The 72,089-nt window shown below is 38.1% G+C and overlaps 2 protein-coding genes and 2 pseudogenes across 2 annotated transcripts; 2 read left to right on the plus strand and 2 right to left on the minus strand.

Annotated features, from left to right (window-relative positions):
- Nucleotides 1–5,983: 5,983 nt before the first annotated feature.
- Nucleotides 5,984–13,576, minus strand: LOC142837361 (zinc finger and SCAN domain containing protein 4D-like). Its single transcript, XM_075952421.1, has 4 exons — nt 13,184–13,576; nt 11,441–11,600; nt 10,682–11,354; nt 5,984–6,179 (listed from the first exon to the last, which is right to left on the minus strand). The coding sequence occupies exons 1-4, from the start codon at nt 13,574–13,576 to the stop codon at nt 5,984–5,986; spliced, it is 1,422 nt and encodes a 473-aa protein (XP_075808536.1).
- Nucleotides 13,577–17,913: 4,337 nt separating this feature from the next.
- Nucleotides 17,914–32,249, minus strand: LOC142837370 (vomeronasal type-1 receptor 2-like; annotated as a pseudogene).
- Nucleotides 32,250–43,086: 10,837 nt separating this feature from the next.
- Nucleotides 43,087–43,899, plus strand: LOC142837378 (vomeronasal type-1 receptor 2-like; annotated as a pseudogene).
- Nucleotides 43,900–68,569: 24,670 nt separating this feature from the next.
- LOC142837389 (vomeronasal type-1 receptor 4-like) lies at nt 68,570–69,487 on the plus strand. Its single transcript, XM_075952443.1, has one exon. It carries the CDS (start codon nt 68,570–68,572, stop codon nt 69,485–69,487), a length of 918 nt encoding a protein of 305 aa, XP_075808558.1.
- Nucleotides 69,488–72,089: the final 2,602 nt, after the last annotated feature.

Consider the following 72,089-nt stretch of genomic DNA (forward strand, 5'->3'; position numbering starts at 1 on the left):
GAGAGACCACTTTGGAATATAGAAGCATTTCCCTTCTTTGTGGAGTGGGTATGTGTAGGTTTGTTAATATTGTGGGTCTGGGAGTTGCTGCTTTACAATCGTGGGGAGGTCTCTAAGTTGTGTGGTCTTTTGGAAAACCTTTCTGCTCACACAAAAGTGTTGCTCTGTGGCACTTGAAAGGGGAAACCCAGGTGGAACATAAAATTCGAGACTCTGCAACAATAACTTTTACCTTTTACAAAGGTGTGAGCAGATAACCCTTGGCTACTATGCAGCTTGCTGTTTTCTCATTTAAGGTCTTCCCATTTTCAAACCAGGATTTTTCTTTCTGTTGGGTAAAGTAATATTATATATATATATATATATATATATATATATATATATATATATTTGGTTTGTTCTCATCTTTAGAAGGATTTGCGGCTGGGCATTGGTGGCCAAAGCCTTTAATCCCAGCACTCGGGAGGCAAAGGCAGGCAGATCTTTTTGAGTTCAAAGACAGCCTGGTCTACAAGAGCTAGTTCCACTACAGGCTCCAAAGCTACAGAGAAACCCTATCTCGATAAACAAAAAATAAAATAAAATAATAAAATAATTTGTTTAGAAATCTGAAATATTTACTTAAAAGTCTCTTAGTAGACCTGTGACATTAGCAAGTGTCTTACTTTTTCATTCATTGCTTTAACCCATCCACAAATTTCTTAAACAGATCTTCTAGATCACAAGAAAGATACTGAGCCACCAAAATTGAATATTTCTGAGGATTCTCAGCAGAATGGCTTCACACCTCAAAGACTCCTTTCAGCCCATGTCACCAGAAAATGATGGTGTAGTAGAAAACATGAAGTTTATTCAAAGCCGGGTTTCTACAGTGCAGTGGGAAGAAGACATCTCTAGCTCTGCTGGTCTTTGCCTCAAATTTTCCCCAAATGACAATGGCTCCTGTGCAAAGCAGGAATTGCAAACACTCTGGGAGATGTTTACCTCATGGTTGAAGCCAGAAGAACAGACCAAGGAGCAGATAATTTACAGCTGGTGTTGGAACAGTTTCTTAAAACCGGGCGCTCCAAGGACATTGCTGTGAAAGAGTTGTGGGAATCAAGTGGAAGAAACCTGGGGATACTCTTGTGGGGACTGATTGACGAGTGCTTGAAGCCTCCTGTCATGGTGAGTAGCATGATTGAGAGTTGATTAACTCAGGGATAAAGACAGTCCTCTACATTTAGTGGAAGTAGGAAGACTTTATAGTTGTTTATAGGGCAGTTTGTAATGCCCTCTATCAACGTATTTACCACAGACTTCCTTCTTGCTTTAAATTCATGTGTACAATGGTGATATTTATAGTTATTCTATTTAAAAGTGTTAAGAGAATAGGAGATCATGTTAGAGCAAAGCCTTTAAGAGTTTAGAAGAGATATCTGTTTTTTTAGAGATGGCTCATTTAGCAAGGTGCTTATATTGTACTTATTATAAGTACCTGAGAATTGGTGAAGAAGACATCACATTCAAGTAGCATGTATAAACAAAAGGTATTTTTTTCTGTAATAAAAATCAGCATAGGAACATATTTGATTTGCTAAGCTTCTCATTCCCCCCCCCTCCATTAACACCTTAGAGATATGTTGGGCAAATTCAGGTAGGGTTACAGAACTGTCCTTTTTTGTCATTGCATTGTGATGTTTTGTGGTCTTGTGCAGAAATATGATGTGTTCTCCCATTGTTATTGCTGTAGGAATGTTGTTGACAATTTTCCATTTGTTTTTAATAAATTGAAATTAGGTCCAGTTGTAAAATAAAGGAAGTTAGAGTCCTCAATTATGAGCATTACCTAAATCATTTTATTTCAGAAATTTGAAGGCATTTAACACTCTGAATCTCTGAGCTAGCCTGTGATCCATGGACCTGGGGAGCAGAATCAAGGATATAATTTATTTAATGGTTTTCTAAATTGTCTAGTTGGAGTCATTTATATCTTGTTTCTAAACAGAAGAGGCAGGATAGTACCCTGTGCTCTCAAAAGCATATTCAACAGGGACACACATGAGTATTGACTTAATGAATAATGGTGCGGAAATTCCAGTTTTGAAAATCAAAAAACTTAAGCTAGATGTAATTTTATTGGATTTTTAAAAATTCTGGTTTTACATAATTCTTAATCATTGACAGAAATGACCAAGGGGGTGAAATTCTTCAAACACCCCATACATACTTTTCTAGAGGTGATTCAATAAATCTTTTCCTGATTAGTCATAGCCAACCTTGGGGCTTTTCATTAAAGCAGCAATTTTGTGATAGTTTCCATAGCTTTGGTGAGATGAGGGACAATTCTTGGAACAATGAGAAGCCTGGGGAAAGTCACTAGTTTTCAATTTAAACCATCCTCATCTTTCCTCATTCAATGCATTGGGCAGCTGAAGACAATGTTGTGGGAAGACATTACAGAAAGCAAACATTACCTTTTCCCTGGCAACAGTGACACAACACTTATAAACAGAGCAAATAGGGACTTGAACATACAAAACTTTGAAAGCAAGAAAAGGATCATTACAAATGAAAGTTAGAGAAATGAGCTAACCTATAGTGCAGTGATGCAATGCAATCAGTTGGAGAGCAAGTGTTTTATCATCCAGTCACCTGTTTTTTTCACATGTTCATGTCTCTATGCATGGACAGGAAGCACTCTTTACTGAGAACATGACATTAAAAGAAGTCATTGAGAGTTTTAAAGAACAGCAATTGGTAACAGCGTCAACTCTAGAGAATGAAAGGACACCCTTGCCCATATACCAGGACAGATTATTAGCAACAGGTGAGTGTTAGGGAGGTTTAGAGAAAAGGGCTGTTGTGTGGGGATCACATCTTAGGCACAGTTTCATAGACTGTTTTATATTTAAAAATCATGCGGACAGTAAAAATGGCCAAGATTATTCCTGGAACTCTAGTGAAGAAAATGGTTGTGTTACTAGTCCTGTAAATGAGATGGATTCTCTTTTAATTATCCAAACAGATAATTTTCATGATCGCACTGAGGGAGCTGTTTCTGATGAAATCCCTCTGGATCTCAGAACACTTCAGGACACATCCAGGTACCAGGATGAATCTCAGAGTGCATCTTCTTCTGGAGATGTCCCCATGGTGGAGGTACAAGCAGGAATTTCCTCCAGACCAGCGCAGACTGAAGAGATCTAGAATCATGCAGCAAAGAGCACATGTGACTGTCACAGAGAATCCACAAAGACACAAACTCTAATCTTTCTGTTTATAAGAAAGTTCAAAAGAAGGAGAGGTCATTTGTATGTAAAACATGTCATAAAGGCTTCTATACTGTCTCAGACCTGAGAGTCCATGAGATCATATGTCCTACATGTAAAAGGCCATTCAGCCATAAAACCAACCTGAATGCTCACAAGAGGATACATACAGGAGAGAAGCCCTACACTTGCTCTAGGTGTCAGCATAGTTTCCGCCAATCGTCCACATACCACCATCATCAGAGGAATCAGACTGAGCTTTGTCTTTTCTTACGAGTAAGAGACCATAAAACATCACAGGAAATCAACAAATCAGTTAAAGGATGTCAAAAATTCTAAGAAAAAACCAAACGTTTGAAGGAAGCAAGTAAGACTGTTCAAGATTAGATGCAATAAAAATAAGACCAAACTAAGGAATATCAGGAAGTAGAAATTATCGTTAGGGAAAATACATCTACAGAGTAAAGCATTGCCAGCAGAAAGCAAGAAATAGAAGACAATCTTATGCATTGTAAATAATAGATACTACATATTTTGTTTACAAAAAATGTTACATCTGTGTTTCTCAGTTCCTTTTGGGTTTTTTGAAGGACTCCTCAATAAGTGTCGGTGTATCCGATATAATGCATCAGGTATTTATTTTGCTATTTTTAAAAGTAGAAAAATGAAGATTCTGAAGAAGCAGTAAATAATATTACAGTTAGGTCACTATAACATGAAAGACCACAGTAACTGTCCACAGCATTCTGAAGGTTGCGATCACTACTCAAGAGTTTGGAGGAGATGGTTCCAAAGTACATTGCTACTAATGAGCCATCCCGTAACCCTATGCAATCAAACAACCAGCTTTGTTTGTAAAGAAATACAGGTGGGCCGGGCAGTGGTGGCACACGCCTTTAATCCCAGCACTCGGGAGGCAGAGGCAGGCGGATCTCTGTGAGTTCGAGGCTAGCTTGGTCTACAAGAGCTAGTTCCAGGACAGCAACCCAAAAGCTACGGAGAAACACTGTTTCAAAAATGAAAAGAAAGAAAGAAAGAAAGAAAGAAAGAAAGAAAGAAAGAAAGAAAGAAAGAAAGAAAGAAAGAAAGGAAGGAAGGAAGAAAGGAAGGAAGAAAGGAAGGAAGAAAGAAAAAAAAAAAGAAATACAGGTGGTGACAATGTGCCCCAGTCAGAAACGGCTTTTCCTTCAGGAGTCAGAAGCCAAATCTGTGTTAATCTGAACATAGTTTTCTTCCACAAGTGCAGGTATCACAAGAACATTTAAAAGGACTCACATGTAAATTTTCTTGAGGGCATATCACATGAGAACTTCATTGAAACATGTACCATCTCAGAAAAACTGTGCTACTTTCACAGTCTGAGATGCAGAAGCAGTTCTTAGTCCTACATTTTGTAAAAAAAAAAAATGTTGATTCCCAGAGACATGAAGTATCAAATATGTGATCAAATTCCATGGTATGCCATGGAGAAATCAGTGTTTTCTGCTCCAACTTATTTGTTGAAACAGATAAGAAAATAAGGGATCAATAATACAAGAGCATGTAATACACTTGATTGAAAGTATCACAGTTCAATAACTTGATATGTACTATTGATATATATTTTGAAATTAAAAGTAACTAAAGCAATCTCCACAGCACTGTGGCCCATTTCTTCATTTATTAATCTTACTTTCTCCATAGATCCAGCTCGTTTTGAAAGACCCCGGTGTGGAGAGACTCTCACTCATGTCTTGCGATAACATCCCCCCCCCCCCAAATAACTCACAAGAGACCATGCTTGCTGCAATCACATGAGGTTTAATCGATGAGATGTGATACGAATCAGTGCACTGGGGCCGAGACTCAAAGCCCATGCAGGGGAAGATTTCGACCCCCAGTGACCTGGAGAAGGGGTTTTTATCATAAGAAACCACAGCCCAGTAATCCTAAAGGGGCAGGGATGGTGTCACAGAAAATTTTGAAAATACCAATGTTGATCACAAGGGGGCAACTTCCCGCCCCTCAAGATCACTCTCAAGGTCATAATAAGCTAGGTCCTGAAACACAGTATTCCAAAACTACCAATGATAATCACAAGGGGGAAACTCACTGTTTCTCAAGATTATTCTCAAGATTATAATCTAACTTTATCTTCAGCTAGTTCCTGAAACACAGTCACTGAACTGGCTAATCCTAGATTTCTGGTTTTCTCCCCGCTTAGATTTTGGGCTCAAGTTTTTCCTGCTAGGGGGTTCTGGATTTATCCAAGTCTTTCATATTCCCACTTCTTCTAGTACCTAATTCTAATCATAGAACTAGATTTTAGTATTTTTTGACCTTGTAAGGCACTATATTGGTGGAATAACATCAAAATCTGAACAGCACTTATTCCTTCTCTAATGAAGGTAATTAGTTTTAATTCATTAAAATATTGAGGGGCCTGTATAAGGGCAGCTACCCCAATGCCCAGGATTACTGCTAATGTCATAGAAATAGGTTCTCATCAAAAGCGACTTGGGTGCTTGTCAAACTTAACCCTAAGCATGTTAGCTGGATGATAAAAGACCCTAGGTACCAGTTGTACAAGCACACAGTGATCTTTGGTGTCATTAAAAAACCGATGTCTACATGCAAGGTATCAGTCCTGTATTACAAGCCCACCATTTATCTAAACTGGGAACTGAGTACCTGGTGTCAGGAGTCTTAGCCCCCTTAAGAGTCTCATTACATAACCTCAGTAAGAGGCAGCCTTACTGACTAGTCCCCAAAACACAAGCCTCTTGACTGGTAGTGTTGTCAAAAGCCTCAGATACTGCAATTTTGGGTAGTTCAGGAGCTCGCTTCATATTGAAGGCGTGGATCCAGGCAGAGATGCATACTTTTTTCAGTTGTTCCCAGATCTGGCGTCTCACCACTTCAAGGGCCTTTAGGTGGGAAAATAAAGGTCTAGAAAGAATAGCATTAGGATTATACATTCCACCTGACTCAGTGAGCAGTGGCGGTTCTCCACATAGGATCTCATAAGGGGTGAGTTTAAATCACCCTGGGGTGTTCCTAACCGGGAACAGGGGAAAGAAGGAGGGCTGTCCGGTCATTCCCACAGGTCTCTAGCTCCAATTTTGTAAAGGTCTCTTTTTAGAATGTATATTTATCTTTTCCACCTGACCTGACTCTGGGGTCGGTAAGCACAATGTAATTTTCAATTGATCCCAGTTGGGTGGCCAGTCCCTGACTTACCTGGGCAACAAAGGCAGATCCATTATCAGACCCGATTACCCTGGGTATCCCAAACCTTGGGAAGATTTCTAATGATCTTCTTAGCCACCACATTGACTGGCTCAGTCCTGGTAGGAAAAGCTTCTACCCATCCTGAAAAGATATCTATAAAAACTAATAAGTACTTATTACCATATCTGGCTGGTTTAATTTCTGTAAAATCTATTTCCCAGTAGGTCCCAGGCAGGGTGCCCCTGAGCCTCTTCCCAGGAGTATATATGGAGTGTCTTGCATTAGTTATAGCACAGGCCTTGCAGCTTTTGACTACTTCTTCTGCCAAGTCAGAGAGTCCTATAACATAATAGTCGGAGGACCTAACCACATCTTTTAGTTTCTTTGCCCCCATGTGGGTCAGGTAATGTAAGTTGGTAACATACTTGTGCCCTTCTTTTTGTGGGAGGACTAGTTTTCCTCCTTCTGTCTCTACTGCCCCATATGGGGTTTTCTTTACCAGTCCTAATTTTCCCATAACTTGATAGTCCTCGGGGGTGTATCTAAAGTTGGTTTCACAGATATCATGATAATCTTTAGGCTCGTTGACTGCCAGGATCTTTGCTCACTGGACCGCCTGTTTAGCAGTTAGGTCTGTCATCTGATGTCCTTTAGCCACAGCATCTGGAGCTTTTTGGTGTCCTGGACAATGTATGATGGCTACCTACTTTGGTAAATGTATGGCCTCGAGGAGGCTCAAAATTTCAATCCTCTTTGTCTGTATTTTGCTCTGTGTATTGGGCAGTGGCAAAAGCATACCTGCTGTCAGTGTAGATGTTGAGACTTTTCCCTCTACCATTTGTAGAGCTGGTATCAAAGCCACAAGTTCAGCTTTCTGTGCCAACGTCCTTCAGGGAGCTTATGCCCAGACTACTTGCTTTCCACCCACCACTGCTGCCCCCGCCTTCTGCTTACCTTCAACCGCGAAACTGCTGCTGTCCTTATACCAGCTCGGACTTCCAGGCCAAGGAAGATCCTTCAGATCATTTCAGGTATGAGATTCTTCTGCCAAAATGTCAGTGCAGTAATGGGTAGATGAGGTGTCATCTGTCTCAGGCAGTGGGGTAGCAGGATTGAAGACAGCAGGGGGAACAAAGGTCACTGGTTCAGTCAACAAAAGGCTTTAATCACCTCCTGCCAGTTTGAGTCTCTTTCTAATAAAGGAATGGGACACTCAGGGAAAACCAGGAAGGAATGAGTCACTTGTCCTCTTCCCAAATCTATAGTTTGTAAGGTGGTCCACAGATTTTGTTTCTGTCCAGTTGCTCCAATTACTATATTCTTTTTATTCTTTAACTTCCCCAATGGTTGTTTCAGCACAGAGTGTTCAGCCCCTATGTCCACTACAAAATCCATAGGGGTTCCCTCCACAGTCAAGGTTACCCTAGGCGCAGGGGAGGGGGTCCGAGCCCCGTCCCCTCTAACCCATCTTCTTCTAGGGCCAGTACCTTAGAGGCCCTTCCTTTCTCCTTTGGGTATTCTCTTTCCCAATGTCCTTTTTCTTTGCAATAAGCACATCAGTTTTTGTCCAAGGGGTGCCTCTGTCCATCTTCATTCATCTTTGGTCTTTCGTTGCCCAGGTTCTATCTGTCTAGGTCCTGTCTTTCCTTTCTTTCCTACCACTGTAGCCAAAATTCTATCAAATTTCTCTCTTGTCTATGATCCCTCCAGTTCTCTCTCTTCTGCCTCCTGCCTTTCTCTCTCTTGCTTCTCTTCCTCAGTCTTTCACTTATGAAACACTTTCTCTGCCTCCTTAACCAAATCCTGCAAGATATAATCCTGCAACCCTTCTAACCATTGTAACTTTTCTTAATATCTGATGCTGACTGTCCTAAGAAGGCAATAGATACAGCTGAACCTCAGAGGTTGGTCAAAGGGAGTATATCATCTGTAAGCCTTAAGAAACACAGATGTATTTTTGTCTTTATGTAGCTTTATTTTAAACTCAATATTTTTATTTTTTAATTTTAGTATTTGGAAACAGGATGTTTATGTGTTTTTGGATGTCCTGGGACTAACTGCACAGACCAGGTTGTCCTTGAACTCACAAAGATCCACGTACTTCTCCCTCCCAGGTTTTGGGATTAAAGGTGTGTGGCCACCACACACAAGTTTTCTCTTTCTTTTCTTCTAAAGGATTTTATCGTTTTTTTGAAATCTCCCAAGTCTACATATATTTTTAAACACACTGTATAGAAGGTTCTTTGTCTGAATATATCTTTAGATTCAGACAAAAGAAAAGAAAATAATAATTTTTAAAGCAGATACAATCAGTAGCAGAGACTTCTGAAATATCATCTGCTAATATCCAGAATATTATTGTCCCTTGTTCCTTGCTCCACCTCGGCCCATCCCAGGCCTCCTAGCCCATCTCAGCCTATTTAAGTACCTGCCAGATACAATTAAATGAGATCCTGCTTCGACAGATTCCTGACTCCGTGTGTTGTTTCTCCCCTGTGGCCAGGGGAGAGGTCTGGATAGTCTACACTCACCATTCTGCTCAGCCCCAGGCAAAGTCCAGCAGGTTCAACTATGCCCCCACCCTTTCTGCCAGAGAACCCTGCACTAGGGTACTGGAGTACCCATGTTGAGATCAATTTCTCCTTTGCACAGAATGAGAAATTATCTTAGAAAAAGTTAGTATATAAAGTTTGTTTGTAAAACAATTCCTATGAGAAATGCAGACTAGAGATATATATCTTGAAGAAATGAATAAACACAAAGAATATAATGGTACATGAGCTAAAGTATTTTGATGAAACTTCTAGAATGTTGATATCAAAAACATGGCATGCACAAGCTGAATCTATGTGCTGAAGAGAGTAAGATGAGTAAATGAAGAAATGGACCACAGGCTGTGGAAATTGGTTTTACTTTCTTTTTATTTCAAAGTATATATTAATAATACATTGCCAGCTATAGCTTAATGATAATTTCATCCAAGTGTATTATATGCTCCTATATTATTGATGCCGTATCTTCTCATCTGTTTCCCTACTTCTGCGTCCTTGTTCTTTTCCTTGATTAGGCAGTTCAGGATTTACTCTGGTTACACTTGCTCCTTGATTTCACTTGAAAGAACTCTTAATATTTGCCTTTGTGAGACTGACTAATTTCTCTTTGTGACCTGTGTTGGCATTCATATTTCTACATTTTCAGATCAATGATGTCATTTGAAGAATTGCAGTGTTTACAGAAGAGAAGCAACAAACAAGAGGTCGGAGCAGAAAACACCGATTGCTCCATGACATACCATATAATTTCATCACATAATTAATACTTCATGTCTCTGGGCATCAAAGATTTCTTACAGAATGTAGGGCTAAGCTCTGCTTCTGCATCTCAGACTGTGAAAGCAGCACAGTTTTTCTGAGATGGTACATGTTTCAAATAAGTTCTCATGTGATTGATATGTCCTCAAGAAAATTTACATGAGATTAACTTTAAAGGTTTATGATTACATGTAGTTCTGGAAGAAAATATGGTCAGATTAATATGAGTTTGGCTTCTGACTACTGAAAAGCTCTTTCTGAGAGAGGCAAATTGTCAACACCTGTATTTGATTACAAGCATAGCTGGTGGTTTGGTTATGCAGGGCATGACTCATTATTAGCATGGTAATTTACAGCCACCTCCTTCAACCTCTTGAACAGTGATTTTCAATCTTCAAAATGCTACAACCATTTACTATAGATTTTCATGTTGCTGTGACCCAAACGTAAAATTATTTTTATTACTTCTTCAAAATTATAATTTTTCTACATTTATAAGTAGCAACATAGGTAACTGATAAGAAGGATATCTGATATGCCAAAATTTATTAAAAGGTCCTTCAAACGCTAAAGGTGTTGAGAAACGCAGATTTAAATTTTTCTCTAATCAAAATATGTAGTATTTATTGTAAGTGATGCATAAGATTTTCTCTTCCATCTTTTGTTTTCTGTTGGCAATGCCTTACTCTGTGGTTGCAGTATGCCAACTTATAATTTCCATTTCCTGAATTCCCCTAGTTTGTATTATTTCTACTGCTTCTATTTCTTGAACAGTCTTACGGTTTCCTTCAAACATCTGTTTTGTCTTTGGTTTCCCAACATCCTCAACTGAGTTATTGACTTCCTCTGAGTGTTTATTGTTTCTTACTTGTGAGGAAGGGTACAGTTCATTCTGATTTGTGACAATACCTCTGATGGCGGTGAAAGGTGGATGATTGGCGGTAACTACTGTTACACTTGGAGCAAGTGTAGGGCTTCTCTCCTAGATGTGTCCTCTCATGAATTAGCAGGTAGGTTTTATGGCTGAACGACCTTCCACAGGTAGGACATTTGAAAGGCTTCTTTTTCTTGTGTATGATCTCATGGACTGTCAGGTCTGAGTGAGTATAGAAGCCTTTATGACATGTTGTACATACAAATGACCTCTCTTTCTTTTGTACTTTCTTGTGAACTGAAAGATTAGAGGGATATTTGAAGGACCTGAAATATTCCTCACATTTGTATTTGTTTGGGTCTCTGTGGAGTCTCTCATGATGACCCTCACATATGCAGTTTGCTGCATGATTCTGGAAGTCTTCAGTCTGCAATGGGCTGGAGGAAATCCCTGGTTGTACCTCCACCATAGGGACATCTCCAGAAAAAGCTGAACTTTGAGATTCTTCCTGGTATCTGGCAATGTCCTGACGTGTTGTGAGATCCAGAGCGATTTCATCAGAAACAGCTCCCTCATTGCGATCATGAAAATATTCTGTTTGGATAATGAAAAGCGAATCCATCTCATTTTTTACAGGACTAGTAACCCAACCATTTTCTTCACTAGAGTTCCAGGAATACTTTTGGCCATCTTTACTGTCTTCATGTCCTTTGAAAATAAGACAGTCTGTGAATCAGTGCATAAGAAGTAACCCCACAAAACATCCCTTCTCTATATATCTCTCTGACACTCACCTGTTGCTAATAATCTGTCTTCGGATATTGGCAAGATTCTCTTTTCATTCTCTAAAGTTGATGCACTTGCCAATTGTTGTTCTTTAAAACGCTGGATGACTTCTTTTAATGTTATATTCTCAGAAAAGAGTGCTTCCTGCCCATGCATGAAGACATGAACCTGTAAACAAAGCCAGATGACCACAGCCAATTATTCTGGATGATAGAACACCTGCCCCCTCACTAATTTCATTGCATCACTTGACTATAGGTTACCACATTTCTCTTACATTCATTTTCAATGGCTTTATTCTGTATTTCCCAAGTTATGTATCCTAAAGCCACTATTTACTGTGTATTTACAAGTGTTAGGTCTCTGTTCTCAGGGAAATGGTATACGCTAGCTTTCAGTAATGCCTATCCACCACATTATCTTCAGCTGCCCAATGCATTGAATGAGGAAAAATGAGGTTTGTCTTAATTGAAAACTAGGGACTTTCCCCATCAAGAAAGGATTCTCATTATTCCAGGAAATGTCCCTCATCACACCAAAGCTAGAAAAGCTATACCAAAATTGCTACTTTAATGAAAAATTCACAAGGTTGTATGTTCAGAAAGAGAATTATAGAATGAGCATTACAAAAGTATGTACGGGGTGTTTGAAGAACTTCACCACCTTGGCTATTTCTGTCAGTGAATGAGAATAATGCAAACTCAGACATTATAAAAGATCTACATCTTGCTTGAGATTATTGGTTTTTTAAATTGTCATTGCTGCACCATTATTCACCAAGGTATTTCTCATGGGTGTGTCTGTGTTGAATATGTTTTTGAGAGGATACGATACTATCCTGCTGCTTCAGTTTAGCAGCAGGACCTAAATGACATGTACTAGATAATTTAGAAAACCATTAAGACAACTATACCCATGTATTCTGTGCCCCAGGTCTTGGATCACAGGATAGTCCAGAGATTAAAATGTTAAATGGGCGCCAAGACTCCTAGATGAAATTATTTAGGTAATACTCATATTTGAGAGGCCATAACTTCCTCCAATTTACAACTCGACCTATGTTTCAATTTCTTAAAAAAAGATTGAAAATCATGAACAACATCCCTGACAGCAAAAAAAAAACAACAAAAATAAAAACAGTTCTGTAACCCCACCTGAAATTTGCCAAACAACATGCAAGTGTGTCCATGTGGGTGTGGGGGGGGAATGAAATCACTGTTATTCAAATATGTGCTAATGTTTCTGATATTGATTCACCAATCATTTTCCAGATGACCTAAATATTTCTCTAATGTTTCTAGCTGTTATTAAAAAAACTTGCATTCTCCTACGAAAGTTGTCATTTTTCGGTTGACCCCACAGGATGATTGTAAGTACAGAGAAGTCTACCCTTGAATGTGAGGTCTTCTTCACTAGTTCTCAGACCCTTATAATAATTACAATATGAGGACCTCAGCAAACAAGCCATCTTTAGAGCCCAGACTATCTCTTTTCTAAACCTTCAAAGGATTTTCTCTAATATCATCTCCCAGTAGCTTGCCACTTGCAAATAAATTACATACAACTTGTTCCACCATGCAATCCATGGCCTCTTTTCTGTTTGCCTCACGTGAATTTAAAGCAGTAGGAAGTCTCCATTGTAAATATGTTTATAGATGGCACTACAGACTGATCAATAAACAACTATAAAGCCTTCCTATTTTCCCCAAATGTAGAGGACTGTCTGTATTCCTCTCAGTCACGCTACTCACCATGACAGGAGGCTTCAAGCACTCGTCAGTCAGTCCCTGCATGAGTTTCCCCAGGTTTCGTCCACTTGATTCCCACAACTCTTTCACAGCAATGTCCTTGGAGCACCCGGTTTTGAGAAACTGTTCCAAGACCAGCTGAGAAATTATCTGCTCCTTGGTCTGTTCTTCTGGCTTCAACCATGAGGTAAACATCTCCCAGAGTGTTTGCAACTCCTGCTTTGCACAGGAGCCATTGTCATTTGGGAAAAAGTTGAGGCAAACACTCGCAGTATTAGAGATGTCTTCTTCCCACTGCTCAGGAGAAACCCGGCTTTGAATAAACTCTATGTTTTCTACCTCACCACCATTTTCTGGTGACAGGGACTTAAAGGAGTCTTTGAGGTGTGAAGCCATTCTGCTGAAAAATCCTCAGAAATATTCAATTTGGGCAGCTCAGTATTTTTCTTGTGACTTGAAGATCTGTTTAAGAAATTTGTGGATGGGTTAAAGCAATGAATGAAAAGGTAAGACACTTGTTAATGTCACAGGTCTCCTAAGAGTCTTTTCAAAGTAAATATTTCAGAATTCTACACCAATTATTTTATTATTTTATTGTATTTTTGGTTTATCGAGATAGGGATTCTCAGTAGCTTTGGAGCCTCTTTGGAACTAGCTCTTGTGGACCAGGCTATCTACGAACTCACAAAGATCTGCCTGCCTTAGCCTCCTAAATTCTGGGATTAAAGGCTTGGGCCACCACTGTCCAGCCACAAATTCTTCTAAAGATGAGAACAAAGAAAAAATACAATATAATATTACTTTACCCGACTGAAAGAAAAATCCTGGTTTGAAAATGGGAAGACCTTAAATGAGAAAACAGCAAGCTGCATGGTAGCCAAGGGTTATCTGCTCACCCCTTTGTAAAAGGTAAAAGTTATTGTTGCAGAGTCTCGAATTTTCTGTTCCACCTGGGTCTCCCCTTTCTAGAGCCACAGAGCAACACATTTGTGTGAGCAGAAAGGTTTTCCAAAAGACCACACAACTTAGAGACCTCCCCACGATTGTAAAGCAGCAACTCCCAGACCCACAATATTATCAAACCTACACATACCCACTCCACAAAGAAGGGAAATGTTTCTGTTCTCCAAAGTGGTCTCTTTCTAGGGGAGATCAAGGCTGATTCCAGCAGGCACTAGGTGCTGATGTGTCTCCAGGCCTGTGCTCTGCTTTAACTGAGCTTCTGCTCAAGCTGTTTGTCCTTTTATAGTGTCTGACTTCAAGGATTCAATCTGTTATGCTAATTAGTTAGACACTCCCTTGGATCACAGCTCCTGTATCTGGGCGTGGCAGCCATGACCTTGTACCTAATAAGCACTGTGGTGAGCATTAGGGACTCAAGTTCAAGCACTGCCTTGTAGTCTAATAAGACCAAGTTCAGCATAGCCAAGCTTGAACAGCATTCACATATCAAGTCTGTCATTTTTCTATGACTTCTAATAAACATGCTTTAATTGATTAAAGCCCAGAATATAGGAAAACAGTTATGATTATCAATGAACATAAAAAATTGTTGTATGAAAGATTCAATTATTTTTGTACAATTTTGCTAAACCTTTTCCATATTTGAATTTTTCATGGGTATATTATTTGTTTTTGGATAAATAAATCTCACCAGAGAATCCAATGCTAATCTAAACAAGTAGGGCAAAGGTGACACACACCTTTAATCCCAGGATCTGGCAGAGAAGCAGATTAATCTCCTTGAGTTCCAGGCCATTCTGGGCTACAGAAGATCAACGTAGAAAGAAATCCTGGTGTTTTTGGCCTAAATCTTTAATCCCAGTACTAGGGAGTCATATGTTTTTAATCCCAGCCCTAGACAAAAAAAAATTAGAAGAAAAAATGCTTCAGTATGATTAGTTTATGGTATCCCAGCTTTTGTATAGGTAAGATATCTTATTTAACTTAGTTGTTTCATTTTTCTGATGTTAAAGTTAAATCCAAATTGATTTCCCAGACTTATTTTAACCCATCTTATAGGAATTCCTTCACAATTTTTAGAAATTTTTCATTATCCTAGAGAATGGATGTGTTTTAGAGTATCTCAGATTTAAGAAATTTTAGTCCCTGTATTTTCAGCTTCTTTGGGATGATGGCATTTACAGTACTGTGTTTGTGTTGGAAATAAGCACACTTTGATAACAGAGCACAGTCTTTGTCGGTAAGTCCTCAACTTGTGAGTTTCGGGGGACACAATTGAACCAAACAATCACCATGCTTGGAGGTTGTCATTCACAAAGGCACAGGCCTTTAATCCTGTCCCTTTAATCCCCATAGTCAGTGTTTGTGAGTTTGAGATCCAACCGGTATACCCAGTGGTTCCAGTGCAGACAGGGATTCATAGCGAGACAATGTCTTATAAAAACAGAACAACAATATCAGCAAAACAGTAAAAGACAGAAACCAAGAAGAATTCTGGAAGTAATAAAACAGTTCTGCTGTTCTACAAGCAACAGGATTGTAGATAAAGTTCATTCTAAACCAACTAAAGAATTTAGACTAGATCAGGCCATAAGGCACTCATTTGCAAAAACTAGTTAATTTCAAAAAGAGCAAAGAAAAAGAGAGGAAAAACCTCATTTTGGATGTAAATTTTAATTCTGCATGCTATAATCCTCAGGTCATGTCTATCTTACAACATGTACTTCCAAAAGTAAAACATCTTTACTTTGCGAATAGTGGTGATTCTGGGCAAGCCTGTCTTTCTATGTCGTGCATCGGAGTCGTCTTCAGCACTACTTCCTCTGTCTCATTCCAACACTAAGATTTTACCTTGTACACTGCAGTGTTTGCATTCCAGACTCTGTGGATATCAGAAAATCTTAGCCAGTGTGGAATGAGGTAAACGACAGAAGTCATGGTAGATGAATGACAGCCTTGGTATTCTTTCAGTGTGGAAATGTCCCCTTTCACTGCAGTGACTGATCATACATGCATTGGATGTGTTCTCCTTCCATGGCATCATAAGAATCCATACGGATTCTGACCTGGGGCTGAAGGAGATTTAGAATAAAATGTGGGAAAGACTGCTGCTTATAGTATCATTTAGGAGAAAGTTTTTCCTGCATATATTGTGGAAAGAATGGTCAGAGGCATCTGGAAGAGTCCATAACACAGAATCAATATAATCTACTAGACAATTCTGGGCAAGCAGAGGAGAGAAAGGAATCGTGAGATAAAAACATTAGAGAAGAGAGTGTGTCAAGGAAACTAAAAGAAGAACCAAGATCCCAAGAGTGCATGGCAAAAATACCCAAGGTTTTATATGATAGAGAACCTGGGAGAAAAAACGTGAAGCTCTTGGGGTAACCAGGTTTAGGGTAGGGGGCCAGGATGAGAGGTTCTGACTGGAAGCAGGAACTCTGTCAAAGGAACTTGTAATGCTGTGAGATTGTTGCAGCCATCATCCACGTTGTTCTATGATTAGGCACATCAGTGAGCTAATTCTGAATTCTTTTGGTACCAATGGTTTTGAGATGTGGGAACTGTCTAGGATGCTAGGTGATAGGGAAAGCCCCTCTAGGGCCAAAAGAATGCCACTTGCATATACTTTCACAGCATGAATCACTGTTCCCTCTGCATGACTCTCTGCCATATCCTCTGTGCTAAAGTGACTGACAGAAAAGTTTCCATCCCGATTCCTAATTGCTTTCTTTGGCTTTCTTGTGTAATTTGTACTACATTTGTTTTCTTGGTTGGAACTCAGGTCCAAGGCAATTAAATGTTGCTTCAGACCCTAGTGGAGGCACTGTCATGAGTTTAGCTATGAGTTGAAAACATCCAATCTGTTTAGAAAGAACACTAGGAGATCAAGAATATTTAAATGGGAGAGAATTTCTCATCACTGCTGTAGCAGTGTTTCAATTCTCATGGCCACACACTCCCTCATGCTGCCATCTAGCACTGAAGTGATTGACCGGAAATGAATACATGAGAAAACACTCCTTGGAGTGGCCATGTTGGTGCTCTCAGTGCATCTTGTTTTGTTCACAAGTGCCCCTCTTTACCTTAGTTGTTCTTAAAATCTATATCAAGAAATTCTTTCAACAGCTCTACTGAAAGGAATGCATTTAGGAGTGGAGGAAAGAAGTAGGAAAGAGAAAGTAAGATAGGAAGATAGATAGCTAGGAAAATAAAAAAAGAATGAAGAAAGGAAGGAAAGAAAGATGATGGCAATTTTCTCTTCTTCCAGGCTTCAGTGGAAATGCTTATGAATTATGCAAACTATTTTATTTTGTTATTTAATATTACTGGAAAGCATTTAATACCCAAACACCTAATCATTGAGACTCGAATTTTGACAAATTCTTGTCTCTCATCACAGAAGTCATTCCACAGAAAATGGCACGTTTTGTGTTTAAGGAGGTCCTGGATGACATTGGACATAAAATGGTAATATATATTTATGGAGAAATGAGTAGGCTGTCCCTTAATGCCATGTGCCTATTTTGTAGCTTCCAAGCAAATAAATTAATATCTTGACTCCAGCAATATCAAGTCTATTACTAACTTTTTTTCCTGCTGTGATAAGTGGTAGCTCTCTCTGAGTTGGATATAAATTTTGGTTGTGTATGTTTTCCTATATATTATCATATTCTTTTTATCTATTGTATAATGGAAAGATTGTGTTTTACATCAAGTAACCTATAGCTGACTTCAGGTTTATATGGAGGGATCACTAGATATTTTAATTACAACATTTCTTTATAGAAATTTCTATGCAATAAGGAGCATTTTTTCCTGATAAGTACAAAGGGGAAAACTATGGGAAAGCATGTTTTTAGAGATAGAAATACACTATCCTCTACATAGTGTAGGAAATTTGTAGGAGATCCTAAAGGAAAGACAAATGGAAGGGACAGAATAGGCAATGACAAATGAGCAGACAAGGAAGACAATAGTCTGGGCATCTCTGTCCTCAGGAGAGACTTTCAGAAAGTGTTGAGCACTGTAGATGTGCTTGACTTGTCTCTTTAGTCTGTAGAGAACACTCACCATGGAGAGACTTGAACAGGCCAAGAGACACAGTCCCAGGCCATCAGTGAAACAGAGAAAGGACATATACACAGAGATTGTCACATTACTGGAGAAAAACCCTGAAGAGTATCCATAGCTCAGACAGCTAGTCACATTTTTTTTTTGGTCAAAAATGGGGTCTAACATTCTTGCTGGAGTCAAGGTGTTTAAAAGCATGTGTACAAGCCAACTTAGTGGGCAAGAGAGACAGACGAACATGTTGTCTCTGTATTTAAACTTGATCCACCTGGAGTTACTCAAGCTGATTGTGATTGCTTGGAAGCTAAACTAGATATCAGAGGAAAGACTCTTTGCCCTTTGAATGAGTTACAAATGGAATCCTCCTTCAGCCCCAGGTCAGAATCCCTATATGATGCCTATCATATAGGGATTCCCTATCAGATCCCTATCAGACACAATGCATCAGGGATTTATTTTGCTATTTTTAGAAGTAGAAAAATGAAAATTCTGAAGAAGCAGTAAATAATATTATAGTTAGGTCACTCTAACATGAAAGACCACAGTAAGTGTCCACAGCATTCTGAAGGTTGCGAATCACTACTCAAGAGTTTGGAGGAGATGGTTCCAAAGTACATTGCTACTAATGAGCCATGCCCTAACCCTATGTAAACAATCAACCAGCTTTGTTTGTAAAGAAATACAGGTGGGCCAGGTGGTGGTGGCACACGCCTTTAATCTCAGCAATTGGGAGGCAGAGGCAGGCAGATCTCTGTGAGTTCGAGGCCAGCCTGGTCTACAAGAGCTAGTTCCAGGACAGGAACCAAAAAGCTATGAAGAAACCCTGTCTCGAAAATCAAAAAAAAAAAAAAAAGAAAGAAAAGAAAAGAAAAGAAATACAGGTGGTGACAATTTGCCTCAGTCAGAAACAGCTCTTTTTCAGGAGTCAGAAGCCAAACCTGTGTTAATCTTAACATAGTTTTCTTCCACAAGTGCATGTAATCACAAGAACATTTAAAAGGTCTCACACATAAATTTTCTTGAGGGCATAGGACATAAGAACTTCTTTGAAACATGTGCCATTTCAGAAAAACTGTGCTGCTTTTACAGTCTGAGATGCAGAAGTAGTTCTTAGTCCAACATTCTGTAAGAAAATGTTGATTCCCAGAGACATAAAATATCAAATATGTGATCAAATTCTATGGTATGTCATGGAGCAATCGGTGTTTTCTGCTCCAACTTATTTGTTGAAACAGATGAGAAAATAAGGGATCATTAATACAAGAGCATGTAATACACTTGATTGAAAGTATCACAGTTCAGTAACTTGATATGTACTATTGATATATATTTTGAAATAAAAAGTAACTAAACCAATCTCCATAGCCCTGTGGCCCATTTCTTCATTTATTAATCTTACTTTCTCCATAGATCTAGCTCATACATGCCATGTTCTTTGATATCAACTTTCTAGAAGTTTCATCAAAATACTTTAGATCATGTGCAATTATATTTTGTATATATTCATTTCTTCAAGAAAATATACCTCTGACCTCTGCCTTTCTCCAAAGGAATTCTGTTACTAGCATACTTTTCTAATAACATTTTCTAAGATAATTTCTCATTTTGGACAAAGGAGAAATGGTCTCAAATTGGGCACTCCAGTACCATAGTGTAGGGTGCTCTGGCAGAAAGAGCAGAGGCAGGGCCTGATATGCTAGACTTTTCCTAGGGATTAGGGAGATGGTGAGTGTCAACTCAGACCTCCACATTGGCCCCTGGGGTGAAACAACACACTGAATCTGGAGTCTGCTGAAGCAGGATCTCTTTTATTTGTATTAGTCTGGAACTTATATAGGGGTAGGGATGCCTGGGATGTGCCAAGGTGGAGCAAGGGCCAATAATATTTTTCATGTTGGCAGTGGGTGGGCAGAGGCAAGCTTAGACTGGGTTGTGCTCAGTCACCTCCTGTGTGGAAGTTATAGCCACAGACAGGTCTCCAAACTAGAGTTAGGCTCAGGAAGTTACACGGGCCTCACCAAACTCACATTAGGTTTAGAAAGGTATATGGCCAGCCTTCATGAAGCCCACACCCTAACTATGCATAGTCCAGTTATATATACTCCAGTGTTGGAAGAAAACACTGACTAATATGACGAATCTGTTATGCTGTGAGTCTAAGGACTTCACTCAGACCATGAAGAAATACACCCCACTTCTTTCTGTCAGCAGGAAGTACCATGGAGGGAGAAGGACCAGCCAGTGGCTCTGCACATTAGATCCGTGCATGGAGTATTGTAGCACAGCGGCTTGGAGCTGGCATGTACCTACCTTCACGAATTCTAACTCTGTTTTCACATATATGGCTACTTCGAAAGCTGTTGAAAATTCCTGTTTTCTAGAGAGAATTGAATACTAAGGCCTGCAGTGAACAGGGTCTTACCCTTCGTAGGGCAATTAGACAGAGGGTAGAGGTGTTTGAAGCACAGCACAGAAAATACTAGTCTGAACCAAGATCAACTGTGTTGTGAGGGAGAGAAGCTTGTATCTTATCTTGGGAAAACATGACAGTCATGTTTGACATCATGATATGTCGATTTTCATCTGGTTAATGTAAAATGGTTTCAACAAATATAAGGAGATTTTGTCGTCTCTTTTTTAATGTTGATGCTTGATAGATTTTGAAAAGGGAGTCTTTTAGCTTGGTGCACAACAGAATAAATAGCTGAGAATGATCTTTGGCTTATTTTTACCTATTGCTGGGGTTCTAGTCCTGCCTCGCTATTTTAAGCATCTGTTTTGTTTGTTTGTTTGTTATCTTTGAGAATATTTCTCTATTATGTCCTGGCTGTGATGGAACTTGCTATGTAATCCAAGCTGGAACCAGATTTACAGAGATCCATTTTCAATGGTCAGATCTGTCCTGGGATTAAAGACTGTCGTTGGCATTAAATACATGTGCTGGGATTAAAGTCCATTAGCCTTCCTCTAGCATTTTAATTGTTAGGCTGAATTTTGTCCTCTTAATTTAAGGAACATGCCTTTAATCTCAGGACTGAGGAGTCAGAGCAAGTTTCTTTGATTTTCAGGTAAGCCTGATCTACATAGGCGTTTCAGTAGAGCCTGAGGAGCATAGGGAGACAATTTCTCAGACAAAAAAAAAAAAAGGTAAGAAAAAAGAACAAGAAACCAAACCAACAACCCTCTTAGCAACCAACTAACCAAAACACACACACAAACACACACACTGGTATGCATGCACCCACGCACACAAACAAAATCTAAAAGAATAGAAACAAACCAAATATAAAAAGAATATAGTTAAAAAAAAAAAGAAACCAGCATCGACATGCAATGTGATTATAATTTATTTGTGAGTATGTGAGCAGACTAACCTACAAGTTACCCATTTGCCGAAACAAGATAGAAAAGGAAAAAAAAGAGAGAATAAAGACTGCCTTAATCTAGAGATACATTTTATAATTCCTCCATAGACTACAGTATTCACATCATGTGTATCAAACATGATGGTTTATTTTAAAATAAAATACATGCCACTCTCTCTGCTTGGAGAGATGAGTCTGCTTAAATCTCGGTGTTTTGTGAGTTGTGTACCAGACAGTTCCTGGGTGCCTCCTACCCTCTGTCTCATTCCTCTGCCCTTGGTGTGAGATTGTTTCCTGATAGCAGCATTTGAGAATCAAAAGTTTCTGGAACTCAGGTAATTTTAACTGATTTGGAAGAGCCATATGTAAGAACACAGGATCAAGAGACATAGGACTAAAATGCCTGTCTTCATATCCCTTTTAATGTGTCATCACTGTAACTATCATCACAGTGACTTAGAATGCTTGAATAGGATGTATTCTATTCCAGGGAAACATCAAGCATTGCATTAGAGATTAGAAATGCTTATGTGATTCAATCATTCATAAAAGTGTCTTTCCTACCTTGGTCTTCTTGGGTCTGTAGGATTTGATAGAACAGTTGAATTGCCACAAATCAGACTGAACTGTGTCCTTCCTCACCAGGAATTGACAATAAAAAAATCAGAGGAGATAAACAAATCAGTTAAAGAACGTTAATAAATCTAAGAAGAAACAAATGTTTGAAGGAAACAAATAAGACAGTTCAAGAAGGAGAAGTAGTAAAAATAATACAAACTAAGAGAATTCAGGAAATAGAAAGTATAGGTAAGCAAAGAGGAACCACAGATGCAAGCATTGCCAACTGAAAACAAGAAACAGAAGAGAGGATCTTAGGCACTGAAGACACTACAGAAGAAAATAGATACAACATATTATGTTTACAGAACATGTTAAATCTGTGTTTTTCAACACTTTTAGGGTTTGGATGACTCTTTAATAAGTGTAGGCGTATGAGATATCTTGCATATCAGTTATGTATGTCCCTGTGCATAAAAGTAGAAAAGTTACAATTCTGAAGAAGCAATAAAAATAATTTTATAGTTGGGTCAATGTCACCACAACATGAAGGCTTATAGTAAATAGTCGTAGCATTATGAAGGTTGAGAATTCAAGAGGATAAAACAGATGGTTCCAAAGTACAATGTTAATAATTTGCCAAGCCCTAACTTTTATGCACTGGAACTACTGCGTAGACCAGTTGGATCTCAAACTCTCAAACACTGACTCTGGGGATTAAAGGAATGGATTAAAGGCCTGAGCCTTTGTAAATGTCAATCTTCAAGCATGGTGATTTTTCGGTTCAATTGTGTCCTCTGAAAATCACATGTTGAGGACTTACTGACAGAGACTGTGCTCTGTTATCAAAGTGTGCTTATTTCCAACACTAAACACACAACTGTAAATGCCATCATCCCAAAGAAGCTGGAAGCACAGGGACTAAAATTACTGAAATACGAGGTACTCTAAAACACAGCCATTACCTAGGGTAATAAAAATGTCAAATAACAGGGAAAGAATTCCTATAGCATGGGTAAAAAAGTCAGGGAAAAAACTATGGATTCAAACTGAACACCAGAAAAACAAAACAGTCAAGGCACTAAGATGTCTTACCTTTACCAAGACTGGGCTACCATATACTAAGCATACCGAAGCATTTTCTCCTCCCATTTTTTTCTTTTGTCTAGGGCTGGGATTAAAGGCATATGACTCCATAGTATTGGGATTAAAGATTTAGGCCACCAACACCAGGATTTGTTTCTACATTGATCTTCTGTAGGTCAGGATGGGATTGAACTCACAGAGATCAATCTGCCTCTCTCTCAGATCCTGGGATTAAAGGTGTGTGTCACCATTACCTCACCTCTATTCGTTTTAGATTAGCCTTGGTTCCTCAGATGAGATTTATTTATTCAAAAACAAATAATATAACACTGAAAAATTCAAATCCTGAAGAAAGATTAGCCAAGATATACAAAAATAATTGAATCTTCCACATAATTTTTTTTTCCGGCTTTTCAATGTCTTTACTCTTAACACTTAAGTAACTTTAAACATGTTTTATTTCATCCTGTCTTAAAGACTGAGAAAGTGCTAGTCATCCCCAATGGATTGTTTGCATCTAAGTTTTGTAGTTGGAATGTGATTTAAGAATGAATTAAAAATGAGTTCAGACATTCATGGCATGCTGTATCTGTTTTGAGTAAAATTTTGAGGAAAGGCCATCTATCTTTTAATGGAGCAGATGACTTTACATGATATTGTACCAGGAAGGGCATAGAATCCCAGCAGATGATGCAATTATGTATAAAAATGAGTGTTATTAAATAATACCCACTTTTAATATGGAGAAATTAGGTCATTTTCCCACTTCTCCCACAAATATTCAATCTTAATATCTGTGTAATGAAATAACATAGATAGTGTTATCCATCCTGGTGCTAATGGATAACGCCAGTTATGACAGGTTCATTGTTTACTTTAACAGGTAATTTGTGGACCGGAATCATTTAATTGTTCTGAGTACATAATTGCATGTCAGCAATTTCCAATTTAATTAAAATGTACGAATCTGAAGATAAGGTAATTTTTGAATTATTAATCATTTTTCCACTAGGAAATCTTGTTGCTCTGCAGGAGATTTGTCCAGTGTACAACTATACGTATTTTTTTTCCTTCTCGTTCACAGCAGACAATTTTCCCGCAGAGCCCAATTACATGGGCAGCAGGCAGCAGTTTGTTCAAAGGTAATGCCTATTAAATAACTTTCTCGGCTTCTCCATTTGCATTTGTGTCAAAATTGCTTTGCAAGAGACTACACTGCAGGTTTAAACTGGTTGAGACAACACTCTATTCTCTTTTTCTTTATATGTATTTCAGTAGCTCCACGTTTAAGGGCCCAGAAAGAGCCAGCCTGAGAGAGAGTGGGCACGGGGACAGTGATCAGGCTGACAGTGACCAAGACACTAACAAAGGCTCCTGCTGTGACATGTCTGTTAGGGAGGCACTCAAGATGAAAACTACTTCAACTAAAAGTCAACCACTTGAGCAAGGTCAGTGCTTCCCGCGTGTAAAGCTTAAGCCATCTGCATAAGCCTATTGGTACTAGCACACCTGTTTGTCACAGTGGACTAGACTGTTGATAATCTCTCAGAGAAAAGTGTGAAGCCCACGGTGATCCTCAACTGCAATGCTTTTCCTTATCACAGACACAATGGATAGTGCCCATGGACCTTCTTAAAATGGGAACTTGTCTCTTCACACTAGGTCTGATTTTACAGGTATTTCCTAACCTGGTCTAATTTGGGTTTGACTAACAAGGAATATTTGGCATGCACCAGCTTAATAATTAGGAACATTATCCTATCATTATATATTATTAATTTTTTTTGTTTATTTTTTTTAGTTGTTGAAAAAGAAAAAAATTTCCGCCTCCTCCCCATTTCCCATTTCTCTTCCCCTCCTCCTACACATCGCCCCCTCCCCGCACTCACCTACCCCTCTCCCCCCCCTCCATTCCCCCTCCCTCTCGATAAGTAAGAGCAGTCCAGATTCCCTGCCCTGCAGGAAGTCCAAGGTCCTCCCACTTCTATCCAGGTCCAGGAAGGTGAGCATCCAAACAGGCTAAGCTCCCACAAAGCCAGTTCATGTATTAGGATTGAAACCTAGTGCCATTCATTGTCCTTGGCTTCTCATCAGCCTTCATTGTCCGCCATGTTCAGAAAGTCCGGTTTCATCCCATGCTTATTCAGTCCCAGTCCCGCTGGCCTTGGTGAGCTCCCAATAGATCAGTTCCACTGTCACAGTGGGTGGGTGCACCCCTCGTGATCCTGACTTCCTTGCTCATGTTCTCCCTCCTTCTGCTCCTCATTTGGATCTCAAGAGCTCAGTCCGGTGCTCCAATTAGGGTCTCTGTCTCTATCTCAATCCATCACCAGATGAAGGTTCTAAGGTGATATGCAAGATATTCATCATTATGGCTATAGGATAGGGTCATTTAAAGGGAATCTCATGTAAATTTTCTTGTGGGCATATCACATGAGAACTTCTTTGAAACATGTACCATCTCAGAAAAACTGTGCTGCTTTTATGGTCTGAGATGCAGAAGCAGTTCTTAGTCCTACATTCTGTGAGAAAACATTGATTCCCAGAGACATGAAGTATCAATTATGTGATCAAATTCCATGGTATGTCATGGAGCAATCGGTGTTTTCTGCTCCAACCTCTTGTTTCTTGCTTCTCTTATGTAGACACTGCAATTCTTCAAGTGAAATAATTGATCTGAAAATGTAGAAATGTGACTGCCAACACAGGTCACATAGAGAAATTAGTCAGTCTCACAAAGGCAAATATTAACAGTTCTTTCAAGTGAAATAACGAAGCAAATGCAACCAGAGTAAATCATGAACTACGTAATTAAGGAAAAGTGCAAGAAAGCAGAAGAGGGAAAACAGATGAGAAAATAAGGCATCAATAATATAGGAACATGTAATATACTTGAATGAATTTATCATAATACAATAACTTGCTATGTACTATTGATATATACTTTGAAATAAAAAAGTAACTAAAACCAATCTCCACAGCCCTATGACCCATTTCTTCATTTACTCATCTTACTTTCTCCATAGATCCAGCTTGTACATGTCATGTATTTTTGATATCAACTTTCTAAAAGTTTAATCAAAATACTTAAGCTCATGTACAATTATATTCCTTGTGTTTATTCATTTCTTCAAGAATATATATCTCTGCTCTTCCTTTCTCATAGGAATTGTGTTACTAACAAACTTTATATAATAACTTTTTCTAAGATAATTTCTTATTCTGTGCAAAGGAGAAATTGGTCTCAACATGGGCACTACAGTACTCTAGTAAATGGTTCTCTGGCAGAAAGGATGGGGGCAGAGTTTGATCTGCACTCTCCCTGGGCTGAGCAGAATGGTGAGTGTAGACTACTCAGACCTCCACCCTGGTCACAGGGGAGAAACAACATACTGAGTCAGGAGTCAGTCAAAGAAGAATCTCATTTAATTCTATCTGGCAGGTACTTAAATAGGCTGAGATGGGGTTGGAAGCCTGGGATGAGCTGAGGTAGAGCAAGGAACAGAGCCAGTAATATTCTGCCATGTTAGCAGTGGCTGTGGAGAGGTGGGCCTAGGTGTGTTTGTGTTGAGCCACCTCCTGTGTGGAAGCTATAACCAGAGAAAGATCTCCAAACTTGAGCTAGGCTCAGGAAGTTACACTAGGCCTCATGCAAACTTGAGTTAGGCTCATGAAGTTATACTAGACCTTAGCAAACTCACTTTAGGCTTACAAAGTTACACTGGGCCTCATTCCTGGGTCTCATGAGGCCCAACACTTTAGACTATGCATAGTCCAGATATACCCCAGTGTTGAAAGAAAAACACTGACTAATATGATAAATCTGTGGTGCTGTGAGTCTAAGGACTTCATGCAGACCATAAAGAAATATACCCCACTTCTTTCTGTCAGCAGTAAAATCTTTTGTGCTCTCCTGTCAGGAAGTACCATGGATGGAGAAGAACCAGTCACTGGATCTGCAAATGAGTTTCATGGATTGTGTACTACAGTGAAGGTGTAAGTCACAAAACAATCCACACCAGTTTGTAATTATGATTAATGAAATGGTTCTTTATTTAAAGGGAAAAATCTTACAGATCACCATCCCAGACAACAGCCCTCTGCATGATCAGGAATGAAGTCTAACAACCAGAAGCTAGAAGCAAGAGAGTGAGCACATGGCTACCACTGCTTTTTAAAACAAAAGAGACAACACCCAAGTGGGCTGGTATCTTAAAGGCTATTGGCTGATGGATTAGAAGTAGCTCCTGCAGCACCTCCCTCTTTTGTTTAAGTAAGAGAGTTCCAAACCCAATATAAAACAATATACACTAGGAACAGATATCTAGTGTAAGATTAGAATTACATTTAGCATAAACAATATTAATCAAGGAACCCATGCTAAATGTTTTAATAAACATTCTATCCTAAAGAGTCTAAATCTTGTATTGGAGAATGCTTGGCTAGACCATAAGAGGACGGTAACTATGACTACCTAATCTTCAACCCTATTAAAGGCCTGAGAAGGGAGATAATATTACTTTAAAATTCAGGAAGTACAATCAAGTAGCTTCCAAAGCAAGCAATATATGCCAGAGACAATTAGCTACCTGAGCAATCACCCAAAATCTCATTTTGCAATGTTGAAGCAACCAACTTTGGCTATGGCCTAGCATATTTGACAGACCATTTTCAGAGGCAGGGAAATTTTCAAAACTGTCTTATCCTGTCTTGGCAAGATTTGACAGTCCTGCTTACCCATTTCTGGATATCATGTAACTTGTCAGTGGTTGAGGCATTGTCAGTTCCTTGGCCAGTTTTGCCAAGAAGGAAACAAGCTCCAAGTGGAGTGTCTTTGGTGCTCAACATTCTCTCGGGAATAGATTGGTGCTGTCAGGAACAGTCGTGTCTCATGTCAACAGAACGCTAAGTTATTTAAATGCCATGTTTTACAGATCCTTGAAGTGGTTGAAGACTCCCTACCTGACAGAATACAATCTCTATACATCTAAAAAACCTAATTGGTCTGACTGTATGTACAACAAACATGAAAAACTATTGACTTATAATAATTAATACCTGTACCACTTAAAGACTAAAACTTCATCTTAGAATATTAAATAATCTGAAAATAAATGTGCAACAAATGAGGATAGTGACCTCAAAATGTAAACAATCTATAGGTATTATGATCAGAGGTAGGGGTAATATAGAATGCAATATTAAAATATATCCTAAAAGTTGTATCAATATACAAAATGTCCTGGACTGAAGTAGAAACATGCATATATACAATCTGACAAAAATAACTTTGCATAGGCATTTCATTTTCTTAGGTACATATGCTGGACCATTGTCTGTCTTTATTTTTGTAGGTATACCCATGATGGACATAACTTCCAAAAAATGTGTGATTACTGAATCAGCCTTTCTGTGCTCAGGGCAATTGCTCATTGAAAACCTAAATACATGTCTATGGTGTGGTGTACATATTTTAATTTACCAAATTCCATAAAGTGGAACACATCCATCTGCCAGATTTTATTCCTTTGAGTACCCTTTGGGTTACTCCCTGCAGGCAACAGTATTTGATTATAGAAAAAGCAAGCATGACACCTCTCTATAATCTCCTTAGCTTGTTACCATATAATAGAAAACTCTTCCTTTAAACCTTTACTCTTGACATGATGGTTTTTTTTATCATATTCTGAGGCCTGCAACATGCTTCCAATCAATAATTGATCAATTTCAGCATTACCTTATGCTAGAGGATCAGGTAGACTCGTATGGGATCGGATGTGTGTTATGTACATGGGACAATGCCTACTCCTGATTACATCTTACACCTGGATAAACAATGAAGTTAATTCTGTATCATGTGGTATAAACTCAGCAGTTTCAATATGCAAGATAACTTAGCACCATAAGAATGGCATATAATTCTCCCTTCTGGACAGAATTATAAGGACTTTGTTCCACCTCACTCAATTCTTCTGATTTGTAACCTACTTTCCCTGATTTATTTACATCAGTATAAAATGTATGGACTCCAGTTACTGGTACATCATGTACAATTCGAGGAAGAATCCAAGAAGTTCTCATTATGAGGTTAAGTCTATCACTTTTAGGATAGTTGCTATTAATTTCTCCCAAAAAAATGTCACAAGCTCTTTGCCATGCTTCTGTCTTCCCATAACTTTTTTATTTCATCAGTAGTAAAAGGTACTATAATTTCTGCTGGATCTATACCTGCTAGTTGACGAAGTCTCAGTTTACCTTTTATAATTAATTCAGAGACGTTTTCTACATAGTTTTTAATTTTTTACTTGGTTTATGTGGTATAAATATCCATTATAAAATAATATCTTCCCTCTGCATTAAAATTCTTGTAGGAGAAATTCTGGAAGGCAATATGACTAGGATACAACTAATATTTGGGTTTACCTTATCCACATGTGCCTCCTATAATTTTTCCTCAGCCATTGTCAGTTCATTTTCTGCTTTAGCTATTAATTCTCTGGGACTATTCAAGTCATTATCACCATCTAAGGTTAGTTGAAATGAACTATTAGATCAGGTGTTAGCCCAACAGCTGGTCATAGATTGGAAATGTCTCCTAACAATCTTTGAAAGTCATTAGGAGTTCGTAACCAGTCTCTCTTAGTTTGTGCCTTTTATGTCCTAATTTTCTGTAAATCTATTCTCTAACCTAGGTAATTAACAGGATCTCCTCTTTGGATCTTTTCAGGAGCAATTTGTAATCTCCATTTAGGCAAGAGTTTCTTTTTCTTTTTTTTAATTTATTTATTTATTAAAGATTTCTGTCTCTTCCCCGCCACCGCCTCCCATTTCCCTCCCCCTCTCCCAATTAAGTCCCCCCCCCAGCCCAAAAAGCAATCAGGGTTCCCTGTCCTATGGGAAGTTCAAGAAACCCCCACCACCATCCAGGTCTAGTAAGTTGAGCATCCAAACTGCTTAGGCTCCCACAAAGCCAGTGCGTGCAGTAGGATCAGAAACCCATTGCCATTGTTCTTGAGTTGTCAGTAGTCCTCATTGTCCGCTATGTTCAGAGAGTCCAGTTTTATCCCAGGCTTTTCCAGACCCAGGCCAGCTGGTCTTGGTGAGTTCCCAGTAGAACATCCCCATTGTCTCAGTGTGTGGGTGCACCCCTCGCAGTCCTGAGTTCCTTGCTCATGCTCTCTCTCCTTATGCTCCTGATTTGGACCTTGAGATTTCAGTCCTGTGCTCCAATTTGGGTCTCTGACTCCTTTCATCGCTTGCTGAAGGTTAATATTCAGGAGGATGCCTATATGTTTTTCTTTGGGTTCTCCTAGCTTCTCTAGGATCACTAATTATAAGCTCAATGTCCTTGGTTTATGGCTAGAAACCAAATATGAGTGAGTACATCCCATGTTCCTCTTTTTGGGTCTGGCTTACCTCACTCAGGATAGTGTTTTCTATTTCCATCCATTTGTATGCAAAATTCAAGAAGTCCTTGTTTTTTATTGCTGAGTAGTACTCTAATATGTATAAATTCCATACTTTCTTCATCCATTCTTCCTTTGAAGGGCATCTAGGTTGTTTCCAGGTTCTGGCTATTACAAACAATGCTGCTATGAACATCGTAGAGCATATACTTTTGTTGTATGATAAGGCCTCTCTTGGGTATATTCCCAAGAGTGGTATTGTTGGGTCCAGGGGTAAGTTGATCCCGAATTTCCTGAGAAACCGCCATACTGCTTTCCAAAGTGGTTGCACAAGTTTGCATTCCCACCAGCAATGGATGAGTGTACCCCTTTCTCCACAACCTCTCCAACAAAGGCTATCATTGGTGTTTTTTATTTTAGCCATTCTGACAGGTGTAAGATGGTATCTTAAAGTTGTCTTGATTTGCATTTCCCTGATCGCTAAGGAAGTTGAGCATGACCTTAAGTGTCTTTTGGCCATTTGAAGTTCTTCTGTTGAGAATTCTCTGTTCAGCTCAATGCCCCATTTTATAATTGGGTTGATTAGCCTTTTACGGTCTAGTTTCTTGATTTCTTTATATATTTTGGAGATCAGACCTTTGTCAGTTGCAGGGTTGGTGAAGATCTTCTCCCAGTTAGTGGGTTGCCTTTGTGTCTTAGTGACAGTGTCCTTTGCTTTACAGAAGCTTCTCAGTCTCAGGAGGTCCCATTTATTCAATGAGGTCCTTAATGTCTGTGCTGCTGGGGTTATACGTAAGAAGTGGTCTCCTGTGCCCATGTGTTGTAGAGTACTTCCCACTTTCTCTTCTATCAGGTTCAGTGTGTTCAGATTGATATTGAGGTCTTTAATCCATTTGGATTTGAGTTTTGTGCATGGTGATAGATATGGGTCTATTTTCATTCTTCTACAGGTTGCAGGCAAGAGTTTCTTTACTTCTTCAAACATCCTTTCTAAAGTATCTTTATTTGAATCAGTTAACAAAATGTCATCCATGTAATGGTAAATTATAGACTTTGGAAACTGCTTATGAATTATTTCCAATGGGTGACTTATAAAATATTGGCACCATGTGGGACTATTGAGCATCCCATGTGGGAGGATAGTCCATTGATATCTCTTGGTAATTGAGAATTATTATAAGTAGGCACTGTGAAGGCAATTTTTTTCTCTTTTTCTTCTAAAGGTATAGTGAAAAACAATCTTTCAAATCAATAACTATAAGAGGCCATCCTTTTGGCAATAGATAAGGCAATGGAATTCCAGATTGTAGAGGACCCATAGGTTGAATGTCACCATTCTCCATTTACTAGATTTCTTTCTTTTTTTTAAAAAAAAACAAAAATAGGAGAATTCCAAGGGCTGGTTGATTCTTCAATATGGTGAGCATCTAGTTGCTCTCATACCAGCTCTTTCAAAGCCTGCAATTTATCTTCAGCTAGCGGCCACTGCTTGATCCATATTGGCTTCTCAGTTAGCCATTTTAAAGATAGGGCTGGGGGTACCTCCAAAGGTTTGCTATTTGCTGCATGTTCTTGTACAGCCTGAATGTCTGGTGACCTTTTCCCATAATACCTCATTATATCCTTCCCATAATTATGAGTTCCTGGAACTGCAGGAATGTTAATCTGGGTATTCCATTGCTGTAGCAGGTCATGGCCCCATAAATTTATTGAAATATTGGCTATATATTTGCCCTTCAGACCCTATGCATTTAACCCATCTCATGCTTTGTTTTACATGAGATAGCGTTCCAATTCCCAGGAACTGAACATCTACCTCTTGAAGAGGCCAATTCAGATGCCAAGATTCTGGAGTAATGATACTTACATCCGTACTCGTGTCTATTAAGCCTTCAATAAAAATGCCATTTATACAAACTCTAAGCTTTGGTCTTTGATCATTAATAGAAGTCTGCCAGAATATACATTTACGCTTCTTACTGGATTTTTTTACTCATCCTCCACATTTAACCCATCATTTAGACCAGTATTGTTTTTTACAGCAGGCATTAGAGTTTTTAATTTTCTTTGTGAGACATGTTCTCCACTGTAACTGGGAATGACTGGGCCACTTTTGGCTTGGAGGCCTGCTAGAGGCCCCTCAAGGGGTTTCCTGATCGTATCGGGTTGCCTTGTCTATCTGTTGCTGACCTGCATTCTTCAATCATTTCAAATCTTTTATCATTGTCTCTCATAAAGCCAGAATCTCCAGACCTGCATATATTTCTAGTGATTTCACAAAGGTATCAATTTTTTGGGCCCCATTCTACACCTGTGATTCCTAGGTTTTAATGTTTCCCTTCAAAGAAAACATTTCCTCCTTGAACTTTTGTTGGATATCGTGTAGATTGCCATCCTGGAGGTACATTCTGTAAACTTACCAAAATTTTGTGATAACTTCTGAACGTCAAATTCAACAGTATGAACCCTTGAGCCTAGGCAGTTTGGATGCTCACCTTACTAGACCTGGATGGAGGTGGGTGATCCTTGGACTTCCCACACGTCAGGGAACCCTGATTGCTCTTCGAGCTGATGAGGGAGGGGGACTTGATTGGGGGAAGGGGAGGGAAATGGGAGGCGGCAGCGGGGAGGAGGCAGAAATCTTTAATAAATAAATTAATTAATTAAAAAAGTATGCGGACAGTTATAAAAGAAGTAAATAATTAAAAAAATAAAACTAAGAGTTCAGTAAGACAGAGTAGAAACATCAGATTAAATAAATAAAGAAAAATAAGCCACTAAAGATGGAACATACACAGAGAGTCTAGTCTATGTATATAATTGTGTTTTCTTTGAATTTTTTGAATGTGAAAGAGCTTAGTACAGTTTAGAGAAACTTAGAGAAACAGTTTATTGTACAGGCTACTAAGCTAGACCAATATATCATAAAGGTGTATTGACTTAAAAAAAAACCAGTATGAACCCTTTCAGGTAACTTCCTATTACCCTTGGATAAAGAGTCAATTTTGCCTATCATAGAATCCACTTATTCAGATAACCTCTGATTTTTCAATAACTTTAATAATCCTTCATTATTAGTCCAGAAAGATTGTATCATTCATTATTATTATATAAAGATTGTATCATTCCTAAGAGTGCCATATTCTTCCTTAATGATAGAATATGGAGAAGAAAGCTGACACCTAGTAACCAGAAAATTGAGGTATCCCCATAGTCATATAAACCACGCATGATATAATCCATTGTATTAGTGAAGAAAGCAGTAAAAGTTGAAATGGAAATGAAAACTGCCATATTACCTACTATCCAGCAAGTGGCAATGTTTCTGAGTCGCAACTAGAACCAATGCAAAGGTGATGGAAATGGGGTCCTGTTTCAGTGTCTGTCTTAGTATTTGTTAAAGACTGGGAAATATGAGTTGCTCAACAAAGTAAATGCAATTAAATCAAATTCATACATGGAACCAGAAACCCAGAATCCACGGGTAGAGAAGAGCAACTCAGAAGCCACGTATGCCTCCAGGTGACAAAGAGTTGCCCTGAGGGGTTGCAGCATTTGGCAACCACTTGCACTCTGACTCAGCTGCTTAAGCACTGTGCTGCAAGGAGGATTTAAAAACTGCCCCGAAAAGAGCAAACCAGGTAGGCAGAGACTGTCCTGGCCCAAAGAGCCCAGGAGGCGTGGAGTTTAAATTCACGTCGGGAGGCAAACGATAGGGTACATAGGATGTGGGGGACTTGAAGCCAATCAAAGGCATGTAAAGAGAAAATATAAAAAATTGCAGCAAGAAAAGCCACTGCATGATATTCTATATTGAACTCCTGGCTCCACGCACAGGCCTTGGCTGAGGGAAGGCTCCTGCCAAGATGAGCAGGTGGCAAGCAGCTGAGGGGGGGTGGTTAAAACCAAACGTTGGGTGACAGATGAAGGCATAAGTCACAGAACAATCCCACACCAGTTTGGAATTACGATTAATAAAAGGGTTGTTTATTTATAGGGAAAAATCTTACAGATCACTATCTCAGACAACAGCCCTCTAGGTGATCAGGAATGAAGTATAACAGCCGGAAGCAAGAGAGCAAGCACATGGCTACCACTGCTTTTTAAAACAAAAGAGACCACACCAAACTGGACTGGTATCATAAAGGATATTGGCTGAAGGAGCGGAAGTAGCTCCCACAGCACTACAGCAGAGTGGGCTATGAACTGGCATGTACCTTCAAGAATTCTAATTCTGATTTCACATATATGGCTAGTTCTAAAGGTGTTAAAAATTCTTGTTTTCTAGAGTAAATTTGATCCTAGCACTTGCAGTTAACAAGGTCTCACCCTTGGCATGGCAATTAGACAGAGGATAGGAGTATTTGAAGCATAGCACTGAAAAATATAGGCTGAACCTAGATCATCCATGTTGGGAGAAAGATGCTTGTATCTTATCTTGGGAAACATGGTTTTTCAGACAGGATGTTAAGATGGTAGTCAGGGGAGTAAATAATATTGTTTGAGGAAAAATGAGGAGTTTTTGTTGTCTCTTCTTTCCTTTTTAAGTTTTTGATATTTGATTTATTTTGCAAAGGGAGTCTCTTAGCCTAGTGTGCAAAGAAACAAAATCAATAGCTGAGAATATCCTTGTGCTCAAATTCTTGACTTCTTCCTCCCCATTGTTGGACTTCTAGGTCTGTCTTACTATTTCAAGTATCCCTTTGTGCATTTGTTTGTCTTATTTGCTTTCTTTTGAGAGTCTTTCTCTCAATTATGACCTTAATTGTTTTTTTCATGTTGTATGTGTTGGTGAGCTTACTTGTAGTTTTGGCTGATTCTGCATCTCAAAGTTGGGGATATCTCAATGGTGGCATGGGACTTTTTGGATGACCTCTCTGACTAAGGTTGTTTTTTTTTCTCTGAAGAGTCCTCAATGATGGGGCCACATTGTATGCGTGTTTATGGATATGTGTGGCTTCCATATTAATGTAATGTTTCTGGCCATTCACTTTTAACATTTTGTTCATCTTTTAGCACTTCATCAAGGATACTCTAACTTTCCCTTTTATAAGGAGGAAAGAGATATCCCTGAGCTACTGTACAGTTTCCTGTGTTGTAATGAACCATTTTCACAACTCAGCATAGGAGTTTTCTGCCTGTTGAGTCATGCATGCCTTGTTTCACCTTACATCTTCTCTTGGGTCTCTTCTCTGGAAGCATTCATGTAGGACTTGTGAAATAAGGAGTTAGGACATTGATGTTGACCTGAGAAATAAAGACAGTATTTTGATGACGAAAAAACATATTTTAATCAAAGGGGCAGAAAGATTCCATCATGGGGATAAAACTGGATCTAAGAATGGGAGACCCCCAGGAAATTCAGGGTTAGAATTTTTCACAATCTCCTTTGGTCTCTTCTCCTCTCTAGTCACCCTCTCTTCATGAAAATTCTGTGCAGCCTTGGTATCTTTTCCCAAAAAATTTCCATTTGGGCATGAGATATGTTTGCCTCTACCTCCCAAGTACTGGGATTAAAACGTGTGTCACCACACCTAGAACTCACAGAGGTCAGCCTGCCTATGTCTCCCGAATTTTGGGATTAAAGGTGTGTGTCACCATACTCAACTACCCTTTTTTTTTTATTTTAAGGACTTCATGCTTTTTAAAAGCCTACATATATTTTCAAATATATTGTAAACCATTTAGAGGTATTTTTTAATCTGAATCTATTTTTACTGTATTTATTTTTTTTTTTTTACCACAAGAGTCTTTAATTTGCTAAGCAATATGACTAGGATTAAAGCCATGGCTTTGATGGCTAGATCCACCACATTTTTTTTTTTTTTTAGCTTTTTGAGAATCTGGCTTTATGGTGGAGGTACTGGCCAGAGCCATGTTTTTTGCCACAACTTTATGACATTTTAAAGTCTCTGTCACCACCAAAAAGCTTGTAGTTAGCTTTTCATCAACACCATTTAAGTGTTTTATGGCACTTCCTCTTAAAAGAGCTGCAAAGTTTTGCAGCTGAAGCTGAGTCAGGAAGCCTCTCTTAAATAAGAGCACTTGTCTCAAGCAAGCAGAGCTCACCCAAGAAAGTGCTGCTGTGGATAAGCTGGGCTTAATGATCTTATTTTATGTCTAGAATTACTTTTTTAAGCTCTCTTAGGTTTTATATGGATGCAGTTGCCACAAGTTGGGCACCATTCTGTTGAATGAGATTTTCTGTCTTGCCGGGTCCTACAGCCGTTAAATCCCAAAGAATCACACAGAGGTCTCCATTAGTTATAAACTGATTGGCCCATTAGCTCAGGCTTCTTATTTACTAATTTCTATAACTCACTTCTTGTGTCTTTTTCATCTGGGTCACAACTGTAGACTGTAAAATCCTCTTCCCAGAGTTCTCCATGCCTTGCCTCTACTTCCTGCCTGGTCACCTCGCCTATACTTCCTATCTGCTACTAGCTAATCAGCGTTTTATTGAAAATAATACAAGTAACAGGATGGAAGACCATTGTCCCACAGCACATCATGTTCATATAAAGACTATCGGATTAAAATACTATGTAGAAACATTCTCTATCTTTTAGATATTTTACTTCATTAAATTATTAAAATGTAATCTAAAGGATATTTCTCAGTGCAAGTAAAAAGTGTGTATGTACATGAGTGAGAAATGCACATGCAAACTTTTGTTTCCTAATTCTACTGGAGAATTTATGGGATGCTTTCTTAAAGGAAGATTTCCTTCAGTGATTAGCACAGTCTTGGTTTTAGGCACACTCATCTTCCTTCTCTCTGAGAAGATAGCACAAGAAAATAATATTCTGTGATTTAAGCTCCTCACACACATCAGGATCCTGAGTCTATTGCTGACTAAACTCACAAGAATGCTGTCCACTGACTACATAGCTAATGATTTTTATATTAAATAATTTTTTCGATGTTAATAAATATTTTCCGGGTATGTTTGCATGTTTACCCCATGTGAGCCTAGTGTCTATGGAGGTCATGAGAGAACACGGGATCACATGGGATACCTGCTATTCTCTGAGAAGTTGCTGGGAATAAACTGGATCCTCTGTAAAAACAATAAGCTCCTTGATTACAGAGCAACCCCTCCATCGCCTGGGTAGCCATTTTTAGGATAATATACTTTTTTCATGAACAGAGATCATTAAGAAAATACTCAATTTCATCCTGTTTGAGGAGTATATTTGGACATACAATTTTGTTAATTTTCAAAACATATACTTGAAATCAATTTAAAATATTGCCACAATCAAGAGTCAACAAAGACAGATCAAAGAATCACATCCTGCTATGGCTACTGGAAGTTATGCTGCTGTAGTAAATATGGCATAGTGTTTCTGTCATTATATCAAAAGACAAACCTCCAAATATAGTAATACTTAGTGAAAGTCATTTTTTTAAATGCATGTCTATGTGCACTTGGATTCACATAAAACAAAGGTCACATCAGCCTGCTTCATAATATCTCAAACTAAAAGGGTCTAATCAAGAACTGTCAATATAAATTGTCTTACTTATATTCAATGGAGTTTCCCCATTACAAAGAGTTTCACACAAAACATGGATAAGTAATTTGGTAATCTTTTTTTTTTTTGGAGAATGTGATACATATAGACCTATAACCTCTTATCCCTTGCAGCTTAATACTTGGAGATTTAGAATAAAATGTCAAAAAGACTGGTGCTAATGGTATCATTGAGGAGAAGGTTTTTATTGAATATATTGTGGGGAGAACAGTCAGAGGCATCTGGAAGAGTCCATAGCAAGGGTCACTTTAATCTACTAGACATTTCTGGGCAAGAAGAGGAGAGAAAGGAAGAGTGAGAGAAAAACATTAGAGAAGAGAATGTGTCTAAAAATCTAAAAGAAGAACCAAGATCCCAAGAGTGCATGGCAAAAATACCTGAGGTTTTAGATCATAGAGAACCTGGGGCAAGGGAAGTGAAGCTCATGGGATAACCAGGTTTAGGGTAGGAGCCAGGATGAGAAGTTCTGAGTGGATGCAGGAACTCTGTCAAAGGAACTTGTAGTGCTGTGAGATTATGGCAGCCGTCATCCACTTTGATCTATGATTAGGCACATCAGTGAGCTAATTCTCCTGAATTCCTTTGGTACCACATGTTTTTTTTTTTCATCCCCTCTGAACTTTTATTATTTATTTAGTTTGCATTCTCCGTATTTATTTATTTATTTTTTAATTTCTTTATTTATTAAAGATTTCTGTCTCTTCCCCGCCACCTCCTCCCATTTCCCTCCCCTCCCTCATACCTATACTCCTTAATGTATTTCACAATATAGAAACAGGGTACCACACGGTTTTGAGATGTGGGAACTGTCTAGGATATAGGTGATAGGGAAAGCCCCTCTAGGGCGAAAAGAATGTGTAATTTGTACTACATTTGTTTTCTTTCTTTTTATTAACATAGCTATCTATCTTCCTATTTTACTTCCTCTTTTCTACTTTTTCCTTTACTACTAACTGCATTCCTTTCATTAGAGCTGTTGAAAGAATTTCTTGATATAGATTTTAAGAACTAAGATAAAGAGGGGCAATTGTAAACTAAGCAAGATGCCTTGAGAGCACCAGCATGGCCTCTCCAAGGACTGCTAGGTAAATTCAAAGAAAAAAGAATGAAGGAAGGAAGAAAAGAGAGGAAGAAGAAGGAGGAGAAGGAAGAGGAGGAGGAGGAAGAAGAAAGAGAGAGAGAGAATGAAACAAACAAAATTGATTCAAGAACATACAGGGTCAGAGCAAGAGACTCTGGTATTGGATTTGGAAGTGGGAAGTTCAATGGACCTTTGAATGAAATTGAAGCTCTTTTCTCTTCTGGGAAAAGGAGACGGTCCCAATTCTCTCTAACCCATGTAAATCTTGTTCCCTTAATATACTGCGACCAAGCCTTGTTTATTACTGTTGTCCTCTCCTTTTCATGCTTCTATCTTCTCTTATCAGCCTCTGTTTCTCTCTTCTCTCCCTGTCTCTGCCTCCATCCCCACACCTGAACCCTTTCTCTGCCTCTTTTTGCATGTCTCTTTCTAGGTTTTAGGATTTGTTTTGGTTTTGGATTTTCCAAGATAGGGTTTTTCTATGTAGTTTTGGATGTCCTAGAACTAACTTCATAAAAAAGGGTCGCTTACAATTACAGAGACATGCCTGCCTCTGTCCCCAAAGTGCTGGTATTAAAGGGATGCACCACCATCATGTCTTCCTGTGTGTCTTTTTATAGTTCAAGTTTTTAGAAGGAATATTGATTTGGATTCTTCATTATTCTTTTATGATATCACTAAGAAGATGCTGAGTTTGATCCCCAGTCATTCCAATATTATAAAACTTCTATAGGAGAGAAATATCATAAAAATGACTATAGAATTTTTAAGTATTGAGTGTGCTAATGTAACATTGCATTGGCTGTAATTACTGTCATTATTAAATAGCAAAATTTAATATGAAACTATAATACTTATTTGACTTAGCTTTATAAAAATTTTACTAAGCCTACCTTGTGTGTCATCAAAGTAATTTATTTTTGATTCTCCTCTTCCTAATTCTCCTCCTCACCCCTGACTCCCTCCCACCCTTCCACATATCTGCTACAATCCTTTTCACTTTTCACAGCACAGTTGTCCTATTGCCCTCCCCTTGATTCCCCAATACCTATCTTACGCTCATCTTTGGATCTCCTGTCTGGTTTCATAGCCCATAACCACCTTATCTTGACACTTACAATACATTTGCACATTGTGATCAGTATCTCTGTTTGAGAAAGAACATGCAATATTTTTCCTCGGAGTCTAAGTCACCTTGCTTATTTTTTAAAGACTGTGTAATTCCTGAAAACTTCACTTTTTCTTTCCAGATGAAATATTCTACTGTGTATTAAGACCACGGTTCTTTTATCTGCAGATGAACATCTAGGATGGACATCATTTCTTTGCTATTGGGAAGAATGCAACAGATTATATGGATGTGCAAGCATTTCTGTGGTAGGACAGAATTCATTTGGTTGTATGCCCAGAAATTACAGAGATGCGGTATATTATAATTCTACTTTAATTTTATTGAGAAATCTTTGTATTTATTCCTATAATGAACATAGTACTTTACTCTTCTACAAGTATAGAATGATGATCAATTTATCTACATCTTCATCAATATTATTTGTTGTTTATACTTTTACTGTTAATCATTCTGAGGAGAAGTAGAGTCTCAAATTATTTGTAATCTGCATTTCCCTGAAAGCTAAATATGTTGAGCACTTTAAAAAAAATCATTACTGCCCCTGTGTGGTTTTTCTTTAAAGAAGTATGTGTCCATTTCATTAACCGTTTTTGTTGACTGAAAGATATATGAAGAAAAATTTTTGTCTTTATTTTCCTTTAAACATTCTAGTGTTTGAGCTCCTGAGTAAAGTACAGAAGTCAATGATTTTCTCCCATTCCGCTGGCAGTTTCCATTAATGTTCAAAGATTATTCATGTAATGCCATGCTTTAAATCTTATTATTTTCCTCTTTTCTTAGTCTTGTTGCCTCTCTATGAATCTTATATTACTAACATTTTCCTCAGAGAGTTTTAGCATATCAACATTATAATAATTCAACATTGATTTGCTTAAATTTGAGTGTATATAGACATAAACCCATGCTTTCATGTGAACATCCATTTTAAACAATGTCATTCAGCATCATTCTGTCTGTTCACCGAGTTACCCAAACATCATCAAAGAAGTAACTGTATTCTTGAGTTTCTTTAGGAGAACTGCTGAGACTCAGCAGGGCAATGGCAGGGAATGCCAGGCTCCTCATTTATCTTTCTTAGTCAACACTGTTCATTCTCCATGTGGTATTGTTTCTTCTAATCTCCTCTGATCCTTGTACAGCATTTGCCAAAGTGAATAAGAAGAGTTGATGATCAAACATGTGGGAAATTCAGTACCAGTACCAATGAGATTGGTAGTGATTTTTTTTCAATTTTGTTGAATTTTGAAGAATGAAAATACTAATTTGTACAATTTCCCTGTTTTACTTTTTTGCAGCATCTGCACAAGGGTTCTTTTCCTCATGTGTTCAGTAGATTTACCACAAGCTTTTATGTTGGTTAATGTATTTCAGTTAATACCTGTTTGTACAGTATGTGATGATCTCTCACTGAAACTTTAATTGCATTTATTCCTCTAATTACTGGTGATGTTGAGCCTCAGTTTGGAAGTATTTTGGATATTTTTGAATTGATTTAGAAATTTTAACAATGTCTGGAATCCATCTTCATTCGTTTTATAGTTTATGTTTTAGTAATTTAGTTTTAAATATTATTTTTGAGTTGAATGAAGAATGTTTGAGTAAGACTGCTCACTGCTTTGGATTTGTAATTCATTCCTAGCTCCTACTATTGACTACTACCAATCCGTCTGTAGGAGCTGTCATCACTCTGGCCTCTGTTGGCCCTCAGATTAATAAGCAAGCTCCCATACACATGCTCAAAGAAAAATAAGAAAAATATTAAAATAAGATATTATGAAATAGTCTGAATATTTAATTACTCACTCTAAATGTGATTTTCAAATATTTTCTTCTATTTCTCTTAATGAATTTTGAAGTCAGTTTGATATGAACTTCATAAGTAATGGTATGTTCTTAAAATGGTTTTCTTGAAATTCTACTCAAAATCAGTGTGTTTAGTCAAATCAATGAAAACATATATCATCCTACACTTTCATTCATTCATTTTTCTTGCTTAGGATGGGTTTGTCTGTGTATATCCCTGACTCTGTGAAACTCCCTTTGGAGTACAGATTAGCTGCAAATTCACAATTCTGTCTGTCCCTGTATCTTGAGTCCTAAAATTAAAGGCTCCACTACCATGTCCAGAGAAAACATTAAACTTTAGGAAACATATTCATTATTTTCATTGAAAGAGCAGAGATTATATACTTTTATAAAAAAAAGTTCTTATTTTAAGACTGGAGTTAGTGGCAAACTCTTTTATCCTAGCATTTAAGGGGCAGCTGCAGAAGCATCTATGAGTTATAGGACAACCTAGTCTCCAGGGTAAGTTCCAGGACAGGTTTTAAAGCTACACAGAGAAATCCGATCTCCAAAATACAATAAAAATACTTTAAAGCCTTCTTTTTTCAGTGATTTAGCTATGTAAATATAATAGAGTGATGAATATCTTATTTACACTTACTTTATGAAATGATATACGTTCATAATGTTTTCCCATGATCTACTGAATCTAATAAATTTATTTACTTATTATGTTTTTGTTTGTTGATGACAGGGTTTCTCTGTAGCTTTGGAGCCTATTTTGTAACTAGCTGTTGTAGACCAGGCTGACCTCGAACTCACAGAAATCTGCTTGCCTCTGCCTCCTGAGTGCTGGCTTGTGCTACCACTGCCCTCCAAATTTATTTATTTTTTAATATAAATAAAAATAGCTTCTGACAACTTGATAATGACAATTTTCTCTTCTCCCAGACTTCAGTGGAAATGCTTATAAATTCTGCAATACTATTTTATTATGTCATTTGATATTATTGGAAAGCATTTAATACCCAAACACCTAATCATTGAGACTTGAATTTTGCCAACTCCTTGTTGATCGTTACAGAAGTCATTCCACAAAAAATGACACGTTTTGTGTTTAAAGAGTTCCTGGATGACTTTGGATGTTAAATGGTAATATATATTTACAGAGAAATGAGCAGGCTGTCCCTGTATGCCATGTGCCCATTCAGTAGCTTCCAAGCAATCACTATCAGCCTGAGTAACTCCAGGTGGATCAAGTTTAAACACAGAGACAACACGTTCATCTGTCTCTCTTGCTCACTCAGTTGGCTTGTACACATGATTTTAAATATTTTGACTCCAGCAAGAATATCAGATCACATTTCTGACAAAAATGTGACTAGCTGGTTGAGCTATGGATACTCTACAAGGTTTATTTCCAGTAATGTGACAATCTCTGTGTATATGTCCTTACTGTGCTTTACTGATGGCCTGTGACTGTGTCTCTTGGCCTGCTCAAGTGTTTCCATGGTGAGTGTCCTCTATAGACTGAAGAGACAAGTCTAGCCTATCCACAGTGCTCAAGACTTTCTGAAAGTCTTGCCTGAGGACAAAGCCATGCAAACTATTATCATCCTTGTCTTCACATTTGTCATTGCCTATTCAGTTTCTTCTGTAGAAGGAGCTGCGGACAGGCCTGCTTTTCATCCTGCCCCATCACGCACATTATTTCCCTTCTCAGATCTTTGATGGGGTTGAAGACTATATAAATGTAGTTACTTTCCTCTCATGACTCAGCCAAGTTATCTATTATACAAGACTTAAGCTAGTTAGAATAGGATATTTGTACTTACTGTATATAATTTCGTAGTAGGTTTACAACTCTCTTACTTAAACAAAAGGGGGGGTGTTGCTCCTTCTGCTTCTTCAGCCAATAGCTGCTGAGATACCAGCCCATTGGAGCATGGTCTCTCTCTCTCTTTGAAAAAGCTGCCACTGCCCTCTGCTTGCTCTCTGACTTCCGGCACTTCTTCCAGTGACTAGGCTCCCTTTTTGATTGCACAGAGGGCGGTTTTCTGGGATGTTGATCTGTAAGTTTTTCCCTCTTAAATAAATAACCATTCTATTAATCATTTTTACAAACTAGTGTGGGATTGTTTGTGACTTACACCTTTATCTAGCTCAGTCGGTAGAGCATGAGACTCTTAAACTCAGGGTCATGGGTTCAAGCGGCACATTGGGTGCCATTTGTAGAAGTAGTGGTGGGCTGCATTCCTGCCGCCCCAGCTCTCGGATGCCTGGCTAGCTTATGCCCTGAAATAACAACACACAAACTGTATTCATTTAAATACTGCCTGGATAACTGTTACATTTATTAACCCATTTCTATTAATGTATGTAGCACCACAAAGTGGTGGCTTACCAGGAAGATTCTAACCTACGTCCATCTTGGGCTGGAGCTTCATGGCGACTGCCTCATTGCATTCTACCCTGCATCCTGTTCTTTTTACTCTGCCTACCTAATTTTCTGTCCTATTAAAGGGCCAAGGCAGTCTCTTTATTAACCAATGAAAATAACACATAGACAGAAGGCCCACCTACATCATTCTTCCATTCATCTTTTCTTTATGATCACCTCCAAGGTCCTATACTATGGGGAGAATAATGTATTTCTATCTCTAGGAACATGCTTTCCCATAGTTTTCCTTTTTGTTCTCATCAGTAGTATCAAGTCTATTACTAACTTTTTTTACCCTGTTGTGATAAGTGATAGTTCTCTCTTAGTTGGATATGAATCTTGGTTGTGTGTGTTTTCTTATATATTGACATATTCTTTTATCCATTGTATAATAGAAAGATTGTATTTTAGATATATCAAGTATCCTATAGCTGACTCCAGTTTTATATGGATGGGTCATCGGTTATTTTATTTCAACATTTTTTACATATATTTCTATGCAATAATGAGCAATTTTCAAAAAAAATGAAGAATCACCATTTCATACAAATTATTATGTGGTAAAGGGCAAAGTATATGTGAACAAGAGAAAATATATTAAGGAGAAAAATTCTTTAACTGAAGAATCAAGATAAGATTTCTACATCTTACTGGTTGTTTTATGTTATGTGTATGTGCATTTTTCTTGCATGTGTACCACATGCATTTTGCAGAGCTAAGTAGAGAGTGTTCACTTCTAAGGACTGGAGTTACAGATGGATTTGTGGCACCACTGATTGCTGGAAATAAAGCCTGGATCCTCCGATGAGCAATTAGTGCTTTTAATCACAAAGACATGTTCACTCCATGATGTTTGAAACATTCCACATATTTGGATGTGTTTGTGACTGTGTGGAGTCAATCATGGTGACCCTCACAGGGGGACTTTGATGCATGATTCTGGAATTATTTTGTGTGTACTGGTGTTGACAGGGTTTTTGGTCCTGCTTGATTCCTGCAGTCATTATGTCCCAAAGAAATCACACAGAAGTCATTTTTTTTGGTAATGTGGACATATTTTTCTAGGCTACTTCCTGTTGGTTGGGGGTGCTGATAATCTTATGTGGATCTAAGAAAAGTTTAGAATTATGATTAAGTCTTGACTGGAGTACCCTGTGAGGCTTGATCATCTCAGGCAGCAGTCCTGAATCTGTTCTGAATGAAGAATATTGACATCTTGGCCATCTGCTCCTATCAGAGATTTCTCAGGTGGTCTTTCTTGATCAATCTTGATATTTCTTAACTCAGATTGACAGCCTCTCATTTCCTGTGGAAACAAAAGCAAATCCTCTTCTCCAAAGTAACATACCTTTTGACTTCAAATTTGAAGTCAAGGTATTTTCAAAATATCTATCTTGGATTAATTCAGCAGAATTTATAAACAAATGTCTTTTAACAGCTGTTGCTACTTCCTGAGCATTCAAACACTTCAAAGAAAGCATAATAACTCACAATATCCAGACTCTCTGTGTAGTTTTCATCTTTACATGGCTTTGTTTTAACCTCTACTTCTTTATTTTTAACTTTTGGCTTTTTGAGACAGGTTCTCTGCTTTGCACAGGAGCCATTGTCATTTGGGTCAAAGTTGAGGCAGATACTAGCAGAGTTAGAGATGTCTTCTTCTCACTGCACAGGAGAAACCTGGCTTGGAATAAACTCCATGTTTTCTACTATGCCATCATTTTCTGGTGACAGGGGCTTAAAGGAGTCTGAGGTTTGAAGCCCTTATACTGATAATCCTCAGAAATATTCAAATATGGCAGCTCAGTATCTTTATTGTGACTTGAAGATCTGTTTAAGAAGTTTGTGGATGGGTTAAGGCAATGAATTAAATGACACTTGTTATTAATGTCAAAGTTCTACTAAGAGATTTTTCAAAAGAAATACTTCTTCAGAGTCTGAGTCCTACACAAATTTTCCCAGAGACTAGAACAGAGAAATAAATGTGAGTATAATATTACTTTACACAACAGGAAGAAAAATCCTGGTTTGAGAATGGGAAGACCTTAAATGAGAAAACAGCAAGCTGAATGGTAGCCAAGGGCTATCTGCTCACCCCTTTGTAAAAGGTAAAAGTTATTGTTGCAGAGCCTCGAATTTTGTTTCACCTGTGTCTCCCCTTACAAGTACCACAGAGCAACACTTTCATAAGAAAAACATTAAAAGTGAATAACCAACAACCATCAGTTTGCAGAGTAGCAAGGACATGTCCATAAAATAAAAGACCACATACCTCACTTTCAAAATTTATAAGGGCAAATGCTTGAGCAGAAAGGTTTTCCAAAAGACCACACAACAACTTAGAGACCTCCCCAAAATTGTAAAGCAGCATCTTCCACAACTCACAAAAAATAACAAACCTACACATACCCATGCCACACAGAAGTGAAATGTTTCTGTTCACCAAAGTGGTCTCTTTCTAGGGCAGATGTCAGGGCTGATTCCAGCAAACACTAGGTGCTGATGTGTCTCCAGGCCTGTGCTCTGCTTCAACTGAGCTTCTGCTCAAGCTGATGCCCTTTTATAGTGCCTGACTTCAATGACTCAATCTGTGACACTAATTAATTAGACACCTTGGATCACACCTCCTGTATCTAGGCGTGGCAGCCATGACCTTTTACCTAACAATCACTCTGATGAGCAGGAGGGACTCCAGTTCAAGCACAGCCTTGTAGTCTAAGAAGACCAAGTTCAGCAAAGCTGGTAAATAACAATCACATAGCATGAAAGAAACCAAATACTAACAATTCAGGGGAAAGACATTTTGCCCTTTGAATGAGTTACAAATGGAATCCTCCTACAGTCCTAGATCTGAATCTCTATGCAAATCTTTGTGATCCCATGGAAGGACATCCAAAGTAAGCATAGATTGTCACTATGGTGAAAGGGGACATTTCCACACTGAAAGGAATATCAAGTCTGTCATTTGTCTATGACTGCTAATCAACATGCTTTAATTGATATAAAAGTATCAGAATATTAAAATTAGTCATGGTTATCAATGAAGATAAAATACAAAAATTTTATACAAAAGATTCTCTTATTTTTGTACACTTTGGCTAATCTATTTTAGTATTTATAATTTTCTGTGGTATATTATTTATATTTTGATAAACAAATTTTGCTTGATGACCTGAGGCTAATCTAAAGCCACAAGAGGTTGGGTAATAGTGACACACACCTTTAATTCCAGGATATGGGAGAGATGCAGATGTATCTCTGTGAGTTCAAGGCCACCCTGGGCTACAGAAGATCAATGCAGAAACAAATCCTGGTTTTTGTGGCCTAAATCTTTAATCCCAAGCCTTGTTTATCACTGGTGTCCCCTCCTTTTCATTCTTCTATCTTCTCTTATCAGCCTTTCTTTCTCTTTCCTCTCTTTCTCTGCCTCCATCCCCATCTACTGGATCCTTTCTCTACCTCCTTTTGCAAGTCTCGTTCTAAGTTTTAGATTTTGTTTTGGTTTTGCTTTTTCTAAGATAGGGTTTCTCTATGTAGCTTTGGATATCCTAGAACTAATTCTGTAGAAAATGGTCACCTAAAATTTCAGAGACATTCCTGGCTGGTGTAGGATGTCCTTCTGTTTATGTGTTGCTTTGATTGGTTAAAAAACAAATTACCTTGGCCTGTTGATAGGGCAGAACTTAGGTATGCAGAGAAAGCTAGTTGGAATGCAGGGAGAAGGAAGAATGAGGGAGAGACACCATGGAGATGCCAGAGACAGACATGCTAAATCTTTCCCAGTATTCCACTGCCACATGGTGATATACAGATTAATTAGCCAATAAGAAGCTAGAGCTAATGGGTCAAGCAGTGTTTTAATTTATATAATTTCTGTGTGGTTATTTTGGAGCTAAGCTAGTGGGGCCCTTGGGATAAACAAGTGACTCACTCATTACTATAGATTGGTGCCCATGTGGCCAACAAAATCCATGTAAAAACCTGACAAAGCTTAAACATTAATTCTACACACAGAACAACAGAGTTAAGCATGGTTTGCTAGCAGCATTTTCTTGGATGGGCTGTTTGCTAAAAGCAAGCAGAGGCATGGCTCTTGTAAAAGGTGATTTTTTGGTTCAGCAATAGCAGGAAAAAGCTGTGTGGTTTTAAAACGTAGCTTCCTGAGCTAGTCTGCTAGCCTGAACTCTGCCTATGGAGAATTTCAATAGCATTTGCTGTCCTGGGTGTTTGTGTATCCACTCAGTGTCAGGAGGAAAGTCACTAAGACCATGCCCAGGCTCAGTGTTCCTCGCCTAGGAAGACCGTGTGATCAGATCTACTAGGCATGCACAAGCAGGAGAGCATGGTGGAAACCCACTGCTATACATAGAGATATTTCCAGGCCATGCAGTGAGCTGCATGGTGGAGTTAGCTTTTACTAAGAAAAAAAAAGGTTTATATGCTGCATGGTGCTCTCCAGAGTTTAGGTGGTGAGGATGGCTCCCACCAAGCAGTCCTAAAGCTGAGGTGAACTACCTCCACCACATTTAAAGCCTGAGAGAGGCAGGAGGCAGAGCCAGCACCCAGGGCCGCTGAGACCAAGCTGCTTAACATTTTAAGAAACACTTCTGATCAAAAAATAATTATAGATACACAACAAAAAAAATTCAGATGGAAAAAAACTCTAAATGAGTCACAGTGTTGTATAAATGTATGTAGGCTTAGGAGAAAGAAAAAGAAGAGTACAGAGAGTCATAAAATAAAGCTAATGCTTAAAAAAGGGTGAAGCCTTTAAAGAGACAGAATACAGACAGTCATAGATTAAAAGGAGTAAGGAAAAATAAACCACATAAAAATGAAAAATACACAAAGAGTCTGGATTATGTATATTATTGTGTTTTCTTTGAAGTTTTTGACTATGAGGGAGCTAAGAGAGACATTTCATTGTATGCACTGCTAAGCTAAACCAGCATGTATATTATAAAGGTATCTTGACTTCATAATTTGGTTCTAAGAACATGTTTCTTGGGAAAAGAGGTTCTTCTCTTTTTTTTTTTTAACAAAAGATGAGAACCCGTGGTTTGCTTCTAGGTAAATATGGTTTCATAGACCAGTGCCTCCTGAAAAGTCACCGTGAACACCCTCAAAAAATTACTTTGCCCGCCTGCTAACTGAGATGAACCTAGCACACAGGATATACTATGAAAGACCTTATTAACAGCGCCCTCAAACAGCAGAAAGCAGTATGGACAAAACTATACCCATATTCTCAAATATTATTTATAAATGTTCTTTTATATTTAAAGGGTGATATGCTAGAGAGATCTGCATTGATATGGATCTTGGTTTATTGACACAAATTTAAGGTAAAGTTTGTTATATGTATTTCTGATCTTGATTAAGGTATTGTGTTTTTGTAGTTCATTTAAAAATGAAATGTATAATTAAGAAATATAAGTTAGTAGATACTCATCTATAGTAGTCAAGCTTGTAGTCATGTTAGTTAGTTTTTATAGATGTATACAGATATATTTCAGTTAGTTAGGTATTCTTCAAATCTTTCAGAGACCTTCAGAATATGGCATTTAAAATGTTTCAATAACTTAGGACTTTTGAGGACAGTAAGACACGTTTGCTCCTGGCAGCACCAATCTACTTCAAGAGGAAGATGGGCATCGAAGAGGCTCTTTTATGCAGTTTGTTAGATAAACTGGACATGCAGGATCAACAGAGAAATAACTGCTAAACTTGCTTAAGGATGAGACAATCCTTTGGGGTTCCTGCTTCAAGAAAGAGTATGCGAGACATTCTGCAGGATACAAAAGAAAGTTACTGGCAAGCTGCCAATGTGGGCAGACCTGTCTTTGAAATTTCCTGCTTCATAGAAAGTCTGCTGGATACTATAGGCTGGTAAGCTGAAAATGGATGTCCCAATGATACAAGAAAACCTTGGGTAACTGTCCAGCTAACAAGATGTCTCTGTCAGTTCTAGAGTTTTGGAAGTTCTTTACAATGTACTTCCTGTTAACTTAGATAATATCATATCCTCCTGGAGTTTTTGATGGAGTTAAAGAAATTACACAGTTGTGGTATATCATAATTCAATTTTAATTTTATCGAGAAATCTTTGTATTTATTTCTATAAAAAACAGTACTTCACCTTCCTACAAGTATAGAATGAGGATCAATTTATCTACATCATCATCAATATTTGTTTTTTTATTCTCTTAATGTTATATTATAAGTCTAAAATGTGAGGCTCATAGTAGAACTTAGGTTTAGAAGATTGGAAGAGAGAAACAGGAAGTTTGTTCTAGGAATGTGTCTTTTATAATGTGGCTTTTAAAACAAGAACAAGGATGATAATGGTGGACATGATAACTTGGAAGAAGAGAATCTCATGAATTGTGAATCATAGACAAAACTGCAGGTAAGGAAGAAATGCTAAAGCATGTAGAAATAGTTTTCCCCAGTAAAGAACCTCCTAAAAATGATCATCAAATGCCAAATGATCAGCACTGAAATCTTATACATAAAATTAACACTGTGTGGAATAAGTTGGCCCTATATTTTTAAAGTATATATATGGTGGGCAGCAACATATAGTGGAACAGATGACATGAAGTTGAAGAAATTATCAGGTATACATGTTAAGGGCTGAAGTCAGTAAAAAGAAAATGGAAACTGATTTAAATATACTTAAATTTCAAAAATAAAAAAAATTTAATTGAAAATGATTAATGAAAAAATACAGTTTTTACTTTACCTAAATATTTTTTCATGGTATCATTATCAAACTAATTTGTGCTATATGATACTAAGTATTATAATATCCTTTCTAAATGTGATATCATATTTTTCCTTTTATTTGAGAAGATAGGTGGGAGGAGTAAACAGAACAGAACACTGGGAGGAAGAGGAAGTGAGGTCAGACTCGACAGCTCTCCTCTCCGGAGCAGACGCAGGAGAGACGCCATGCTACCTGCTCCAGGGAAGACGCACGCTATGAAGCTCCGACCCAGGATGGACTTAGGCTAGAATCTTCCCGGTAAGACCGGTGCTCACAGTAAGACCGGTGCTCACAGATTATTAGAGATGGGTTCATCAGGATGTGAGAGTTAGCCTAGAAGATGCTAGGTAGAAATGAGCCAAGCAGTGTTTAAATGAATACAGTGTCCGTGTAATTATTTTGGGGCATAAGCTAGCCGGGCAGGTGGCTGGGGTGTTGGGGATGCAGCCCCGCCGCTCCTATTACTACAAATGACGCCCAGACGTGTGGCTAACTGAGTCCACAGAAAGCCTGAGAAAGCTTGGAAAAGAATAGAGTAAAGCATGTTTCTTATGGCAATTTCTCAGGTCTACTCTGCTTGCCAGAGGCAAGCAAGCACCTCATCTAAGAGAGGCTTCCTGACTCAGTTCTAGTTGCAAAGCCTGCAGCTCATTAATAGGTCCTGCCACGAAACACTTAAACGGTGTTGACGAAAAGCTGAACACATGCTTTTCGGTTTTCAGCCGTAGCAGGAAAAAAGCTGCGCGTTTAAAAATGCCGGCTTTCTGGGCCATCCTGCCAGGGCAAACTCTGACTGTTTGAGGCAGGAGGGCCGGCTACTGAGAGAGGACTTGAGTGTTGTCTGTTGTAGCTCGCTGGCTGGCAGGGACCTTGAAACGCCATAGAGGTGTGGCTATAAACGTGGCTACAGCCAGTACCTCAGCCACGAGGCTGGAAAGCTAAGGAATGGGCTGGATCCAGCCGTCAAAGCCACGCCTTTAGTCCTACTGAGATTGCTTGGTAAATTAAAGACTCATGTGGTCAAAAAACAGAGAGATATACAGTAAAGAGAGATTCAAAGACAATGAAAATTTTTAAATGATTTACATTGTTAAAATATATGCAGACTAAAAGTTAAAATTCTTAAAGTAAACCTCTGTGACTTCAAGGTGTGGTAGCACACGCCTTTAATCCCAGTGCCTAGAAGGCAGAGACAAACAGATCTCTGTGAGTTCAAGGTGTAGTAGCAAACACCTTTAATCCCAATGCCTGGGAGGCAGAGACAGGCAGATCTCTGAGAGTTCAGAGTTATTTCAGGTCAAAGATATATGCTCAAAAAGCAAAAAGTTAACATAGGAATGTCACAGCTTAGATTCTTAAGCGCCTAGTGATTTAAAGGCGCAAATCAAAAAGTGCTCCTGGATAGTAAAAAATTGTAGATTCACAATAGGACAGATTCAGACCACTAAATGAGTCACACTGTTGGATGAATGTACGTTGGCTTGGGAGAGAGAAGAAAAAGAATATAGAGAATAAAGTTAATGGTTTAAAAAGAAAAAAGTAAAAGTAAAGTCTTTAAAGAGACAGAGTACAGATAGTTATAGATATAAATAAAAATAAGCCTCGTAAAAATGGAAAATTCACAGAGAGTCTGGATTCTTTGTATTATTGTGTTTTCTTTAAAATTTTTGACTATGAAGGAGCTAAGTACAGAGAGATATTTCATTATATGGGCTGCCCAGTGGAACCAGAACGGATATCATGAGGGTATGATTTCAGAATTTGGATCTAAGGTTATGATACTTTGGAAAAGAGATTCTTCTTTTGTTTTCACAGAGGATGAGACTCTATGGATTTCTTCAATTCCAATTTGGTATGATGGACCACGTCCTCCTGAAGGGTTGCTGTGAACATCTTCAGAAAATTGCTTTGCTCAACTGCCAACTGAGATGACCCTGGCACACAGGTTATACCATGAAAGACCTAATTAACGATGCCCCCATTCAGCAGGAAGCAGTTTGGAGAGAAAAAACTGCGCCCATGTTCCCAAATATGGTTTATAAATGTTCTTTTACATTTAAAGGGGGATATGATATAGATATGAATAATTTGCATTAGTATAGATTTTGCTTTATTGATAGAGATTTACGGTCAATTTTGTTATATGTATAAATGTTTCTGATGTAACTTTTACTTGATAACTGTTTTGTTATATGTAATTTTGCTATGTTAAAGTTAAAGCCTTTTTTTTTTTGTTTAAACCGAAAAAGGGGAAATGATGGAGGAAGGTCATTGGTTAAATAAAAAGAAACTGCTTGGTCCTCCCTCATTGGTTAGAAGATAGGTGGGAGGAGTAAACAGAACAGAACACTGGGAGGAAGAGGAAGTGAGGTCAGACTCGACAACTCTCCTCTCCGGAGCAGATGCAGGAGAGACGCCATGCTACCTGCTCCAGGGAAGACGCACGCTATGAAGCTCCGACCCAGGATGGACTTAGGCTAGAATCTTCCCGGTAAGACCGGTGTTCACAGTAAGACTGGTGCTCACAGATTATTAGAGATGGGTTGATCCGGATGTGAGAATTAGCCTAGAAGAAGCTAGATAGGAATGGGCCAAAGCAGTGTTTAAATGAATACAGTGTCTGTGTAATTATTTTGGGGCATAAGCTAGCCGGAGCAGGTGGCTGGGGTGTTGGGGACGCAGCCCTGCTGCCTATATTACTACATTTATTCCTACTTCATTAGATATTTTTTGATTTGACTGACTTTGTTCTTCTGCTGAATACTATAAAGTGGGGGTGATTAGATATTTGACAGTTAAGAAATAAATTGAGCTGGGCGGTGGTGGCGCACGCCTTTAATCCCAGCACTTGGGAGGCAGAGGCAGGCGGATCTCTGTGAGTTCGAGACCAGCCTGGTCTATAGAGCTAGTTCCAGGACAGGCTCCAAAACCGCAGAGAAACCCTGTCTCGAAAAACCAAAAAAAAAAAAAAAAAGAAATAAATTGATAGCAACCAAGAACAATGTCAGGATTCTATAATGTTTAGGGGTCTATGGTTCCTAGATGGTGAGTTAGTACTCCTGAAGACACCATATATTTGCATCATAGACCATGAGTAATCAAGCCTGTGGTCAACTGGAAGCTTGAACCATAGTTCTCACAGTGCTGTAAGTAAGCGAAGTCTTATCCAAGAACGAACCCTGGGAGATCTAACAACAACAAGCCTAGTGCAATAGTTTCACGAGCATGATTTGAGCAACCAACCATTTTATGATTAAACTTATTGTCCCCATCACAAATTGGAACCCATGCTTGATACTGTTATCAGAGACAAGAGCATGTGCACAGAGAAATATAGAATCCACAGAAGAACATAATACTTTTACTCTGCCAGAGGCTATAGTTTAAAAAACTGCATCTTATGTTTGTATCTTCATACTAAAGATTAGTATATTACTCAACCCTCATTAGAGAAGCTTTTTTCACTCTACAGTGATTAACACATGGGCCTACAATCATTATAAATACTGAGAATAAGAGACTCTAGAGGTTTCACCTTAAAATGGAACATCTATAACACAACTTTTCCTTAAAAAAGTCAGAGATCATCATGGAAGAAGATGGAGAAAGAGGATAAAAATGAGAGGTAGCAGATGACTAAAAGGGAACAAGTTTTTTTTCTCTGGGCTAAACAGAATGCTTACACATATGAATTTACTTTTTAGGACGTTATGCACAAAATCCAATTACACACAATCCAAGTACAGTGGATGCATTCAGGAACTCCTACTTTGAGCTGAATAGCTGTTTGCCACAGATAACTTCTTGGAGACAAAATGTCATGTTTTTATAAGGATTCAACAGTTAAAGGCTAACAATGTCTTCATAGAGGCCTGTGAATTAGGCACGCTCTGGATTCACAAAGTAGGCTCAGTGATTTTCTTGTCTTGTTTTGTTTTGAGCATGTGGGATTTAGAGATAATAGTTGTGGGAGGGTATAGAAATGAAATTGGAAAGGAGATAATGGGCATACGCTGAAATAAAGTTCATGTGCTTTTATGAAATACTCAAAGAAATATTCTACGTACTAAATGTTATAAACTTTTTACTTTTAAAGAACTATTTTGATTCCAGGTCAAGAGGTCAGTGTAACCTATATACATTGAAACTGAGAAACTTCACTAACTTTCTTATGAATCTGACTCCAAAGTTTCTAACACTATCCACCAGAGACTTGATTAGCCTTCATCAATCATGCAAACTCAATTCCTCCTACAGAGACTGTCTCCGTAGAGATATTAACGGGATATTTTTAAGTGTCTTTGTTAATGAGCAACTGGAAAAACATTATGGATTATATTGTCTCCCAAATCCAACACTGTATTTCAGTGGCAGATGAAATGATAATTGCAGGTGTTTAGGGAGGTAAGGTCAAAGATCTCTATGTCAGATTTGAGCCGACTCTCTTGCAACTGCTTCTTAAGAGTCAGGATCTGCCATATGATCCCACCATCCTGCCAATGCATGAAGCCAAGTGAGTGCAGAATACTGTGTCTGGAAAGAGTGATGAGAATTAGGTAGTGACCACACAGATTTGTGCACAGAAGTAACCTTATATAGTGGGGGTCATTGATCACTATTTCTATTCTTTAACGTTTTATATTACTTTACTACACTGTATGCAAATGGGCCCAAAGCATTCAATTCACAAAGAGTTTGTACAGTTACTTCTTAGTCATTGTCATTCAAGAACTTCAAGACCTCAGCAGGTGTTAGGACGAAGCATTTTGTTGATACTTGTAATTTTTTTCTATCCTCACAGATGCAGCAGCATAAGCCCATTGGCAACAGTTTCCCAGAAATGTGACTGATGTCTCAGCTAAGAAGCTATGCCTGGTAAGTAGAACTTTCAGAAGAATCCACAGACATATTTCTTTCAATTTTACCCTGTGTAACAGTTTGTATCTCTTTCTTTCTCTCTCTTTTTTTTTGAGATAGGGTTTCTCAGTATCTTTGGGGCCTGTCCCAGAACTAGCTCTTATAGACCAGGCTGGCCTTGAACTCACAGAGGTCCACCTGCTTCTGCCTCCCAAGTGCTGGGATTAAAGGTGTGTGCCACCATTGCCCAGCAAAACAGTGTATATATATATATATATATATATATATATATATATATATATATATATATATTATATTATAATATTATATTATATATATTATATATATAATTATATATATATATAATTTTATGAACCAGCAAAATTATAAACAAAGAACATCTTTGTGATTCTGTTCTGACAAACATTTCAGTGAACTCACTTTTCAGTGTGTATTAGTGATTACAAATATTGGATGGTGTTTGTTGGGATATTTGTCTAAAACTGTGATTCCATGAATTTCATGTGCAGATGTCAGTTACCATCAAACCAAAAAACTTAAACCACACTCATCTTCTTTTTCGGTTTGTAATTCATACTGTTTCATTTTAAGGACTTAAAATTCATGGTTATGAGGGTTATACTTTTAATGGGATTTTTCACAAGTGATGCTTCACTTAAAATCCAGTAGATATAGAAGAAACCAATAGTGTAATATATTTAAATATCCATGTATATAAAATTCTATCTTGTGTATATTGGTTATTTGATTACATACTGTTACAAAGCACATGAGAGTGATATGTAGAAAGATTATTACTAGATTGCAAATTCCAAATTTCTTCATTGACAAAAAGAAATAACTTTGATCTATATGTTGGTTTGTATAAGTAGGTGTTTTCCCCATAGATACATATGTTTGAATGCTTGGATCATAGAGAGTCACACTAGGAGGTATGTTATTGTTGTGGTAGGTGTGGTATTGTTGGAGGAAGAGTGCCATTTAGGGGGCAGGATTTGAGTTCTCATATACTCAAACTATGCCCAGTGTGGGCTTAGTTCACTTTCTGATACTGGCATAATAACACAAATAACTCTCACCTTTTTCTCCAGCTCCATATCTTCCTGTACTCTTACATGATTCCCACACTGGAGATAATTGTCTAAACCTCTGAAAGTGTAAGCCAACTCCCCCCAATTTTTTCCTTTATAGGAGGTGTCATGGTCATGTTGTGTCTTAATAGCAATTGAAACAACAATTGAAAAGGAAGAAAGGGCTGTCAGTTAGTGCCCTAGTGATTTGATAGGTTTCACTATATTTTTGTTTGCAGGAATATGGAATTTGACACAATGTATTAGAAAAATGGTTGAAATCTTTAAGTGGGACTTAATGGACCATCTGTGTAGGATCATACAGATAGTGGTGCTTGGGATTATTTGATTAGTGAGGGCCTGGATCAAGATATTTTAGAGGGCAACATTCTTAGTATGTGGTCTAGAGACTAGTCTTGTAATATTTTGATGAGGGGTAAGGCTGCTATTTGCCCTTTTCAGGAAAGTTTGTCCATAAAGGGGAGAGTTTTGTATTAATTCTGTTGGTAGAGGAAACTTGCAAACAACCTAGTGTTGGTGGTCTTGCAGTTATTCATGTTCATTCCTATGCAAGTATACTATGAAAAGGAGCAAGCCAAGAAAGGAAAATTGCAAGATGAACAATTTGAGGAGGAAAGGAGCAATAGTATGTCAAATGGAGCTACAGCCTATGTTCAAGCACATAAACATATTAAGAAATAGAATAAGGGGAATTATGACCTCATGGAAATATTCCCACCCATGTACGTATCTAACTCATAAAAAAATTAAAAAAGAATCGTAGAAATGTTTGTGGTAATTCACAAGATTTTTCACATCACTGAAAAGCACAGGCTGTTGGATTTCTGATTTTAATGCCAACCTGGTGATAGAGCAAGTTCCAGACCAGAAAAGCTTAGGTAGTAAAGGAAACCTTCAAAAAAAGAAAGCCAGCAAAGATGTAATTAAAAGATCTATGAGTTCCAGGCTAGCTTGTTCTACAGATCAAATTTCAGGACAGCCAAGATTAGGGGGTGTGTGAAACCATGGAAAACAGATGGCTGGTGAAGATATTATTGCAAAGGAGCTGGTAGAAGTTCCAACTCCAGCAAAAATCAAAACTTGGCAGGTTTAAGCACATGGCTCTGGCTTCATAGTCAAGGATAGAACAAATGTATTATGGAATCCCCCTTATGACAAAGGAAAGTCAATGAGGCCAGGCAAGTTATAGGGGTTTCCGCACATGGAGACCTAGAGAGACCATTGTGTGAAGTTAGGAAGGTGATGCCCAGAAAGCCTTGGAGACCCTAAAATGTTAGAGATGCCTTACATGTGGCATACTTGCTGATAAAACTACTAATAGGATATGTAAACAACCTAAGAGAGAGAAGTATGTTGCAGACAAAATAGCTGAAGAGTTGGAGATTTAAAGAGAGTTTTGACCTAGAAATGCTGAGTTTGGAGCTTGAGCAGGTGATTTTTTATTTTAGGCCAATATTTCTTCACATTCTTCCCTTTCATCCTCTTTTTTTGGTACAAGTTATTTACTTGTTAATTATTTACTTATTCCTTTTTAATTTTTTAAATTGCTTTAAAATTATACTAATCAAAATTCCCACTTCCTCCCCTTCTCCCACGTCCCTCACACTCCCTTCACACACTCTACCCTCCACCCCCTCCAGTACTAAGAGGGGGCAAGGCACCCTGCCCTCTGGGAAGTCCAAGGCCATCCCCACTACATCCTGGCTGAGTAAGGTATACATTCAAAGAGAATAGGATCCCCAAAGTCAGTACCTGCAGTAGAGACAAATTCCAGTGCCATTGTCATTGACCCCTCAGTCTGCCCAAATGTGAACCATATTCAGAGAGACCAGTTTGATCCCATGCTTGTTCATTCCCAGTTCAGCTGGAGTTGGTGAGCTCCCATTAGCTCAGGCATACTGTCTGAGTGGGTGAACCCCTCATGGTCCTGGCTTCCTTACTCATATTCTCCCTTCCTCAGCTCTTTATCTGGACCTTGGGAGCTCAGTCCAGTGCTCCAATGTGGGTCTCTGTCTCTATCTCTATCTGGCAGCCGATGAAGATTCTATGATGATATTCAAGATAGTCATAAGTCTGACTATGGGACAAGGCCAGTTCAAGTCTGACTACAGGACCAGGCACCCACTCCTCCACTGCCCAGGATCATAGCTGGGGACATCCCCGTGGACTCCTGGGAACCCCTCTAGAGCCAAGCCTCTTGCCAACCCCAAAATGGCTCCCTTAATTAAGATATCTTCTTCCCTGCTTTCATATCTATCCTTCCTCCATCTCAACCATCCCACTCCCCCAAGCTCTCCCCAGCACTCCCCTTCTCCCATCTCTCTACCCCTCTTCTCCTCTCCTCTCCTCTCCCCTCCCCTCTCCTCCCCTCCCCTCCCCTCCTCTCCTCTCCTCCCAACTTACCCCAACCCATGCTCCCAACTTTTGCCAGGTGATTTTGTCTGCGTCCAATTTCTACGAGGATGTATATATGTTTTTCTTTGTGTTCACCTTATTACTTAGCTCCTCTAGGGTCACAAACTATAGGTTTAATGTCCTTTGTTTATGGCTAGAATCCACTAATGAGTGAGTACATGCTACATTTTATCTTTTTGGGTCTGGGTTATCTCACTCAGGATAGTGTTTTCTACTTCCATCCATTTGCATACAAAATTCAAGATGTCATTGTTTTTTTTACTGATGAGTAGTACTCTAATGTGTAGCACTCAATTTCTTTATCCATTCTTCCATTGAAGGGCATCTAGGTTGTTTCCAGGTGCTGGCTATTACAAATAATGCTGCTATGAAAATAGCTGAACAAATGCTTTTGTAGTATGATTGGGCATCTCTTAGGCATATTCCCAAGAGTGGCATTGCTGTATTCTGAGGTAGGCTGACTCCCAATTTTCTGAGAAACCACCACACTGATTATTAAAGTGGTTGCCGAAGTTTGCATTCCCACCAACAATGGGTGAGTGTTCCCTTGCTCCACATCCTCTCCAGCATAAGTTATCATTAGTGTTTTTGATTTTTGCCATCCTGACAAAGTATAAGATGTTATCTCAAAGTTGTTTGGATTTCATTTCCCTGATAGCTACAGAATTTGAACAAGTCCTTACGTATCTTTTAGTCATTTGAAATTCTTCTGTTGAGAATTCTCCGTTTAGTTCAGTACCCCATTTTTAACTGGGTTATTTACAAATTTAATGCCTAGTTTCTTGAGTTCTTTATATATTTGGAGATCAGACCTTTGTCTGTTGCGGGGTTGGTGAAGATCTTCTCCCAGTCAGTAGGTTGCCTTTTTGTCTTGGTGACAGTGTCCTTTGCTTTACAGAAGCTTCTCAGTTTTAGTAGGTCCCATTTATTCAATGTTGCCCTTAATGTCTGTGCTTCTGGGGTTATACCTAAGAAGCGATCGCCTGTGCCCATCTGTTGTAGGGTATTGCCCACCTTCTCTTCTATCAGATTCAGTGTTTTCGGGCTGATATTGAGGTCTTTAATCCATTTAGACTTGAGTTTTGTGCATAGTGATAGATATGGATCTATTTTCATTCTTCTACAGGTTGATACCCAGTTATGCCAGCACCATTTGTTGAAGATGTGTTGTTTCTTCCATTGTATAATTTTAGTTTCTTTGTCAAAAATCAGGTGTTCACAGGTGTGTGGATTAATATCCAGGTCTTCAATTTGATTCCGTTGGTCAACATCTCTGTTTTTTATGCCAATACCAAGCTGTTTTCATTACTGTAGCTCTGTAATAGAGTTTGATGTCAGGGATCATAATGAATCTGGAAGTTCCTTTATTGTATAGGATTGTTTTGCTTATCCTGGGTTTTTTGTTTTTTCTTAAAAAGGTAATTATTGTTCTCTCAAGGTCTGTGAAGATTTTTGTTGGGATTTTGATGGGGATTGCATTGAATCTATAGATTACCTTTGGTAGGATTGCTATTTTTTACTATGTTGATCCTACCTATCCAAGAACATGGGAGATCTTTCCATTGCCTGGTATCCTCTTTGATTTCTTTTTTTCAAAAACTTTAAGTTCTTGTCAAATAGATCTTTCACTTTCTTGGTTAGTGTTACCCCATGATAGTTTATGCTATTTGTGGCTATTGTGAAAGGAGATGTTTCTCTGATTTCTCTCTCTGCTTCTTTATCATTTGTGTATAGGAGGGCGACTGATTTTTTTTTAGTTGATCTTGTATCCTGCCACATCACTGAAGGTATTTATCAGTTGTAAGAGTTCTCAGGTAGAGTTTTTGGGGTCACTTATGTACACTATCATATCATCTGCAAATAATGAAAGTTTGACTTCTTCCTTTCCAATTCAAATCTCCTTGATCTCCTTATGTTGTCTTATTGTTATTGCTAGAACTTTAAGCACTATATTGAAGAGGTATGGAAAAAGTGGGCAGCCTTATCTTGTTTCTGATTTTAGTGGAATGGCTTTAAGTTTCACTCCATTTAATTTGATGTTAGCTGTCAGCTTGCTGTATATTGCTTTTATTATATTTAGGTATGAACCTTGTATCCCTATTCTCTCCAAGACCTTTATCATAAAGGGATGTTGAATTTTGTCAAATGCTTTTTCAGCATCTAATGAAATGATCATACATTTTTTCTTTTGGTTTATTTATATGATGGATTACATTGATAGATTTTCTTTTTTTTCTTTTTTTTTTTTTTAATTTTTTTATTTTTATTTATTTATTTATTAAGGATTTCTGCCTCCTCCCCGCAACCGCCTCCCATTTCCCTCCCCCTCCCCCGATCAAGTCACCCTCCCTAATCTGCTCGAAGAGCAATCAGGGTTCCCTGACCTGTGGGAAGCCCAAGGACTGCCCACCTCTATCCAGGTCTCCTAAGGTGAGCATCCAAACTGCCTAGGCTCCCCCAAAGCCAGTACGTGCAGTAGGATCAAAAACCCTCTGCGATTGTTCTTGAGTTCTCAGTATTCCTCATTGTCCTCTATATTCAGCCAGTCCGGATTTATCCCATGCTTTTTCAGACCCAGGCCAGCTGGCCTTGGTGAGTTCCCGATAGAACATCCCCATTGTCTCAGTGTGTGGGTGCACCCCTCGCGGTCCTGAGTTCCTTTCTCGTGCTCCGTCTCCTTCTGCTCCTGATTTGGACCTTGAGATTTCTGTCCCGTGCTCCTCTGTCTCTGTCTCCTTTCATCGCCCAAAGACAAACACATAGGCATCCTCATAAATATTAACATTGATAGATTTTCGTATGTTGAACCAGCCCTGCATCTCTGGAATGAAGCCTACTTGATCATAATGGATAATGTTTTGATGTGTTCTTAGATTCTGTTTGCCAGAATTTTATTGAGAATTTTTGTGTCAATAGTCATGAGTGAGATTGGTCTGTAATTCTCTTTCTTGGTTGAGTCTTTGTGTGGTTTTGGTATCAGGGTAACTGCAGCTTCATAAAAAGAGTTTGGCAATGACTCTTCTGCTTCTATTATGTGAAACACATTAAGGAGTATAGGTATTAGCTCTTCTTGGAATTCTGGTAGAATTCTGCATTGAAACCATCTGGTCTTGGGCTTTTTTTGGTTGGGAGGTTTTTGATGACAGCTTCTATTTCCTCGCGACTTATACGTGTTTTTAAAGTGTTCACCTGGTCTTGATTTCATTTTGGTGTATGGTATCTATTTAAGAAACTGTCCATTTCTTTTACATTTTTCGATTTTGTGGCGATTAAAGTAAGACCTAATGATTCTCTGAATTTCTTCAGGGCCTGTTGTTATGCCCCACTTTTCAATTCAGATTTTGTTAATTTGGGTGTTCTCTCTCCACTTTTTGATGAATTTGGATAAGGGTTTGTCAATCTTGTTGATTTTTTCAGAGAACCAGCTCTTTGTTTCATTGATTCTTTGGATTGTTTTCTGTGTTTCTACTTTGTTGATTTCAGCCCTTAGTTTTTTTTTATTTCCAATCTTCTACTCCTCCTGGATGAGTCTGCTTCTTTTTTATCTAGAGCTTTCAGGTGTGCTGTTAATTTGCTTATGTGAGCTTTCTCTATTTTCTTTATGTGGGCACTTAGTGCTACAAACTTTCCTCTTAGCACTGCTTTTATAGTGTCCCATAAGTTTAGGTATGTTCTGTCTTCATTTTTGTTGAATTCAAAGAAGACATTTATTTCTTTCTTTAGTTCTTCCTTGACCCAGGGGTGATTCAGTAGTTGACTGTTCAGTTTCCATGAGTTTGTAGGCTTTCTGGGGGTAGGATTGTTGTTGAATTCTAACTTTACTCCATGGTGATCCGATAAGACACAGGTGGTTACTCCATTTTTTTTTAATCTGTGGATGCTTGCTTTGTTACCAAGTATGTGATCAAGTTTTGAGAAAGTTCCATGATCTGCTGAGAAGAAGGTATATTCTTTCCTGTTGGGGTGGAATGTTCTATAGATACCTATTAAGTCTCTTTGGTTCATTACATCTTTTAGTTCTCTTATTTCTCTGTTAAGTTTCTGTCTGGTTGATCTCTCCATTGTCAAGAGAGAAGTGTTGTAATCTCCTATTAGTGTATGGGGTTTGATGTGTGATTTAAGTTTTAGTAATGCTTCTTTTACATATGTGAGTGCTTTTATATTAGGGGCATAGATATTCAGGATTGAGGCTTTATCTTAATGAATTGTTCCTGTTATGTGTATTAAATGTCCTTCTCCATCTCTTCTGATTGATTTTAGTTTGAAATCAATTTTCTTAGATATTAGGGTAGCCACACCCACTTGTTTCTTAGGTCTGTTTGATTGGAAAGCCTTTTCCCAACCCTTTAATCTGAGGTAGTATCTATCTTTGTGGTTCAGTTGTGTTTCTTGTAAACAGCAGAATGCTGGATCCTGTTTTCATATCCATTCTCTTAACCTGTGCCTTTTTATAGGTAAATTGAGTTCATTAATATTAAGCAATATTAATAACCAGTGTTTTTAACTCCAGTTATTTTTTAGTATTTGTGTGTTTCACTTCTTTGAGTTGTGTTGGTGGAGGGCTATTAGGTTTTATGTGTTATTGTGGGTGTTGTTAGCTTTCTTGAGTTGTGATTTTACTTCTAGTACTTTTTGTAAGGCTGAGTTTGTGGATATATATTGTCTAAATCTGTTTCTGTCGTGGAATATCTTGTTTTTTCCATCAATGGTGAAACAAAGCTTTGCTGGGTATAGTAGTCTGGGCTTGCATCCATGGTCTCTTAGTATATGTAGCACATCTGTCCAAGACATTAGGCTTTCATAGTTTCCATTGAGATGTCAGGTGTAATTCGGAAAGGTTTACGTTTATATGATACTTGACCTTTTCCCTTTTCAGCTTTTAATATTCTTTCTTTATTCTGTATGTTTTGTGTTTTGATTATTATATGGCGAGGGGATTTTTTTTTTGATCCAGTCTACTTTGTGTTCTGTAAGCTTCTTGTACCTTCATAGGGATATTCTTTAGGTTGCGAAAGTTTTTCTCTAAAATTTTGTTGAACATATTTTCTGGGCCTTTGAGCTGTAATTCTTCTCTTTCTTCTACCCCTATCACTCTTAGGTTTGGTCTTCTCATGGTGTCCTAGATTTTCTGGATGTTTTAAGTTGAGAATTTGTTATATTTGCTGTTTTCTTTGATCAATGAGTCTATTTCCTCTATAGTATCTTCAGTATCTGAGATTCTTTCTTCTATCTATTGTATTCTGTTGGTTATACTTGTCTCTAGTTCCTGTTCATTTACCCAGATTTTCTATGTCCACCTTTCCCTTGATTTGTGTTTTCTTTATTTCGGTCTATAAGTATTAAACTGTTTCCTTTACCTGTTTGAATGCTTTTTCATGGTTTTCTTGGTGTATCTGAGGGATTTATTAATTCCTTCTTTTTGTTTGTCTTCTCTTCCATTTCTTTAAGGAAGTTTTTCACTTCATGTGTAAAGGTCTCTATCATTTTCATAAGATTACGTTTATTGTCAGTTTCTTCTGAGTTAGAATGTTCAAGTTTTCCTGTTGCGTGTTTGCTGGATTCTGGTATTACCATGTTGTTTTTCAGTATGTTGGAGGAATTCTTGCATTGGTGCCTACCCATCTCTTTCTTCAAATGAGGCCAGCAGAGTCTTGGCTTCTTGGTCCAATCTTTGCTGTGGCTGATTGAGTACTTGGGAGTTTTTCTTGGTCTGTCCTCTCTTAGTCATCAGCCCTGAAGAAGGCTGTGTTGCAGGATTCCAAGGACCTCAAAGGTGAAAAGGAGGGCCCCTTTCATCCTCTTTTGAACAGAAATGTCTAAACTGTGAATTTTGAGATTTTTTTTTACTTTTTATTGTATTTATTGAACTACACATCTTTATCCACTCCCATCTCCTCTTTCCCCTCTCTTATACCCTTTCCCATGACTCCCATTCTCCCAATCACTCAGGAGATCTTGTCTTTTTCTCCTTCCTATGTAGATCCATGTATGTCTCTATTAGGGTTTTCTTTGTTGTCTAGGTTGTCTAGGCTTATAGACTGTAGTGGCTTCTAGACATAAAGCAAAGCTGTGACCTTAAATTTTCATTTCATTTTTCAATAAAGTTAGAGATTTCATTCATCTTAAGCGATATTTGAACATTGGAATTCAAATCATTGTTGTGATAGACTATGGGGAAACTTGAAGTTTGACTGAATACATTTTGAATTGTGCTGTTGTTGCAAGACAATGGGTCCAAGGTAGTGGAATGTGGTGGTTTGAATAGCTATGGCATAAATAGACTCATGTGTTTGAATATTTGATCTATAGGGAATGGCATTTATAAGAAGTGCAGTCTTGTTGAAGAAAGGGGTGGAGTAGTTGGAGGTGTGTATACGTGCAGGCAGGTATAATGTTTGTGGTCTATCTCAAATGCATACATTATGCCCAATGTGCCAGGCAGTTCACTTCATGTAGCCTGGAGATCAAGATGCAACACTCTCAGCTACCTCTCCACCTCCATTTCTGCCTGCTGTTATTATTTTTTAGCTATGAAAATAATGAACTAAATCTCTGAAACTGCAAGCAAACCTCAATTAAATTTTTTAAAGAGATACTGCTCTCATGGTGTCTTTTCAGAGCAATAGAAATCATAGGTGAGAAAGAAGTAATTCTTAAGACTGGAGTTATTAGCATGGAGGTTGTATTTGTACTATTTAAGCAGAGGCAAGAAGTTGTCCACAGTGTTGGTGGTTATAGGGACATGGCCTTGATCTAAGTTTCTTGGTCTTTGTATAAGTAAGTCCAAGTTTTGAATTTTCTTCCTTTTTATCTTCATTTGTTTGTTCATTTTTATTTTCTTTTGTTTTTATTTAGCTTAATTGTAGCTGTTTTTTTAAAGTCTTTTCATATTTAGTATTTTGGTTGACTCATTCATTCCTATCCATCACTCTCCTCTTATCTAGCTTTTCTTTTGTATGCACATAATTTCCTTTTAATTATCATATCATCTGTCTTTTTTCTTTCTTTCCACAGACTCACTTATAGAGTTTCTTTTTCCTCCCTCATGGGTCCCATTCTAGTTTCCTCTATTAACATTTAACCAATATAGACACATTTTATAACACCTATAAGTAGTGAAAGCACATTGAGACAGAATATATGCTAAAGATTTTGGGGGGCCTGACTTACATCACTTAATAAAATGCGTTCTACATTCCGCGTAGCCACTCCCTAGGCTGTTATACAATGCCAGTGCATGGAGAATAAGATACTGCTAGTATCTGCTAGATCCTACGGTCTCAACCCTTATCTCTACTTTGTTTTAACTTTTTCGTATCCCACCATTAATATCCATTTTGTTTCAGTTCTTGATTGGTGAGTTGATTGATATTACATGACTGAAAATTGTGTGGAGCAATGGTTCCTTTCTTGGACAGCAGTTTTCAATCTGGTACTGATACACAGTTACCTCTGCTTACTTCCAGGGTATTTCACCTACTTAAGAAGACTTCAGACACTCTTTCAGGAACAGAGTATGGTGTGTTGAGATTTTACTCTGACAATACTGCACTAATGTACTATGTAACCAACTGCTTTTTCTCCTATCATTTTCAATAGAGACATGGATCATTTCTCCAGTAGATGTCAGTTATCAGATATTGTCCTTACCCTTGCCATTTATGATAGCATTTTTCTTTGTTTTATGCTGTTTTGAAACCTTTGATATTTCATCATACTGCACATTCCATCCTCTCTAACAGCCCTGATGTGCATGTGCACACATGTGTATCTATATGGTATGATATTTGTAAGGGTCTGCTTTAACATGATGAAAGTTGTCAAATAAAGTATAATTCTAATAGATTTTGTGCTAAAATTAATTTATCCTTATCTAAGACTGTCATAACATAACGACAAAAAGATCACTCAGCACAATGAAAGTCCAAATTGAGAGTCTGTATTAAGTTGACTTTGTTGTTATATGGAGAGAAATTCTTCTCACAGTGCAGCCTGGACTACATTCTACAGGGATCTTTTTGAGGAGAAAAAAAATAGCAGAACAAGCATATACTGGTTGGCAATTGGCAGAGTTGGGCAGAGAATAAAGCAACTAAGTAGTTCAAAAGAAGCTAAAAACATGCATTGATATGGGACATTTCAGTCCTCAGTTTATCGAATTGGGTTGGGTACTTTTTCTAGGGAATTTTCCTGGAGGGATTAGAAAAGGGCAAATTTGTTTAGGTTAAACAAAATGTGGCCCCATTGGAGTTAAGGTGAAGAACTCTGCCATGTCACAATACCATAGCCATAGTCTGAGCAGTAGTATAAATTTCTCATTACACATATTTTACTTTTAGATGACATATACATACAACATTGGCATATTTATTTTTTAGCTTTATTGAAGTTGTTTTCTTTTACATTAGTAGAAAATATCAATATATCCTTAAAGTCTTATATTTGTTTATATGGGCTTCCAATTTTTATTGTTTCTCATGGAACAATATCACATCTCTCTGAATGGTTTATTTTCTATGAAACTTGATAGCTGTCCATTCATCATTATGTACATTCTGATGTATTGTGCATGTTCACAGTAACACATAGAAAGTAACTACACCTGTAAAACATTATTGAATTAGGTCTTTTTAAGTGGTCATGGCTGACCTTGGATAAATGAGCTTAAAGATACTTTGTTTTAGTCCCTCAGTACTCCATGTAATAAAGACTTCTTCCTCCACTTTAGACAATAAATATATGTCAGTATTTATTTAACCAGAAGAATAACAGGTACATATTCCAAAGGAAACTTATTCAAATCACAGAATGGGATTCTGGAACCTGGCAATCAGAATTATTTTTTTATCACAAACTACAACTGGAATTCTTGGAAATTTCTCTCTAATTTTCTACTATCTGCTCCTTTACTACAAAAAATGCACATTAAAGCACACAGATTGGATTCTTGTGCACCTAATGGCAGCCAATGCCTTGATCATTCTCTCTGCAGGAGTACCCCAAACAGTAGCACTTTGGGGATTCAAACATTTTTTGAATGATGTTGGATGCAAGCTCCTATTGTACTTTCAAGGGTTTTCCAGGAGTGTGTCCATTGGGACCACCTGCCTCTTGAGTGTCTTTCAGGCCTTGACCATTAGTCCCAGAAATTCCTGTTGGAAGGATCATAAAATCAAAGTTGAGAAGAGCGTTGGCTGCCACATTTCTCTCCTCTGGATACTGTACATGTTGGTAAATTCCATTCATTTTGCATACACGCTTGTCAACAGGAAAAGCAACAATGTGACAAGAAAATGGGATTTTGGATACTGCCGCACTGTAGGTTTGAGTGAAATTGGTGGTTCACTCTATGCAGCATTTGTCGTGTGCCCCGAAGTCATCTTTTCTGTGTTTATGGTCTGGTCTAGTGCATCCATGGTTCTCATTCTTTATAAACACAAAAAGAGGGTTCAATATATTCATAGTTCTTGCAGAACCTCCCCTGAGTCCAGAGCCACCCAGAACATTCTGATCTTAGTGTCTACCTTTCTGACTTTTTATACTCTCTCCTCCATCTTCAGAGGCTACACTGCTGTTTTGTATAATCAAAATTGGTGGCTCAAGAATATTAATGACTTCGTTTCTCTCTGTTTCCCATCATTTGTACCCATTATCCTTATATATCATTACTCTATTTTATCCAAGCTTTGTTTGGGCTGGATAAAGAATAAAAATTATTCAATCTAATTTTAACATTTAAATTGATGTATTTTGATTGGTATCCAGTTGTTTACTCATGCGTCACACTCAAAAGGTCAATACAGAATGTAAAGTAGATTGTACCTTCTCTTCTTAAGATTTGGCAAATGAATATGTGAGCTTTGTCTGCTGGTTGAATCAACAGCCTACACGATCCAATCTTATTGTGTGAGTCCCATTGTACTCTTCAACTTGAAGCTGTGAAAGCTTGGACGTCTTGATGTGCAACAAAGTCAACAAAAATCTGTCAATAAAAATGTTCTTCTTGTAGCATTTATTTTTTCAGGAGATCTTGGCTGCTTAGTAATTTCACTTACAGCTCTGAGTAGTATGTTTTAACTACATGAATACTGAGATAGTACTTGGCCATGAACTTGTGGAAGGGCCTCAAGTTCCAAACACTACTGTTATAACCTGCCCAATAAAAATATAATTAATATCTTTTACCTCATATGACAATCTGTTCAAATTAACATATGGTTTTGATGTAATTTTGAATTATGTTTGCTATTATTTTATTGAGAATCTTAGCATCATCAGGGATATTGACTTGTACACTTCCTTTGCTGTTGTTCTATCTTCATCTGGTTTGGTATCAGCATAATACTGGTGTAAACAAGTGAGTTTGAAAGAATTTAATACAGCCACTATATATATCAGTTTTGTGATTTCTCAGTAAAATTGAAAATAGAACTACTGTTTGACCTAGGCATTCCACTCATAGGCATAAACTCTGAGAACTCCATATCATACCGAAAGACTTTTTCATATCCACTTTTGTTGTTCTATATAGTATAACAAGGAAATGGGGACACTTAAATGTCTATAAACAGATAAATTGATAATTAAATTTGTGTTTATATGCAAAATGGCATATCATTTGATGAAAGAGAAAGAGGGCATCATAAATTATGTAGGAAAATTGATAGATTTATTAGGTTTAGCATTAAATCAGCTCACACATCTCAGAATGAAAATAAAAAATCACATTCTTTTGATAATATTCAGATTCTATCCAATAATGTCTACAGGTATATAAGCAAATGGGTATAACTTCAGTGTAGCAATAAGGAAAGAAGGAGACCTAGAATGATTGTATTCAGTGAGGACGTGGTGAAATGATCCATGAGTTATAAAAGAGTCTATAAAGTTAATTATTTTTTCTATTTTCTACTAATTTTCTTCATTAAGTTTTTGAGCATGTGCTATAATATATATGCTGGTGACAATGTGAGGCCCTAAGCAATGCTGCATGTCCTCAGCATGGCTATACTGTCTCTTTCACAATTGAGTGAAATGTACAGAATTTAGACCTGGGTAAGTGTGGCTATAATAAGCCATGCCAGTTTTTTCTTTTGAATGATTTTATTTGTGAGTTCACTACAATAAACTTGTAGTAATTGGCGCAGCGGGGCTGCATCCCCAGCACCCCGGCTGCCTGCTAGCTTATGCCCTAAATAACAACACACAAACTGTATTCATTTAAACACTGCTTGGCCCATTTCTATCTAGCCTCTTCTAGGCTAACTCTCGCACCTGGACTAGCCCATTTCTTATAATCTGTGTAGCACAGCTGGGTGCTATTACCGGGAAGATTCTAGCCTACGTCCATCCTGGGTCAGAGCTGAATCGTGTCTGCCCGGGAGAGAGTCTGAGCTCACTTCCTCTTCCTCCCAGCATTCTGTTCTATTTTCTCCACCCACCTGTGTTCTAACCTATGAGGGCCAGCCAAACAGTTTCTATTTTTTTAACCAATGACCTTCCTCCATCATAAACTGCTGTTCATTGAACATGAAACAGCAATCACAATCATTCCAAAGATGATGGAATCATTCCACATAAAGCCACCAGTAAATGTAATGTATTACACAGATGGACTCAATGATAGAAATCACATGATTATCAATTTAGATGCCAGAAAATCTTTTTATGTGGGATTCCCCTCTGTATGCTGTGAATAACTTTTATTACCATTGGCTAGTAAAGAAGTGGCTTTGAACTATGGCAGGGCAGAATATAACAAAGCAGGAAGTCCAAGTGGAGATAGATGAGGAAAGAAGGAAGAGTCAGGAAGACATCATGTAGATGCTGGAGAAGACAGACACTGGGACCTTACCAGTAAGATGAGGAAAGAAAGCAGAGTCAGGAAGACAACATGTAGATGCTGAAGAAGACAGACACTGGGACCTTACCAGTAGTCCCCAGTTTCATAGTGACACATAGATTACAAGAAACAGGTTAATTTAAGATGTAAGAAGTAGCTAGGAATATGCCTAAGCCATTGGCCGGTATTGTAATTAATACTGGTTCTGTGTGATTATTTTGGTCTGGGTGGCCAGGAAACAAACTTGCAGTCTCCAATTACATAATGACACCAAATGCTAAGCAATGTACATCCACATAAAGCCTATCAAAGTTTAAAAATAAAGCATTTGTAGACCCACAAAAGCAGGAGTCAGTTGGAGCTTTTTGGTAGCTGCACATTTTCAAATAGGTTCTCTTTCCTGGCAGCAAGCAGAGGTATGACTTCTTTTAAAAGAAGGTTTTCTGACTCAGCACTAGCAGCAAAAATTGTGCAGCTTCTTTAAGA

The sequence above is a fragment of the Microtus pennsylvanicus genome, chromosome 1, assembly GCF_037038515.1.
Source record: "Microtus pennsylvanicus isolate mMicPen1 chromosome 1, mMicPen1.hap1, whole genome shotgun sequence".
Lineage (NCBI taxonomy): Eukaryota > Metazoa > Chordata > Mammalia > Rodentia > Cricetidae > Microtus > Microtus pennsylvanicus.

Bases quoted from the DNA above. Each gene is read 5' to 3' on its own strand.
- LOC142837361 (XM_075952421.1), bottom strand. From the start codon at position 13,576: ATGGCTTCACACCTCAAAGACTCCTTTAAGTCCCTGTCACCAGAAAAT. The intron at 11,601-13,183 runs GTGAGTAGCGTG...CTTTGTTTACAG, and splicing joins GCTTGAAGCCTCCTGTCATG to GTTCATGTCTTCATGCATGG. The intron at 11,355-11,440 runs GTGAGTGTCAGA...TTATTTTCAAAG, and splicing joins AGACAGATTATTAGCAACAG to GACATGAAGACAGTAAAGAT.
- LOC142837389 (XM_075952443.1), top strand. From the start codon at position 68,570: ATGGGATTCTGGAACCTGGCAATCAGAATTATTTTTTTATCACAAACT.